Source organism: Hylobates moloch, unplaced genomic scaffold, assembly GCF_009828535.3.
Source record: "Hylobates moloch isolate HMO894 unplaced genomic scaffold, HMol_V3 SCAFFOLD_15, whole genome shotgun sequence".
Classification (NCBI taxonomy): Eukaryota; Metazoa; Chordata; class Mammalia; order Primates; family Hylobatidae; genus Hylobates; species Hylobates moloch.
This window is the reverse complement of record NW_026652290.1, coordinates 56,721,966-56,794,054: the sequence shown is the minus strand read 5'-3', so window position 1 is coordinate 56,794,054 and position 72,089 is coordinate 56,721,966. Positions and strand designations below refer to the sequence as shown.

At 40.5% G+C, this 72,089-nt stretch overlaps 1 long non-coding RNA gene across 1 annotated transcript; it reads right to left on the bottom strand.

The window, feature by feature from the left end:
• Positions 1-14,955: 14,955 nt before the first annotated feature.
• Positions 14,956-44,743, bottom strand: LOC116484178 (uncharacterized). Its single transcript, XR_004252486.1, has 3 exons — positions 44,670-44,743; positions 43,055-43,160; positions 14,956-15,500 (listed from the first exon to the last, which is right to left on the bottom strand). It is a non-coding gene; the product is annotated as an uncharacterized LOC116484178 (long non-coding RNA).
• Between the last annotated feature and the right edge of the window lie 27,346 nt (positions 44,744-72,089).

Sequence of the window (72,089 nt, the reverse complement as noted above, 5' to 3'; positions counted from 1 at the left end):
CAGCACTTTGGGAGGCTGAGGCAGGTGGATCACTTGAGGTCAGGAGTTTGAGACCAACCTGGCCAACATGGTGAAAGCTGTCTCTACTAAAAATACAAAAATTAGCTGAGCGCAGTGGTGTGTGCCTGTAATCCCAGCTACTCGGGAGGCTGAGGCAGGAGAATTGCTTGAACCTGGGAGGCAGAAGTTGCAGAGAGCCGAGATTGTGCCACTGCACTCCATCCTGGGTGACAGAGGGAGACTCTGTCTTTAAAAAATTGCTATTTTTATAAGTCCTTTCTATGGGACATAAATACATTAAAGAAAACATTTTTCAAAAGAATCTTGGAATACAATAGACATTCCTAAGTATGACAAAAATGCACATATGCCATAAAGAAAAGAGCTACTAAATTTAACTTCATTTATATTTTTACATTTCTGAATGAAAAAAAAATCAATAGATAAATAACAATGAAGGGTGGGGGTGGCAACATTTATGACAAATAGTTAATTTCCTTATAAGTACATGGTAGTTTTACAGTTTTCAAAATCCAGCTCAGAAACAAGAAACAAGGCCAGGCACAGGAGCTTGTGCCTGTAATCCCAGCACTTTGGGAAGCCGAGACGGGAGTATCACTTGTGGCCAGGAGTTCAAGACCAGCCTGGGCAACATAGCAAGACCCCCATCTCTAAAAAAAAAAATAAAATACTAGTGAGGATGGTGATGCACACCTATGGTCCCAGCTGCTTGGGAGGCTGAGGCAGGAGGATCACTTGAGTCCAGGAGGTCGAGGCTGCAGTGAGCCATGATTGTACGTCCAGCCTGGACAACAGAGTGAGACTCTGTCTCAAAAAAAAAAAGAAAGAAAAAGAAAAGAGAAACAAGATTTCAACTCTGCCACTGACTAGCTTTGTGACGGTGGGTAAGTAGGTAAGAAGCTAGGGTTCCACTTCTGCTAGTGAGAGCTGGGCGAGATTGTCCACAGAGTCTTCTCAGTTCCCATACTATGTGATTGTCCGCAAATCTCCAGGTTTGAAAAAGAGGAAAATTATGCATGTAAATGAAATGGAATTTTATAAAGGATACAACACAAAACAGATTAAAAGACAGATTGTTTGGCTTGAATTCCTAAACAATTACACTGCAAAGTACAAAATGAGACTTCTTGTTTGTAACTTAAAATTTTTAAAGAACTTTTATGGATGAAAAGTACCAGAGAATCTCATGATTAGCCTGTTCACAAGCTAACAAATTATAAAATGTCTGCCTCCTTTTCTAGAGAGAAATAAAGGGTCATTCAGGGACTACCAGCCCTAGAGTTAAAATTAATTTCCAGTAAATCTGAAAGGAGAGCAACATGTCCACTGAGTGATCCCAACACCTACAAAAACCACAGAGGAAGTGAGAGCAGACAACAGTTTTCCTTCAGAACAGTGGGGTTGTGAGGTCTTGGTAGGTTTGCTGTGCACAGAGCGCCCATCACCTTCCACCGAGCCTGATTCACAACCTAAGTGACTCTGGAGGACTGAGCAAGGAAGTGGATTGGTCCCAGCTGGCTCCTAATAGTTCACAAATCTCTGATGCTCTGCTTAACCCAGAGTCTGTCATTTTTTTTTTTTCACTCCCAGGCTTTTCTGCAGACACCAAACTCTAGGAGAATCTCTTTTCTCCCACTGCTCCACAGCCTTGCTAACCCATGACATCATTCCCACCGCCTTCTATGGCTCCCTAAAGCTGCTCCTGTAATCTGCTAACCCTACCGTTCCAGAACAGTGGCACATCAATAAAACCCAGCAGTCCTGTTATTTGGGTTTCATTAAGCTTTTCAGGAAAATCTTTTATGGTGGACAGTTAGTAAAGGAAACAGAACAAAGAAATAAAGCACCAGAGCTCATTAGACCTGAAGCAGAGCATAGAACCAAACTCTACTCACTTGGAAAGGGTTGGCTAGGGGGTCTTAGAAGTCTGCGGGCTCTATAAAAAGGAATGTTACTCTTCAGACACTGAGCAGGGAAATTTGTTGGTGGCATTTAGTGGTCTAATCCAAGCCCTAGGATATGGAATTTAGGACAGAACAAAATTGTTCTAGGGATGTGAGCCCCTCCTTACCTGATAACAATCCAAACCCCAGGGACAGACCTGCTCACTTGAGGCTGGCTGCTTTCCAAGCCCAGGACCTCATCCAGCTTGCCTTCCCCTTTCTCCAAGAAATTCTTCCTTGAAAGGAGATACACTTTAGCGTAATAGCTCTTTAGACAGATATTTATCAAGGGTCTATTCCTCACCAGGTGAGGATGTCCACAATGCTTTGGTGTCCACTACCCTATTCCACAGGGATCTACTTAGAGGCAGAAGCAGAGAATTTGCTGAGACCTTACAAGAGGCTGCAGAGAAGCCTCTGAGATGGGAGGTCCCAATTTTACAAGTTGGGGCTCAGAGCAAGAGGACTCACCCTGTTCAGGACTTCTTTAAGAGAGGATCATGTTAAAACGCAGACTCTCATTTTACACATCTGGAATTGGGCTTGAGATTCTTCATTTCTAACAAGTTCCTGGACCACTCTTTGAGCTGCAAGGCCCTGACTCCTGGAGAAGATGCCATCTCCTATGGGTCACCCCTGCTTTGGTTCTGGTGGGAAGGGTAGGGCATTGAGGGAAAGGGTGTGACTGCTAGAAATGGCTGGTGCTCTCAGAGGATCCTGAGTGAACACATCCAGCCCCCTACTTTTTCCCAACTCAATCTCCTAAAGAGATTTTTTTCCTTTTTAATAAACCCAGTGGTTAACAACTAGCTTGTTAGTTAAAGGCCTGAGGGACACAGAGGGAGGCTCATGCCCTACTACTCAGTTCATTAACTGGAGTAACAACCAATTTCAAGGTGATTACTGCTATTATAAGCTCTGATCAATTTTTTAAACATGTTTCCAGGTTTTAAACCTAAAGCGGGAATATTAGAGCTCAGAGAGCAGCTGTGTTGAGAATTAGTCATATCCCCAGATTAATATCTGATCTCTCCATCAAAGAGAATACAGGACACATTTAGTTAGGGTTCTAATTGTACCTCCAATAAACCTCCACCACAGTGAAATATGAGTGCCCATAATTTTTAGTTTCGACTTCCTATACATAATCCATCTGACTGGATGGTCTCGAGCAGAGGCAGTTAAAGCAATTTGTTTCACTTATATAAAGAAATAAATCAGTGCTTAATTATGTGAGGTTTATTATTAACAGTGCTGGCAATCTGACCATATGCCATGACTTCATCTTTTTACATCAAGAAAAAATATGAGAATATACTGATTGCTTTTATGATGGCTGTGCCCACTCCAGAGTGACGCTTGTGGCACACAATGTGACCCAATGAGGAGGAGGAGGTTCTACGTGTTCACACTGTTCTCAGTACCCAGCTGTGGGCCTACGATGCATGCATAATGGTCAATGAACAGTTGCCACTGAGAAGAGGCAGGAAAACTTCACGTCATCCTTAGTACTGCTTCCCATCATGAGAACAAGTCCATCAAATCTTTTTTTCTCCAGAATCTCAATGTCTTTCCTAGACCAGCATTAAATCACCATCATGCAACAGAAGAGAGGTCACAGATTTGGTGTCAGAAATGTGAGTCCAACTCCCCACTCTTACTAGCTGTGTGACTTCAGTAAGTGATCTAACCCCTCTGACTTCCTATTTATTTCCCTAGCATGGGATATTGATGCCTCCCATGCCAGTTCATATGAGGATTAGACATTATGGATGAGTAACACCTGACCCATATTAAGTGCACAGTAAAAGGTAGCTATTACTTTGGAAACTCCTATTCTAGGGATAAATTGGATAACTAAAACTTAAGCATGTCTACATCCTATGGTTGTTGATGAACTGATGGAATCAGTGACAATATTTCAAATTGGGCTTTTAGTTTGCTCTTGCCTTTGATGTCTGTTTCTAGTGGGCCAATTTCCAATTTCTCTTTAGATTGTTGTGTATCCAATAGCAAACTAGTGAGCATTCTGAGCTTCATCTGTTTTATAGATGATCCAGTTGTTAGGGAGTTAAAGCCTTCAGGATGGGAGCTGTGACAGGCAGGCTTGCACTCAGGAAATGCTTCACAATGGCCCCTGGAACTCCTCCTGCTGTGGCAGACAGCTGGTTACCCAGTCAACATGCATTCTCCTGTATTCCTTGGTAAAAGAATCCAGTTGTTGATGCCCAGCTAAAATATGTCTTTACAGGTCAGGATGGCCAACGATACACAAATGGAAATTGTTGAAGCAGATTTCCAGGAAACCTCCTGGAGGGAGGCACAGACAGCTGGCATCTCCTCCTGTCACCCTTTCCGCTTCCCTGTACTCCATTCCTGAGTATGGAAGTGATATTGGAACCCCAGCAATCAGATGGAACCATAAGGCAGCCCTGGGGATGAAAGCCATGTGCTGAGGATGAAGGGACAGGAAGATGGAAAGAACCTAGGACCCTGATGACAACATATTAGCCTAGAGACTGCTTTTCTCTGGTCTTCTATTGCATGAGGGGCAAAAAAGAAAAAAAAATGTAAGTTATGTAAGTCACTGTTATTACCAATGTATGTTACTAGTAGCCAAATGCAACTATTTTTTGCATTTTTATACCCATCCCAAGCAGACTTGCGCTATGCACAAAGGACCCTGGAAGAACAGTATTCCAGATCTGTGCTAAAATGCAAAGGACTAAGATTTATCTACTCCAAATAAACTAGTATGTTACTCATACATGGATGAAAATGTGGATATTCCTTCCAGAGAGAATAATTTATTTAATTTTATAATATTCTGGACTTGCAATAAATACCCCAAAGGCATACCTTCTACAAGGTCTCTAGCTTAATTGGGTCCACGTTCTGAAGCTTATGAAGTCACCAGTCCTAAAATAGCTCTGCTTTTCATCCCTCACCAAGACAGTCTTAAACTCTTTACTAGACACTGTAGCAAAATAAAACGTGCTTGAAAACATTAAGGGCTGATGAACTGGTTTGGATTTTCTCCAATCCTCTAGACTTTCTCTCCTTCCCATAGCTCTAAAACAAAGTCCAGCCACTTTGAAATGAAGACATTTGATTTGGGGCCACCACATGTTGATTTATCTAGCAGAAGGTGCTTGCATTTTTCAAGCCAGAGCAAAGAGCTTCCACACCACTCTACTATCCCTTTGGTGAGGTATGATGGTTCTTGGCTGCCAGATTAAATAGAAATACAGTGCCCCATTTCTGGTTCCCATGAAGAGGCAACTGAGATGGGCTGACCTGAGAAAAGAACCATTCTGCAATAGAGAAATATATTAACTAAGAGAAATTCAAATCCTAGTTTCTCTCACCATATCTCATTTTAGGTACCTAGAATGGAAAAAAAAAAAAAAAAAGAATTCATCTTTTTAGGGGGGGAAGGCACTGTCTTGCTCTGTCATGCAGGCTGGAGCATAGTGGCTCAATCATAGCTCACTGCAGCATCGACCTCCTGGGCTCAAAGGATCCTCCCACCTCAGCCTCCCCGGTAGCTAGGACTACAGGTTTGCACCATAATGCCCGGCTTTTGTTTTATTTTTTATTTTTTTGTAGAGATGGAATCTCATTGGGTTACCCAAACTGGTCTCAAACTCCTGGCCTCAACTGATCCTCCTGTCTCAGCCTCCCAAAATGCTGGGATTACAAGTGTGAGCCACCATGCCCAGCCTCATCTAAACTTTAATGAGATATTTGATATCATTCTACACAACATTTCTGTCTTAACTTTGCTTGCCTTATATTGCTGACATAACACGGATTGACTAACACTTAACAAGTGGAAATTAATTGTTCAACAACCCTCAAGATAGTAAACAGGCTAGTCTTCTGAAGTCTGTTCTCATGTTATTTAAAATCTTTATAAAATAATAAATGAATAATTGCTATTTTACATATACAGATGCAATCGATGAGTTGGAATTGTTCATATTGAAAAAAATTAGAAATAAAATGTAAATGCCATCATTTAATTAGTAAATATGGCTCATTTGAGCACAGGTTGGTATTTAATAGAGAACATGCAAAGAAATGCACAAAACAAAGACACTGACAGAAAAGAAACACTTGGTTGGAGGGAGGGGGAAAGGGGACTATTAGCTTCTCTGAATTCTCCAAAGATAATATAAGATTATGGTAAATGAACTCCACCAGCTAGCTAGCAATCCTTTCCCAGCAAAAGTGACATGTTAATCATTCTATTTAATATCAAAAGCCCACCCTGAAAGCTCAAAGTTCCAAATCTGGGAGTGAGCAATGCAGAACTCCATTTCCTAGCTCTAGAACACCAAAAGGCAATCCATGGGACTAAGCAGACCACTAGCAAAGAATCTCAATCCTGCCTTCCACAGTCTCCAGCCAGGACTTAACGAGGCATGAATTTTCACCACAAAGTAGATTTCTTCATTAAATAGCTAATTAAGCTATTTTTAAAAAGTGATTTTCAACAGAGCTGATAAATTCAACCCAAATTGGAGCATTAACTAATCAAAGCAAGAGACTTCTGCTCAAAAGTACAAACCAAAAGGCTTACAATTCCCACCTCCTCACATACCTTCATTCATTCATAGTTAGACCAATAATAGATAGATAGATAGACAGACAGACAGACAGTTAACCTGTTCCTAAATGTGATTAAATAAGGACTTGGAACCTGAAATCATGAATTTAGGAGAAGCTATCTCAGTCCAATTCACACCGGAGAGTATGGAAAGAACCCAGCCAACCTCTGCTTCCTGGGCTGAGTCCATTTCCAGGTCAGCTTAGCACCTTGTTAAGTTGTCTAGTTCTTGATATTCATGGGATCAGTAAATTAGTAACCCCCTGCCTTCACTTAGAAATCACAAAGTAGGACTTCCATTATATTCATCTTTGTGTTCCTTAGAAATCCTGGATTTTCCAAAACTGTAATTATGTGTTCAATCATATGCTCAGAAATGACAGCAAAGGCCAGGCGCATGGCTCACACCTGTAATCCCAGCACTTTGGGAGGCCGAGGCAGGCGGATCACCTGAGGTTGGGAGTTCAAGACCACCCTGACCAACATGGGGTCTCTACCAAAAATACAAAATTAGCCAGGTGTGGTGGCACATGCCTGTAATCCCAGCTACTAGGGAAGCTGAGGCAGGAGAATCGCTTGAACTCGGGAGGCAGAGGTTGCAGTGAGCTGAGATCGTGCCATTGCACTCCAGCCTGGGCAATAAGAGTGAAACTCTGTCTCAAAAAAAAAAAAAAAAGGGAATGACAGCAACAATTTGAAATGATGTATTTTCTAGCACTTGATTCTTAGCCCTGTCCCTACACACAAGCATATTATGTCTTACCAAACTACATAGAAAATAGGCAGTCCACCTTTTAATACCATTTTGTTTTAGATTACATATTTTATGCATATAATTTCAAATTTTATGAAAATTATAGAAATAATTTGCAAATTACCAGAAAATATACAACAAAGGAAAAAAAAAAAACACAATTCCCTTGATCAGAGAGCTAGACCCTAGACCCTATTAACATTTTGGTGTTTCTTTTGTCAGTCATGTTACAAATGGTATGGACATATATGATTTTTAGAAAAAATATATACTACTTTGTAGCTCACTTTAAAAAAAACAAACAAACAAACAAAAAAAAACAGTTTCACTCTTGTCGCCCAGACTGGGGTGTAATGGCGTGATCTCAGCTCACTGCATCCTCCGCTTCCTGGGTTCAAGTGATTCTCCTGCCTCAGCCTCCCAAGTAGCTGGGATTACAGGGGCCCGCCACCACACCCAGCTAATTTTGGTATTTTGGGTAGAGATGGGGTTTCACCATATTGGCCAGGCTGGTCTCGAACTCCTGAACTCCGGTGATCCACACACCTCGGCCTCTCAAAGTACTAGGATTACAGGCATGAGCCACCACTCCCAGCCTATAGCTCGCTTTTTCACTAAGGAATACATACTGAACATTTTTCATGGCACTAAATATTCTACAAACTTATTTTGAGTAACTGAATAATATTCCATCAAATATGTTTACTCTAGCCAATCTTCTATTATTGAGTATTCAGATTGTTTCTAATTTTTACCAGTAAAACATTGCTTCAGCAGGCCGTAGTGGCTCACACCCATAATCCCAGAACTTTGGGAGGTTGAGGCGGGAGGATTGCTTGAGTCCAGAAATTCGAGACCAGCCTGGGTAACATGGCAAGACCCTGTCTCTAAAAAACTAAAAAGATATTAGCCTGGCATGGTGGTGTGTGCCTGTGGTCCCAGCTACTCAGGAGGTTGAGGTGGGAGGATCACTTGAACCCAGAAGGTTAAAGCTGCAGTGAGCCATGTTCATGCCACTGCACCCCAGCCTGGGTGACAAAGCAAGACCCTGTCTCGAAAACAAATTAAAAACAAACAAACAAAAACAAAACAAAACAAAACATTGCTTCAATGCCTGCCCTCAGAGAGAAGGCATTGCTCACATTCATATTTTCTGGGACAAATTGCTAGACATAGAATTGTTGGGACAATGGATGTGAACAAATTTTAAATGCTCATACATGTTGACAAATTGTCCTGCAAATAAATTGCACAAATCACACTCTACCAGTAATATATGTAAATGCCCCAAGGTATGGTCACTTTCCTTACATCCTCACTAACTTTAGTATCATTTTTTTCTCTTTGCGAACTTAAAAGACCAAACAAAGGCATATCAATTTGATTTTAATTTCTCTTATTGCTAGTGAGATTGAACCTGTTTTCATTTGTTTATCATCCATTTTTGTTTCATCTTTCAAATTATTTATTCATGGTCTTTATCCATTTTTCTATTAGGATATTTGTCTATTTGATTAGCAAGAATATTGTATGCATTAGGGATATGCACCTTTTAGGTGACATATAGATTATATATGTTTTTCCCAACTGTTTGTCTTTTAACTTCCCTCATAGTGTTGACATATAGAAAGTTTAGAAGGTTTTTTATAGCCAAATCTATCCCTCTTCTCTCATATTTTTATTCCTCTTATAAAGCCCTTCCCTGCTTCAAGTTATCGTTTATTCAACATTTTCTCCCATTACATTTATTGGTTTGTGTTTTGCTTTTGTCACTAACCTACACATTTAATCTATCTGAAATTTATTTTGCCATGACAATAGGAAAGAACCCTCCAACTTTTTGTAAATAGTTAACTCTGAGCCGCAACTTACGCCATTGATATGGTATACATTCACAACATTCTTAAGTACTATATTTGGTCTGTAATTTTAGCATTGTGGTTAAGAGCTTTGGTTTGGGAGTCAGACTTGATTCAAACTCCCCATTCCTACCTTCATGACCTTGGACCAGTTATTCAACCTGGTTAAGCTTCAATTCTCTCACCTACAAAGCACTTAGCAAAGGGTCTTGCATATAGTAAGTGCTCAATCAATATTAGGCATTAGCAACCTTGTCAATTAGATCTCAGAATGACCACACAAATTCTACATCTGCACCTGATTTGCTGTCACTGCAATATTAAGGAATAGTCTGGAAAATTTCCTCAGTAGCCTGAACGTATCTCATGAGGCAATCTTCCTCCCTTCAACCAGACTATGTAGAGCCCACTGACAATTCCAGGGGAATGAATCAGACCACAGCTTTTCTCCACAAAGCTTCTAGCCTCCCTTTCACCCCATTCCTATTAATATAAGCCACCACAAGCCAGCAGCAGAGGGAGAGGAATCCACAACCACAGGTCAACATCGTTGCCTTCTCCACATGCAGAACACACACTCTGCTCCAGCTTCCTCCCTAACTCACAGAAGATGACTCACTTTACTCCATAGCTTAAGGTATTTATTTTCCCTTAAGGAAGAACTAGTGTTGTTATACTTGGAGGTCCTGATAGTTTGGGATTCAGGAGAAAAGGACAGTGGAGGAAAGAATTCCAAGGTAAGATACTGAGAGAGTTTTCAATGGTTGTGCAATTAATTTAACAAACTGTCCCAATCTCAGATAACTTCTAAAGACCGAAAAAAAAAAAAAATACTACCTGGTTAAAAAGCCAAGCAGTTAAATTGGAGGCATAAATTGGGTCTTTATTACCAAGTTCTCCACCTCTCTCTTAAATCATTACATTCACTCTAATATTTCTTTATTAGAAATATTATAGGGGTAGAAGGCAGTTTGATGTATAATGGAAAGGACTCGGGATTTGGAGTTAGACATAAATTCTAAGATACATCATCAGATACCTGCAAAACCCTGTCTTCTAGCCTAGTTCAGTTCAGCCTGTATCTTAGCAGTTACTATACGCCATAGGATAGGGGTAAAATAAAGAAGTCTCTTGACTGGGATAGCTCAAATTCCATTTCCTCTCTGGTATCCACTCTTCCCCATTGTATCACAAACTTCCCAATTAGGAAGACTATGTCTGCTACCACCTTTTAGAAACCCAGGAACCAAAGTCCTATGATGCATTCAATAGCTGTCCCAATACATTTTGGAAGGAAGAACTGAAACGTGCTGTTACTGTTTCATATCATTATGCTCCAGATGAAGAAAATCGTTTTCCCAAGTAAACCAGGGACCACGCTATACCTTGCCTTATCCTCCAGGGCACCATTCTCTTCTTGGCTTCAGTCCAGCCCCACAAAAGTAATAGTAAAAGAATCAGACCTGGGGCTTCCAGGTCTCTCATCATGCCATCTCCTCTGTTTCTCTCCACTGATCTAGAAAAATGCAGTAGATACTGTGGGGCAGCTGGCTCTGAGTAGCAGGCCAGAGTCTCATGAATGCAGGCCCCTTCTGGGTCCCAGTGGCATGAGGGCACTATAATTAAGTGCTTTGACTTTATTACCTCTTCTTCTTGAGCCTTCCCTGCTCCATCATTTTTATCCATCGGTCCTTAGATTTCATACCTAGGCATTTGCTTCTAGGCATATCTCTGTGTCTGCTGCACTATCAATTAATGGCTGCAAAGAATTCCCTAGAATCCAAGCCTTCCTGGCCATGTACCCCGGGGTCCAAATGGCTCCTTCATTTTGGCAGATTGTTCCCATGACTTCTTGGGTCTTCTAGTCAGCATCAAGGATATTGCAAGCCACTTCCAAATTGTTTTACTCTCAGTATGCAATATTCCAGTCTTCTTCCTCTGGCTACGGTTGACAGAGCCAGGGAGTGAGGTCTCTCTGCCTGTGAAGAGGATCTACCTCTGCACATAGTCATAATTTGATTCCCCTCTCTGGGATTCATACAGGGAGTTATTGAGCCAAGAGTTTATTATCAAGCTTAGCATGAGTATACAGCGAGGAGAGCTGAGTGCAAAACCAAATGTTCCAAGTGTTCTTAATTCCATGTGTTTTGAAGTGCCTGAAGCAGGAATTTTATGGAAGAGGGAGAGTCTTCCCTGGTGGTAAATTAAGGATACTTCTTTTTAGCCCTGGATCACGATCAGGTCTTTAGCAGTCAACTAATCCCATTCTGTCTTTATTTTCCAATTGCATTCTTACCAACACAGCTCAGCTTTTTTTCACAGTAGAGTAAGCCTTGCTTAAAAAAAAAAAAAAAAAAAAAAAGCTTCTGTGTTCCGAGGCTCCCTCTAAAACATGTCTTCGCTTCCAAGGGTAATGAACTCTTTTATAATAAACGCCTCACTTTAATGCACGCTCTCTTTGGTTTCCAGGAACTGCCTTATAATTACGCCGCTCAGTATTGCATGTCAGAGGTTTGCTTCGCCTTTAATATTTTATGAAGAAATTCAGATTTTGACGGTAAAAATATTTAACCCAGAGGACCCGAAACCCAGACTATTATTTTGTAAAGTAGCCATCTAGCTGCACACTTGTGCACCGCTGCCTTCCCCAGTGCATACTCACACTCTTTGATACTCTCTGAGCAGACCCAACCACATGCTGTCCAGATGGAAACCTGGCTGTATCATTACATTATATTGAAATAACCCAATACCACCTGTTTCTGTTGGGGTTCCTGCCAACATTTTCCCATAAAACATTTATTTTGCTAATATTTTAGTTGGTCACCACAGAAGGACACTTGAAGTTAAAGATTTACCATGTGTTACCACCACTCGGAGCCAAAAGAGGCAAAAAATAAAATAAAAAGCCCTTTGAAACCAGGCAGCAGAGTTCGAGAAGAGCAAATGTCTATCTATTGTTTCCAAAGGTGGATGCCTCACCTGGCATGATGTAATCATGGGCACAGGGATTTCAAAACAAGCTTTTCTTGGCAATCTTCACAGAATGAATTACTCTCATATCTCTAGTGCTCATCGTTGGATCGTAAAATATTTTCAGCTTTGTGAGATTTTCCTGCTCCTTGATAAATTTTCTCCCCCCAAAAATGTTGCATTTTGTAAATAAGTTCATGGAGATAAGGAAGTAATTAGATGAATTTGATTTATAGATACGCATGCATATATTATTTGCATTCCATGAAGAGCAGGATGGGTGAGGGGGAGTCAATGTCACATATTAGGGAATGACCCTGCACAGGATGTTCAAAGTCACTCAATGCCCTTGGGGACAGAAGCAATGCATTTCTCTTCAGGATTGAACATCCAACGGAATGCTTTGGTCAAGAGACATAATGCAACATAATTGTAAAGTGTTTTGTTTCTTTTTTTCTACTCTTTGCAACTACTTCACTATTTCTTGTTATGAAATACAAAGTTAAAGCCAAACTAGCCCAAAAATCAGAAGGCCATTGGAATAGTTTGCCAAAGGTGTCATTTGGAGTTGGATTTGGGAAGGAAGAACTGTTGGCACCTGGTTGCCCCTTCTGCACCTACCTCATGTGCCACTGTAGCTGGATCCAGCTTCCCTGCTATATTTTAAGCTTACACTTACATTACAGTCTTAATTTTCTCCTGCACACGGAACCCCCTCTCAACAATAAACCCCAGAGGATGGGGGAAACACACAGAGACTAATGGCATTTGGCTGCTACACATCCTTAACATCTCCAGTCTTTTGGCTCTCCTGGCTCCTGGGATCTCCATCGGTTTTCCTGGAGTTCTCATGCACTACAAGAAGATCTTTCTTTCTATTATTATACTTGGTGACTCACGTGCAAAGGTTAACTGCATGGCCTCTTTCCTGGCCCTAGTTAATTAGGAGGATGGGCCTTCCCCCAACCCCCCTTCTTGACTGGCTTATTGCTAAAAACTAGAGGAAGGGAAAGGAATGATGTTAGCCTGGAGCCCCACTCATGTAATGTGTCCATTTTTCAGCCAAAGGAGCTCTTTTACACCAAAATGCCTACTTCGCATTGTAAAAGTAATTTATATTTTAGATATTTGTTTTAAAAGTCAACTTTTAACCTGTAATGGCTATAGATATAGATTAAGGATCACAAGTAAAGCAATGTACCTCTCCTGGCGGCTTCCATTCACGTTCACATATCCTCCCTAAAGACAGATAATCATATAATTAAGCAATCCATTTCTCAGCATATATGCGCTGTACAGAAGACAGTGATACAGTGAATTCTGGTGTGTGCTTTGGTTCAAAGTATGAAATAATGAATAATCACCTTTTTTATGAAAGCACTTGACCTTTAAATTGACATTTCCACCCAACAGATTATAATTATTGTTCAAAGAGGTGTTGAATGCAGCACAGCTAATCCAAAGGTGGTCCGTCTGTTACTCAACGGTTACGGCTTGTGTCCAACTGATGATATTAGCTGACGGCCATAAAAAGGGCAGAAAGGGTCACTTTTGGCTTCCTGTCAATACCAGCCTTGATTTGTTTTCTCCTTCTCTAAGATCGTGAATCTGAATTCTTAAGGTCAACCTAAATTCATAAATATCACCTGCAGATTTGCATCTTTCTACTTAGAGAATGTCAACATTCTGGATGGAGCAAAGCAGGACAAGTGGTAACTGACTCTTGAGTGTTGATCGAGGCTGCTTCCGAAACAAAAGCTCCCCCTTAAGTCGAGTTGCCAAATTTAGCAAATAAAAAACACAGGATGCCCAGTTCCATTTGAATTTCAAAAGGATAAGTATGTCCCATACAGCAAATTATTCATTATCTGAAATTCAAATTTAACTGGGCATCCTGTATTTTATCTGGCAGCTCTACCCCAGAGCACTCAATCTCTGATTCTGATGTGCCCTAATTATCTGTATTTTTCTCTTTTCTACAGAAGAAACATCAAATATGGACAGCTGCAGCAAACAACATACTCAGGTCACTGATGGCTGAAAACAAGGAGCACTAAGAAGTCAATATCCATCATCCTTTCTGTTATTTGTGTTAGTTACTGATTGGACCATTTCCCTTTTCATGATTAAACAACTCTCTTAATCATCGCCTCAGTTCCTGGAATCCTTTATCAAGAGCAAGGACAACTCTGTCCAGGCTGAACAAGGAAAAATGTGAAATACATGCTAATATTTAAAAGCTTATTGCTTACCCTGCCAGCATCTATCAAGGTAAGCACATTGTGTGAATTTATCATGAGACATGCACAAGGAGATGCAATAGTTTCTGACACAGTCAAATCTGTTCTGCTTAAGCTCTGGGAATGGGTCCTATCCTTCCCCCAAAGTGTCGTCCCGGCACGCCAAGCTTAGGCCTAGACCCAGATGAAGGGCCGGAGCCACCATGGTGAGCAGAAGGCAGAGAGGAGGGCTCTACAGACACCCACAGTATGGCTGTCAGGCCAAAAGAGCATCCTAGCTCACATCAGCAGACTTCTCCCTCACCACTGGCTATCCTGCCCTTGACTAGCTAGAATGGAGGATCATGGATATAAGGATATCGCATCCTTATAAAATTGTACTGAATCCAAGGCTCGGGGAGATAAGTCTCCCTGGGCTTCCCCTGCATTCCCTCTTCCTTCATGCCATAAAGGGGCCACCACCATAAACTAAATCTGAAATCACAGCACATCAGAAGAAAGCAAAACTAAAAATCCGTATCAAAGCAGAAAATCAAGAGTGGAGACTGAAAACGTGATTCTTATCTTTATTGACCATTGCATTGATGAGAATCAATAACAATTGTAAATGTTTCCATTTCACATTTAGAATGTTTTCTATTGGTGTAGAAGTTTAGAGTTCAAAGAGCATGTTCATTTACCTCATTTTATATCGCAGTGATTTATTGTACCAAAGGAACTTAAGAGCCCTTTGATCAATCTGTAACAGACATAGTTTTCCTAACCAAGTGTTTCTCCAAGTATGGTTCTCAAAACTGGTCCATGCCAGCAGCATCACCACCACCGGGGACTTGTTAGAAATGCAGATACTTGAGCTCCATCCCCAGACCTGCTGAATCAGAAACCCTGGGAGTAGGCCTAGCGATCTTTGTTGTCACAAGTCCTCCAGGGAATTTCTGTACACCCTATCATTTGAGAACCACTGCCCTAGCCTCCTAGAGACTGCCAGGCCTTCCTGAGTTCCTCTTCACCATCTGAAGCAAATAGTGGCATTTTTCAAGCACTATTTGTAGAGTGTTTGTCTGTCTTTGCCAATAGTAAGGTCGGGTCTTCAGATTTCTGTGCCAGACTTAAGAAAAGACAGTAAGGCAGTAGTTTTCAATATTAAGAAAACAGTTCCCATTTTTTCTTCATACCCTCTCCCCATCACACACACACACACACACACACACACACACACACATACATATACATATACATATACACACACTGCCCCTGCCCATTTCAGAGTGTCTCCCCCAGCTCCTCAGACCCCTATTCTGGGACATTCTGCACTCCCTTCCCACATCCTCCTCTATAAAATGCAATTTTTAAAATCTTATCCTCCAGCCTGTATCACCTCTCACCTCCGTATTCACGCATCCCCCATTACCCCTCTTCAGCCTCTATCTTTTTGCAGCTTCCAAAGCTTTTGCATTTACAGCCTCACCCCAGGCACTATCTTTCACCCAACACCTTGTGTCCTTTTCTGAAACCCTGTCTCCCCACTCCCCTCCTTCCCACTCCTGCCCTATGCACATTTTCTCTCCCACACGAGTGCTAGCTCCTTTCCCACAGGTCAGCCAGACTCCCTCATTTGCTGCCCATCCCTAGTCTCCACTGTTTTCCTGATGATTTTTGTTCTCATCCCCTAGAACAGAGATGACCAGCCCCACACCCAATCTTCTCTGGGTCTCCCCCTCCTCTGACATCCTCTCCCCTCCTCTGACATCACCAGTCTTTGGCTTTTATTTCTGCTACAATAGAAATATTTTTTCTCTGAGGCCATAGTCTTCTCCAACTTTCATACTTATCTTTTGTTACCTATGCACTAGTTTATTTTTTAAATATATTGAAGTGAATAGTTGATTTGAAGGAAAAAATATTAGATAAAAAATTGTTCAGGTAATAAGGGGATGAACCAAAAATTGTGGAGGTGGTCACAGAACAAATGATGGTATCAAATGCTGATGCAGCAGGAGGCGATGGGCATGTCGAAAAGCAGAATATGTTAAATATTGTGAGAAAAGACCCTGGGGTAGAGATGAGCATGTGGCTACAGGCAGCAGTGGGATTCCAGCACGAGAAGGGTAGAAGGAAGGTTCAGGTAAGACAAAGCTGTTTATCCTTTCTAGGTCAAAGCCCATGTTGAAAATCTAATGAAATCTAACAAGTCCTCATAGTAAAATGCCCAAACAAGCTAAAGTTTGCATTTATTTCTGGCACATGGAAGAATTCATGAAGCCTAAAGGGGATGACGTCCAGAGACCTCAGGTAGAGAAACACGCTGGGTTTGGGTGCCAATCCAAAAGGCTTCAATGCCAGAAAATGCAACAAAACTTGGGCTTCATCCAAGTGGCAAGGTGGTATGTGTTTTAGGATGCTCAGCTTTGTGTACTTTGTATTTTGTGTACACATCTCATGCCCAACCTTTAGCAAGACTTTGTGAAATTAATGTTTTGATTCCAGAAACGTCAGGCCAGCAACATTGGCTTGATGCCAGAAAAACCAGCCACTAACATATTTTGAAAATGATGTCGTAGATAGAGTACAGGAAATGATTATCACTGGGCAGATAAAAGGAAAACATCTTAAAAGAGAATATAAACTTTTTAACCTACTGTAGAGGCAACATGTAAAAACGTCTGTGCACCAGAGAAAGAAAATTCAGTGATATGTGTGAGGAGTGGTTTGCATGTGTGTGAGGTTAGAGAAAAAGCCACACATGGATTGCAAATGTATTGGTTTTATCTACTGAGTGCTGTTCTCCCAGTCCAGAAACAAGAAGATTACCATTTTTGTGTTTTCAGTGTAATAGTATCAGGTAACACAGATTCATTGGTTGCTACATGCCAAGCACCTCATGTGCATTGTTTCATTTAAACCCCTCCTTTACCCTATGAGGCAGACACTCATACAAATGAAGGGCTGAGGCCCAGAGAGCTTACGCAAAGAATGGCTAAGTCACTGTCCTAGAACCCGAAGCTGGGATGAACTAGACCAAGATTAAACCAGATGGCCTGACTCTGTCAGAGCCTTGCTTCTTAACACCATCCTGGATCCAACAATAGTTCTCTCTCCCCAAAACTGACATGGCTCAAAATCTGAATTCCCCTGTTGGCCCGGTTTCCAACCAGATCCACAAACTGTAATTGGATTATGCAGTTGGAATCTGAGAAACAGGAAAGTGCAAATAGCCAAAATAATGAGCACTCGTTAAACTCCTTGGAAAGAACAACACTGCTTCAAGGCAGTGCCTACAAGCAAGTTTTGCTTGAAGAAAATAACTAAAACGTAATCATTACTTTTAGAGATCTTGGTTGATTTCACCCACTATCCATTCCTCTGCTTGTTTTCCCAGAGAAAATGTGTAGGTGCTCTCTTATTAAAAATAAACTTGCATCCCAGTCTACCCCAGAGCGAGATCAAATGGCTACCACAGGGAGTGATATGAAAATGGAGTCATTTCTCTGAAATTCCCAAGGGTGCTTTTTTGCTTTTAAGAGCAATGAAGTCACTTTCTGCTAGTAATTTATTGTTTCCACCAGTTATTCAAATATTTGTCTACATGTTGAAAAATTAGTCCTTATTCAAACAAGTTTTGCTTTTAGAGCAAAGGCATTCTAAATGTTCAGTAAAACTGGATTCTAGCAAAGGGATACATATAAAGATAAAGTAATTAAAAGCACATGCTTGCTTTCTTCTTAGATAAGCAAACTAAAAATACAAAAAAAAAAAAAAGCCTACACCTTTCTTCAACAGACATTGGGTTTCCCAGATTGGACTGGAGGCCTAACCTCAAAAAATGAGGTTGGCTTCATCCAAACATCACCTGTTTTGCCATTTCCCTGGGCTTGCATGCTAAACAGGTTCAGTCATTTCTGAAAATCGTGGTTCAGGCTGGTCTTTCTTTTGTCCTTGGCATTCTTAGCCTCAGCCAATAGCAGTATGAAGACATTAACTTTATTAAACATAGATTGTGGCTGGTGTTATTGGAAAGAAGTTTAGTTTGTTTTTCACCCATTATCACATTATAGATGACTTTTATCGCTATAGTGGGTCATGTGTATGTGGGCAATTGCCCCCTTTCCATCCAAATAATATAAGTACCATTAGGCAGGAAGAAAAAGGAAATGGGAAGGAGAGAATAGAGTGCATAATGAGAGAAAAGGACTATTTCCTAAATGCTTCCTGACTTACTGTAGGGAACAAATGAATTATTGCACCCTTCTAAAACTTCAGTGCCCTTGGTAAGAACAGACAGAGACAGGAGAAAGGGTAAGCAGTTTGTCTTTCTGGAAAAAAGGGCAAATTATATTATATATATATATAACTTTTTTCCCCAAATACTGCTCACTAAACTAAGTATTTCCATACTGTTTGCAGCAAGCAGGGAAAAGCATATGGAAGGAGGGAGAGAGAGATCATATATAACTTCTTCAGAATTGAGGGAGGGTCAGGAAAATACTCAAAGGAATAAACTGTGTAAATAAATACAAAAACTAATCCTAACAGCCTCTGAAACCTCACTTAAGGCATAGATGGTGCCTGGAAGCCAAAGTTTCCACTCAGTCAGCAATAGCATTCAAACACATCATCATTCAGGGAGTTGCTTTTTCTCATCATCTGTTTATCCTCAACAGCCCTCATTGTTCAGCACAGTGAGTGCTCAGTAATTACCTTTTGAATGTATAGGAAATCACCTCATTGAGCATCTACCATATACATAGGATTCTTTTTAATAATTATCAAGTTTCAGATATGTTAAAGTTAGGGAAAAAAATCTGGTTTGGGTCAGCAAGTTCAGTAAATCGGTCTCATAAAAGAAGTTTGAGGAGAGCATTTTCCATTGACCTTTTCTTCACATTTAAAGTGTCTCTGAACTTGACAGTAGGTATCAAGAGATTTGGAAAAGGTCATGCCTCTTGCCCAAGTAGCTCAACTTCCAGTTATCTGCCCCCAAGGAAGTCATAAGAGGTATGAACAAGAATTTATGGTGGAGATGTTCATCACAGCACTATTTAGAATACCAGTATCCATGGATACACATGTCCAGGCACAGGGTCAAGTTTAAATTAAGCTGGAATCAAAGTCAAGTCATGCAATGGCCTCCCAGTGACCATTACATGTGATTTTTTTAAAGTTTCTTTAATGGCATGGAAGATATTTGATGATATACTGATAAATGAAAAAAGCAGGATGCAACGCACTTGACACAGGATGATCAAAATCTACATCAGAGAAAGAGCTACAGGAAGAGAGAGAGACACACACATAAAGGGAAAATCAAAAGTTAACATTCCAAGTTACGACGAGGAGTTATCCCTTAGTTATGAAAGTTATGAGGTTACAAATGATTTCTTTCATCTTTCTAAAATTTCCTATTATATATTCCCAGCTTGCTTTTATAGTCAGAAAAAAATAAATTTTTTGTCAAGAACTGTTAACTGTTTAAACCAGGTTAGGAAGTCTAATCGTTGGGAAAACAGGAGATACTCTAAATTCGGACAGCTTCAATTGCCAGAATTCAATTGCCATAAGTTTTTTGTGTGTTTTTGTTGTTGTTGTTTGTTTGTTTTTTTAGACAGGGTCTCGCTCTGTCACCCAAACTGGAGTGCAGCGGCACAATCATGGCTCACTGCAGCCTCCCCATTCTGGGCTCAGGCGGTCCTCCTGCCTCAGTCTTCTGCTACCAGATGATCTCTACAGTTTTCCTATGGTTTCTTGAAGCCTTCTGTGCATTTTCCCTAATAGCCAACTACTTACGATCTGTGAGTCTGCAGGAACTAATAATTACAAGAATTTTCTCAGGAAAGGAAGATGGAAAGGGGAGTCCAGGAGAGTCCGACTCAAGTCATAGATTGCCATTGGCTTGTTGGCAAGTCACTTAAACTCTTGAGGCCTCCTTTGTGTCACAGACTAGGTAATTTTTAAGCTCCCTTGTAGTTTTAAGTCCAAAAAATAATTATGTTTTCTATGCTGTCCTAGGAGGTCACCACCAAATAATTTGCATTTGGAACATGTAGACTTCAATTGTTCTTGAGTGAAAGAATGGCCTTCCAGTCACTCTGGAGGATGACAGAGGCCAGTCACTCACACTTGAGCCATTGAATAGCCTTCCTCTCACATCGTCTCCTGGTTTCTGGGCTTCACCACCAGGATCCTCTTAAGAGTTCTGCTCGTCCCACAAGGTATGATTTTTAACATGCCAAATGCACTTTTATCATCGACAAAGCCTACTGTGCTGGGAAAACAGTGGCCCTCAGCCTTTTCTGGGACACAGCTGCCTTTCAGAAACTGTGGGAAACACTGACCTCTCCTCAGAAAAATGGTCTTTCACGTCAAAATTTGGCTGAGCACTTCACAGAGTCACAGACTTGCAGCCCAAAGCCCTTGGATGCCAGGTTAAAAATCCCTGGTGAGGATAGTATTTACCTATTCAACAGAGCCCCAGATGATTTTAAAGCATGCTTCTTTTTCATGAGTAAGATGATCATGATGACTAGAAATCATGTAATGAAGGGGGCCCGCCAAGGCCCTGTGAGTCAGGAAGAAGGGAACCCAGAGCTGTATCCTTCAGTGCAACCCAGGAACAGCAAGCCTCAGGACAGCGGTGAGGACCACAGGAAAGGGGGCACATCTCGGAAACCACTCCCTGCTCCAGAGCCCATCTACAAGCGACAGAGCTGCAACCGCCACCAGCGCAGCCTTCTCCCTGACGAGAATTTGGACTCAGGTTTACAATGCCTCAGGCATTATCTCACTGATCCTCACCACAACTCACTATGTTACTATTGAGCTTGATTGTACATGGTACCCAACATCTCCATTTTGTAGATGAGGAAACTGATTATCAGGGAGGATAACAAGTTTTTCCAAAGTCACAGAGCCAGCAAATGTCAGGGGCATGATTCAGGCTCTGCCTGACTCTATTCCACCCAAGTCAGGCTAATTATTATCAGGCAAGCCCCCGTGCTCAGCTCAGCCACAGGGTTGTTTCTCAGGAAACATTGCCGTAAGTTGAACACCAGTGACACAAAGGAGACTCATGGAAAATTAGTAGCAAGTGGTAGCTGAATAGCAGTATCTTTTTTTTTTTTGAGACAGGATTTCACTGTCTCCCAGGGTAGAGTGCAGTGGCATGATCATGGCTCCCTGCAACCTTCACTTCCTGGGCTCAGGCAATCCTCCTGCCTCAACATCCCAAGTAGCTGTGACTATAGGCATGAGCCACCATGCCTGGCTAATTTTTTCAATTTTTTGTAGAGATGGAGTCTCATTATGTTGCCCAGACTGGTCTTGAACTCTTGGCCTCAAACAATCCTGCATTGGCCTCCCAATGTGCTGGGATTACAGGTGTGAGCCATCATGCCTGGCTGGCAGTAATGTCTTAATGCCCAATGCCTCTCAAAGTTCTGTTTGAGGGAGGAAGTAAGAAGGAAGACAGCCTAGGAGCTTCTTTAAAAAAAATACCATCTTTGTTTTTTTCATTTGCAGAGTCATCATATCTCTGTGCGCCCAATGCTGTGAGTGACCAGCTACAGCCAGGGAAACTCTGTAGCTCTAGAACATAGCCAAGGCCTTTGCTGAAATCCCAGAGCCAGGGAACCACACAGAAGTGCATGGCAAGCCTGGCTCTATGTTCCAGGGGGCTGGCTACTTCTCTTAATAAAACAGACTCCCTCTGTCTCCTCAACTAAGAATCGTAGAACTGTAAAAATGGAAAGAACCTCAAATATTACTTGGTTTAATGGCTTCCTCTTTTTCATCACTCCCACCCTTCCTTCCTACCTTTACCGTAGACCTTATTTTGCCAAGGAAGAAATTCAAAACCAGAGAAAAGAAGTTGCTTGTTTAAGACTCTACAGATCATTGTTAGAGGGTAGAAGTTGAACATAGGTCTATTATGGACCAGGAAGTATGTCACATAATTTACAAATAGCATCTCATTTAAACTTACAGTTATTCACTGAAGTAGATCTTATTATACTCATTTTGTAGGATGGAGAAACTAATGTTCAGGAAGGTAAATAATTCACCATGGTCAAACAAAAAAAAATCATTTGAACATAAATAGCCCTAACCCATAAAGCCAATGCCTTTTTCAAAAAACTCTATAGATCATTAGAGATGAGCCAGAAGTTACCCTGATAATGCTCCTGTGAAGTGCTGGTCACTGTGTTTAGGTTCCCCTGCACTCCTTTCACCTATGGTACTCCGCCTCTCCCTCTCGGTCTGGAGAATGAACAGCAGACATGGTGATGGATACAAAAGGGAGACCCCTCTGATGGGTGCAGTGGTGACAGCAAAGACCAGATCCAAGAAAGTACCATCTTGGATGGGATATGTGCCAGAGTGGATGGATGACATGCCCAAGGGTCAGAAGAGATACATGACATTTCAAAGATAACAGAATAGTAACAAAATAGATGAGTTAAAAAATAAATAAATAAATAAAAACTTTTTTTTTCTAACAACCTCAGAGTGTCAGCTGCCGACATACAACTTATTATAAATGCTGAGGAAAGAAGGCGATAAAAGAAAGACAATCCAAGTTCCGTGACGAAGGAAAAAGGCGACAAGATTAAGCTTTCTTCATCAGGCATAATATATAGAAGCTCAAAGTCAAGGTAAAGTGAGTTATAGAAAAATAAAGATGAAATTTTTCGCAGCAATAATCAGTTTCACAGTTATCATTTGTATTCAACTGGTTATTCTATCCTGCTACCAATTCAGAAATGCTCCATAAAAATTATGCAAATTATTTTATTTGAAATAAGCTTTAAGTCGACTTTAGGGAAAGGAAAAAAGGACCCCAAACCATGTACCCATTTCCCATGTGAAACTCATCAGCCCTCCTGCCACTACTTGTTATTACAGATTTGAGGAAAAGTGGAAGAGACAGAAGACAAGAAAAAGAACCCTTCCAGAGTAATCCAATATGGGGGGAATGGGAGTAGTGCGGCAGGTAGTGAGAATAAAGCTGTCAAAAGACAAGACAGATTACAGGCCGGGCGTGGTGGCTCATAACTGTAATCTCAGCACTTTGGAAGGCCGAGGCAGGCGGATCACGAGGTCAGGAGATCAAGACCATCCTGGCTAACACGGTGAAACCCTGTCTCTACTAAAAATACAAAAAATTAGCCAGGCGTGGTGGTGGGAGTCTGTAGTCCCAGCTACTCAGGAGGCGGAGGCAAGAGAATGGCGTGAACCCGGGAGGCGGGGCTTGCAGTGAGCCAAGATGGCACCACTGCTCTCCAGCCTGGGTGACAGAGAAAGAATCCGTTTCAATAAAAAAAAAAGAAAAGAAAAGACAAGACAGATTATACTTCCCTGTGCCCTTCAAAAACTGATTCAGTTCAGAAATAAGGATTCTCAGAATTCTTGATCAAGAAGTCATCTAGCTTTTCTCTGTCATCTTCAGGAAAACCAAAGGCTACAAAGACATGAGCCCAGGGAAATGAGAAGTTTCCCAGAGGAAGCGATTCTAAACTGCCCTCACAGTCACAACCCTGCATTAGGACTAAATAAAGCTGATCAGCATTTGTCAATCAATCCGTACCTGTGTGATAGATTCATTCATGTCAGTCTCCCCATTGAAAAACAGTTTCCACAAGGGCAGACCGTGACAGTGTTACAATGTATCAACATACTCTTCAAAACTAGCACAGTCCCTGACATAGAATTCATCTTACATTAATTTTGTTGAACAAATGAAATTTAAAAAGTCTACATCCCAGGAACTGGAAATACTCTGTTATGATTAGATATCTGCACTCTACATGAAGTAACGTAGTGCTATTTGAAAATGGAATTAGATTAGTAAATAAGTTTGTATTGCAAATATAGGGCAAGTGTAAAAACACACTTTTAAAAGTATCCTTGGTATGCAAAAAGAGGAAAAAAATTATATAAAATTCTCAACTAAAATGAAAGCAAGAAAAATGGGGGAAAAGAAAAAGTGATGAAAAGTATAAAGTAGATATTAATCCAATTGTGTCAATAATCACTTTAAATATAAAGACCTAAACAGAACAATGAAAAGTCAGAGATTGTCAGAATGGATACACAATAAGACACAACTATGTGTTGTCTACAAAAACCCACTTTAAATATAAAAATACATTAAATACTACATCACAATCTTCCTTCTCTCCTATCTCTACCCTCATGCACACACACACACACACACACACACACACACACACACACACACACACAGGCTTTTAGTTAAAAAAAAAATATTTTGGCTGCAGTGGCTCACACCTGTAATCTCAGCACTTTGGGAGGCCGAGGTGGGTGGATCACAAGGTCAGGTGTTTGAGACTAGCCTGGCCAATATGGTGAAACCCCTTCTCTACTAAAAATATAAAAATTAGCTGGATGTGGTGGTGTGTGCCTGTAATCCTAGCTACTCGGGAGGCTGAGGCAGGAGAATTGCTCAAACCTGGGAGGCAGAGATTGCAGTAAGCCAAGATCATGCTACTGCACTCCAGCCTGGGCAACAGAGCAAGACTCTGTCTAAAAAAAAAATTATAGAGCTAAGAATGAGTTACTTCCTATTCTCAGTATACTAGATCCTGTCAATGTATCAATCAAGACATTTACACAAAAGGATTGAGACTTCTCATGGTTTCATACCTTCTGTAAACAGTTCCCACTGTTCTGGAGCAAAACTGAAGGAGGCACTTAACAAACTTGCTGAAGTCTTGCTCTTACATACACAGACAGGCTTTAACATATAGCTGAAAATCAGTTACAGTTTCTCAGGACAGTGATGAAAGAAAACATGCAAATGTAACCCATATGTTAACTTTGATATTTGTCCCCTAGCCCTGTCAGGTTAACACTTCACACTTGGAAAATGACAACTTACCTTGTTATGTTGCTTAAAGAAAACCAAAGTTTTGCTTATCTAAATTAAAATAAGGTTGTTTCTCCCTTATGATGTCCAAATGGGACTTAGTCTCTTCCCTAAACCTATTACTCCTAATAATTTTCGCTTTTTCCTGAAGAAAAAACTGAAATTCAACTTTCTGAACCAAATCAATCACTAATTGAAATAAATGCTCGGAGGACAGCATCTAAGCATTTTTAATTCAAACAATAAATACCATATGATTAATAAAGTGTCATTCAACTTTCTGCTAAACTATCTAAGCCTTGATCTTTTCAGTTGTATGTTGATTATATGATTCCATTTCAAAAGGTCTGCATGAGAATAACTCTGCTTACAGGAAAACTAGCAAATACAAAGTTCTTATTTAGTCTACCTATGTTCTCTTGCCTCAACTGTTCTTTAAAAAAAAAAAATAGGTTTAGTTGATAGCATATTCAAAATGAGAGATTTCAAATACATACTCTGATTTCCAGACATCTCTTGAAAACTAGATCTGTCTATTAAACTTAGGCTTATTAATTCATCTGGCAACAATCAGCTTGCCTAATAACAACTGCTCCTTTTAGACAAGGCATGTGCTTTCCAGTCTGCCAGTTGCCACCATTCCATATTGATTCCCTGACACTGAGACCCAGTGCCAGTTGCCATTTACCATCAGGTTTCTGCTGCTGTTTTTCTTGTAACAGAGAACTATTCCTCTGTTATTTGTGTCACTATGAAAAGTGGGGAGATAGACCAAGAAAATATCAATTGTGTCATACTCACTGCATGCTTCCATCATGTACATTCACTGACCCATCATTTAAACATTTCGGTTTGAAACCTATGCCCTATAGAACAGTGATGAGATAGTCATTCACTCTGAAAGTTAAGAGGTGCCAGCCAGCTACAAACTAGGGTTTGTAGAGGTTTGTTCATGTAATAAGTGCCATCCAGATGACACTACACACAGGAAGAATAAAAAGGAACTCCAAGTCATCAAAAATTTTCTGAAAAATCAAGGCTTTCCATGTGATGGGGAATATTGAGTGTCAATTTGATTGGATTGAAGGACGCAAAGCATTGTTCCTGGGTGTGTCTATGAGGGTGTTGCCAAAGGAGATTAACATTTGAGTCAGGACCAGGAAAAAAAGACCCACCCTCAGTCTGGGTGGGCACCATCTAATCAGCTGCCAGCATGGCCAAAATAAAAGCAGGCAGAAGAACATGGAAAGACTAGACTGGCTTGGTCTTCTGACCTACATCTTTCTCCCACGTTGGATGCTTCCTGCCCTCGAACATCAGACTCCAAGTTATTCAGATTTGGGGTTGTTTTTTTTCTCCTCCTCCTCTTCTTCCTCCTCCTCCTCTTCTTCCTCCTCCTTCTCTTCTTCCTCCTCCTCCTTCTTCTTCCTTCTCCTTCTTCTCCTCCTCTTCCTTCTTCTTTTTCCTCTTCTTCCTTCTTCTTTTTCCTCTTCTTCCTTCTTCTTCTTCTTTTTCCTCCTCCTCCCCCTTCTTCTTCTTCCTTTTTCTTCCTCTTCTTCCCCTTCTTCCTCCTCCTCCACCTGTTCCTCTTCTTCCTCCTCTCTTATTCTTCCCCTTCCCCATTTTTTCACTTCTCCTCCTCCTCTTCCTCCTCCTCCTTCTTCCTTTGCTTCTTCTTCTTCCTCCTCCTCCTTCCTCCTCTTCCATTTCTTCTTTTTACCCTTTCCCCTACTTCTTCTTTTTCCTCCTCCTCCCCCCATTCTAGAATTCCAGATATACATATGTTTAAATGTTTGATACTGTCACTCTTGAATAGTCTGTTATGATGTTTTTGTTTTGTTTCCATTTTTCTTTGTATTTTAGTCTGAATAATTTCTATAGATCTAGTTTTAAATTCACTTTTTTTTCCCTCAGCTGTGTCAAGTCTATTGATGAGCCCAACACAGGCATTCTTCTCTTTTATTGTGGTTTTTATTTCTAGTATTTCTATGTGATGATTTTTGTAGTTTTCATTTCGCTGCTGAGATTATCTGTCTGCTCTTGCATGTTGTTTACTTTTTCCATTAGATCCTTTAAAGTATTAGTTATACTTATTTTAAATCCTTGTCAGGTAATTCCAACATTTGTGCCATATTTTATTCTGGTCCAATGATTGCTTTGTCTTTGAAGGTGCATTTTTTTTTCTTGCTTTTTCATATGCTTCCTAACTTTTTCTACATCCTAAGCATCAGTCTAACATAACTGTGATATCAAAATATAAAAGGATCATTCAAGGAAAGAGCACTACATGCATTACTAAGCATAGTTTTGGAAAACAAAATAAAACAGTGTATAAAAAGAATAATACATCATGATTAAGTTTGGTTTAACACTAAAAATATTAGTTAACATAATCCAACACATTAAGGATTAAAAGAGAAAAATCATGTGATTATCACAGTAACTGCATTAAAAAGCATTTGATAGAGTTTTAACCCTTTAATAATTTAAAGTAAAAACTGTTAGGAAAAATAGGAGAAGGGAACATTCTTAACTAATTTTTAAATTAATAATTTCAAAAATACATAAGCAGAGAGAGAGAGAGATCATCATGGCAGATGGGAGGCAGGACTACATTGCAGCTCCAGACAGAACAGCTTACAGAAGCTCACAGTGTGAATTTTAGCTCCAGATCGACTGCAAGAACAAACCAGCAATCCTGAGAGGACCCATAGACCCTCTGAAGGAAGCAGGCTGCTCCTGCAGAACCCAGGAAACATCCCAAATACTGTGAGTGCCCCAACTGCAGAGGTGGGAAAGGGAGACCCTCCATTCCCAAACACACACTCCCACTGGAGAAGTTGAAGGTCTGTTTGTGGGAGAAGTTTCCGACCTTACCTGGAGCTGAGCCAATTTAGAGAGTCGAGTGAAATACAGGGGTAGAGGAAGCAGCAGAAAGGCCCTGGGAGCTTGCTGGGTCCCCTAGCTGGCTATTCCTGCCTGGCACCACAGGGTTCCATTCAGTGGGTAACCAGAGGAGCAGGCGGTACAACCCCACAGGGAGAAGGAAATCTCTAGCTGAACTCTGTAACAGTTTGAATGGGGCAAGAAGCCTTTTGGCCAGAACTCACAGAAGGGCGCAAATCTGGCATGCAGACTCCACAGGCAGGGGAAGAACCAAGCCCTTTTCTCTGGCAGCTGGGAGGTGGAAAGCCTGGGGCAGATTTTCAATCCCGTCATGCCCTCTGCCTGGAAACAGACCAGGGCTGTTTGCGGGGAGCACAGTGGGAGTGAGACCACCCTTTTATTTTGCATGGGAGCTGGGTGAGGCCTGTGACTGCCAGCTTTTCCCCATTTCCCTGACAACCTGCATGACTCAGCAGACAGCCATAACCCTCCTAGGTACACAACTCCAGTGACCTGGGAACATCACCCCCATCTGCCACAGCAGCCACAGCAAGAGCCACCCAAGGTCCAAGGAGAATCTGAGTTCAGACATGCCTAGCCCTGCCTCAACCTGATGGTCCTTCCCTATCTACCCTGGTAGTGGAAGACAAAGGGCATATAATCTTGGGAGTTCTAGGGCCCCATCCACCATCAGTCCCTCTCTATACTACTAAAGCTGATGCTTTCTGGAAAGCCCCACCTCCTGGCAGGAGGCCAACCACATAAAAATAGAGCATTAAACCACCAAAGCTAAGAACCCTCATTGAGTCCACTGCATGCCCCCCGCCACCTCCACCAGAACAGGCACTAGTATCCACAGCTGAGAGACCCATAGATGGTTCACATCACAGGACTCTGTGCAAACAATGCAAACAACCCCCAGTACCAGCCCAGAGCTGGATAGACTCGCTGGGTGGCTAGACTCAGAAGACAGACAACAGTCACTGCAGTTCGGCTCACAGGAAGCCACATCCATAGGAAAAGGGGGAGAGTACTATAACAAGGGAACACCCCGTGGGACAAAAGAATCTGAACAGCAGTCTTCAGCCCTAGACCTTCCCTCTGACAGAGACTATCCAAATGAGAAGGAAACCAACCCTGGTAATATGACAAAAACAGGCTCTTCAAATACATGGAAATTAAATAACCTTCTCCTGAATTAGCAATGGGTCAAAAACAAAATCAAGATAGAAATTTAAAAATTCTTTGAACTGAATGATGATAATGACACAACCTATCAAAACCTCTTTGATACAGCAAAGGTGATGCTAAGAGGAAAGTTCACAGCCCTAAGTACCTATATCAAAAAGACCTCACAAATTGACATTCTAAGGTCACACCTCAAGGAACTGGAGAAACAAGAACAAACAAAACCCAAGCCCAGCAGAAGAAAGGAAATTACTAAGATCAGAGCAGAACTAAATGAAATAAAAAATATATATTTACAAAAAGATAAATGAAACAAAAAGCTGGTTCTTTGAAAAGATAAATAAAATTGATAGACCACTAGCAAGATTAACCAAGAAAAGAAGAGAGAAAATCCAAATAACCTCACTAAGAAACAAAACAGGAGATATTACAACTGACACCACTGAAATACAAAAGATCATTCACGGCTGCTATGAACACCTTTACACACATAAACTAGAAAACCTAAAAGAGATGGAAAAATACAACCTCCTAGCTTAAATCAGGAAGAATTAAACACCCCCTGCAGACCAATAACAAGCAGAGAGATTAAAATGGTAATTTTAAAATTACCAACAAAAAAAGGTCCAGGACCAGGCAGATTCACAGCAGAATTCTACCAGACATTCAAAGAATTGGTACCAAGCCTTTTGACACTATTCCATAAGATAAAGAAGGAACCCTCCTCATTCATTTTATGAAGCCAGCATCACCCTAATAAGAAAACCAGGAAAGAACATAATCAAAAAAGAAAACTATAGTTCAATATCCTTGATGAACATTGAGGCTAAAATCATTAACAAAATACTTGCTAACTGAAACCAACAACATATCAAAAAGATAATCCACCATGATCAAGTGGGTTTCGTATCAGGGATACAGGGATGGTTTAACATACACAAGTCAGTAAATGTGATACACCACATAAACACAATTAAAAACAAAAATCACATGATCATCTCAATAGATGCAGAAGAAAAATTCAACAAAATACAGCATCCTTTTATGATTAAAACTCTCAGCAAAAATCAGCATACAAGGGACATACATTAATGTAATAAAAGTAATCTAAGACAAACTCACAGCCAACATAATATTGAATGAGGAAAAGTTGAAAGCATTCCCTCTGAGAATGGGAACAAGACAAGGATGCCCACTCTCACCACTCCTCTTCAATACAGTACTGGAAGTTCCTAGCCAGAGCAATCAGACAAGAAAAAGAAAAAAAGAGCATCCAAATCGGCAAAGAGGAAGTCAAACTGTCACTGTTTGTTGATGAGATGATCGTTCACTTTGAAAACCCTAAGAAATCCTCCAGAAAGCTCCTAGAACTGATAAAGCAATCCAGCAAATTTCCAATGCAAGATTAATGTACACAACTCAGTAGCTCTTCTATAGATTAGCAGCAACCAAGCGGAGAATCAAATCAAGAACTCAACCCCTTTTACAATAGCTGCAAAAAACAAACAAACAAAAATACTTAGGAATATACCTAACCAAGGAGTCAAAAGACCTCTACAAGGAAAACTATAAAACACTGCTGAAAGAAATCATAGACAACACAAACAAATGGAAACACATCCCATGCTCATGGATGTGTAGAATCAATACTGTGAAAATGACCATACTGCCAAAAGCAACCTACAAATTCAAGGCAATATCCATCAAAATACCATCAGCATTCTTCACAAAATTAGAAAAAACAATTCTAAAATTCATATGGAACCAAAAAAGAGCCTGCATAGCCAAAGCAAGACTAAGCAAAAAGAACAAATCTGGTGGCATCACACTACCTGATTTCAAACTATACTATAAGGCCATACTCACCAAAACAGCATGGTACTGGTATAGAAATAGGCATATAGACTGAGGAAACAGAATAGAGAACCCAGAAATAAACCAAATAAAGCCAACTGATCTTCAATAAAGCAAACAAAAACGTAAAATGGGGAAAGAACACCCTTTTCAACAGCTGGTGCTGGGATAATTGGCTACCCACATGTAGAAGAATGAAACTGGATCCTCATCTCTTATTTTATACAAAAATCAACTCCAGATGGATTAAGCACTTAAACCTAAGACCTGAAACTATAAAAATTCTAGCAGATAACATTGGAAAAACCTTTCTAAACATTGGTTTAGGCAAGGATTTCATGACCAAGAACACAAACACAAATATGCAATAAAAAACAAGAAAAATAGTTGGGACCTAATTAAACTAAAGAGCTTTTAAACAGCAAAAGGAACAGTCAACAGAGTAAACAGACAACCCACAGAGTGGGAGAAAATCTTCACAATCTACACATCTGACCAAGGACTAATACCCAGAATCTACAACAAACTCAAACAAATCAGCAAGAAAAAAAACAAACAATCCCAACAAAAAGTGGGCAAAGGACATGAATCGACAATTCTCAAAAGAGGATGTACAAATGGCCAACAAACATGAAAAAATGCCCAACATCACTAATGATCTGGGAAATGCAAATCAAAACGACCTTACTCCTGCAAGAATGGCCATAATTAAAAAATAAAAAAAAACAGTAGATGTTGGCATGAATGTAGTGAACAGGGAACACTTCTACACTGCTGGTGGGAATGTAAACTAGTACAGCCACTATGGAAAACAGTGTGGAGATTCCTTAAAGAACTAAAAGTAGAACTACCATTTGATCCAGCAATCCCACTACCAGGTATCTACCCAGAGGAAAAGAAGTCATTACTCGAAAAAGATACTTGGACATGCATGTTTATAGTGGCACAATTCACAATAGCAAAATCGTGGAACCAACCCAAATGCTCATCAATCAACAAGTGGATAAAGAAACTGTGAGATCTATATATATATATATATCTTTTATATATATATTATAAAAAATACATATTTATATAACATACATATATTATACATATATAACATATATACTATACATACATATATACATATATACATATATGTGTGTATATATACATATATACATATATGTGTATATATACACATATATACATATATTATACATACATATATGTATATATACACGTATATATACACATATATATTATACATACATATATTATATATATGTATGTATAATGGAATATTATGCAGCCATAAAAAGGATTGTATTAACAGCATTTGCAGTGACCCAGGTGAAACTGCAGACTATTATTCTAAGTGAAGTAACTCAGGAATGAAAAACCAAACATTTTATGTTCTCATTGATATGTGGGAGCTAAGCTATGAGGATGTGAAGGCATAAGAATGATACAATGGGCTTTGGGGACTTGGGGGGATGCGTGAGGGGGGAAGAGGGATAAAAGACTACAAATGTGGTGCAATGTATACTTCTGAGGTGATGGGTGCACCAAAATCTCACAAATCACCACAAAGAATTTATTCATGTAACTAAATACCACCTACACCCCAATAACTTATGGGGAAAATAAATAAATAAATTTTTTTTAAAAATACATAATCATATATATATATATATAAAATGTATACATTAAGTCCCATTTTTAAGAGTAAAATATTAAAAGTATTCCCTTTGCGATTACAAATAAGACAAAAATATCCACTATCACTAGTTTTATTCAACATTGTACTGGAGATCCTAGACAATACTGTAAAGAAATAAAAAGGATAAAGATTTGGAAAAAATAAAACTTGTTCAGATACACAATAGGAATTAGTTTACCAAGAATATTAGACATAAAATTACATATAAAAGCTATTACATTTTTATATACCAGCAACAATTACCTAGAAGGTGAAATTTTTAAAAATCATTTATAAAATATGGATTATCTAGGAATAAATTTAATAAAATAATTAAGAAACCTCTATGGAAAAAATAATAATACTGCTTTTAAAGATTTTTAATGTAAATAAATAGAAAGTAGACTATATGGGATCAAAAGACTCCAGTAATAAAGATGTCCATTCTCCCTAAATTGATCTATATATTCGATAGAATAAATACCAAAATCTCAACAGTTTGTTGTGTGTGAATGGAGCAGGGAAGGTGAAGAAAGAGAGAGAGAGAAGTGAGAAAAACAATGTGCATGTCCATACATGTTTGTTTTGGAAATTGAAAGCTGATTTTAAAATTCATGTGAAACTATTGAAGTGTTGGCTATTCTTGACCAAGATAAGCATGAAGAAGAAAACTGGGGGGAGGGGACCTTGTTCTACTAATTATTAAAAATTATTATAAAGCTACTATTATTAAAACAGCCTGGTATAGGCTAAAAGGTAGAAACAGAGAAAATCAAACAAAACAGAGAACCCAGAAACTCGACAATACCTACCAGGACAACTGATACATAATTGAGTTAGCATTGTAGTTCAGTGGAAAAAGAACAAAATTTCAAAAGAAAATGGTACTGTTATAATCAGGTATTCTTTAGAGAAAAATTAAAATTTACCTTTACCTACATATACATACAGGTAATCAATCCAGTTATTTAATCCTAAACACCTACATATGAAAAGTAAAGATATAATATTTCAGGTAATATCTTCTTGGTATGTAACAGTTTTTAAATAAGACACAAAAAGTAAACTTTGTAACAAATAAAAGGAAAACTTAGACTATATTAAAATTAAGAAGTTTTGTTCATCAAAAGACACCATAAAGATAGTGGGAAGATAACAATATTTGCAACTCATGTAATTAAAGAAGAATGGCAATCCAGATTATAGTATAATTCCTGCAAATTGCTAAAAAAAAAAAAAAACTGACAAGAAAAGAAGATAAGGAAAAAAAAGAGGAGGAAAGAAGAAAGAGAAGCAAGAAAAAGAAATGAACAAAAGACTTGAATTTAAAAAAGGAAATTTGAGGCCCAGCACAGTGGCTCACACCTGTTACCCCAGAATTTTGGAAGGCCAAAGCAGGCGGATCACAAGGTCAGGAGTTCAAGACAAGCCTGGCCACCAAAGTGAAATCCTGTTTCTACCAAAAATACAAAAGTTAGCCAGGCAAGGGGATGTGCACCTGTAGTCCCAGCTACTTGAGAGGCTGAGACAGGATAATCGCTTGAACCTGGGAGGCGGAGGTTGCAGTGAGCCAAGATAGTGCCACTGCACTCCAGCACTCCAGCCTGGGCGACAGAACAAGACTCCATCTCAAAAAATAAAAATTAATTAATTAATTAATTATAAAAAGGAAATTTAGTCAATAAACATGAAAAGGTTCTTGATCTTACTAATCATCAAAGAAATGCAAATTAAAAGAACAATTAGCAATTACTATACTGGCACGAGATTTGAAAAAATTATATTTTACAATACCAAGTGCTGGTGAGGATGTGGATGCAACGTCAAGTTCGAACACTGTTGGTGGAGGCATATATTTGCAAAACTCCTTTGGAAAAAATTTGGCCGTGCCTAAAAATGTTGAACCCATACATGCATTATGACCAAGCAATTCTAGATATATACACCAGAGAAACTCATGCCTCGGAAGGTTTGTACCAGTTGTCCATAGGAACATTGCCTAAAATTGGACACATCCCAAATGTACATCAACAGTAGAATGGAAAAATAAAGTGTAACATATTTAAAGTAGAATAACATACCACAATAAAATTAAGTACACATCAATAATATGTGTCAATGAATTTCACAAACAAAAATGAGGAAAAGAAGCAAGTGACAAAAGAATATTTACAGTGTCATTCCATTTGTATTAAGTTCAAAAAGAGAAGGAAATGCAATGCAATTTACTGACAAGCATTAGTGGTAACAGTATAAAGTAAACAAGAGAAATGATTACCACAGAAGAGTAGTATGTAGTTATGTTTGAAGGGCAGAGGGAATTATGTCAGAAAGAAACATAAAGAAAATTTCTAAAAACTAGTAATGTTCCATTTTATAACCTGGGGGCAGGGATTATTTGCTTTAATACTATGTTATTTCAATTGACATATTAGTTACCATTCTGAATGATTAACATTGGTTACAAGTTGTTTTTTTTAATCAAATATTCAGTAGTCCATAACTACTTATTGGTCAGAAAGGTAGGAAATCTAAAGACAGGAAGTTGTTAAATGAATTAAAATATATTCATATGGATAAGCTAGATACTATATAGTACACTATATATAGTATATCTATATATCCATATTGATGTTAATATACTATGCAGCAGTTTAAGAATAAGATATATTTATTTAAACTCATAAGGTAATATATCACAGATGTACACTAAGTGAAAATGACAAATTGTACAAATTTCATTTATACAAAAATGTTCAAATCTCAAAAAATATAAAACCATAGTATATTCCTATTTAAACACATATAAATTTGTAAATGTATTGAATGAGTTCAGAAAAAAAAGAAAAAAAAAAACCCACCAAACTGGTAATAGTAGTTACTTTTACAGAAAGGACTGATGTAGGGTAGAGGTGACACTGGATGGGGAAAGGTGAAGAAATCTAGAGGGAATTGCATTTAACCAGTATTATTTGCCTTTTTTTTTTTAATAAGGAATGTATTTGTGCATCAATTGCTTCCTTTGTTAAAAGTCTAGGACTTTCACTTCTACCAATGAAGAATTAACTGCTACGGGAAATGTCTCTGTAAACAACTGAAAATTAGACAAAATATATGAAATAGTATTCAGACATGTGTAGCAGATAGCATGGGACTATGATCTGTGAAAGAAAGGAAACAAACGAGATGAGCAGTAAAATTAACCCAGATCACTGCCTAGACAGTTTCCAGGCCTCAGTACAGGAGGGAGAACTCAAACAGGAAGGGAACCCAGTTGACTTTTTCTCACTAAGTTTAGGCAGCAAAGATAGGGAGGCCAAGGTGTCTAGAATTTGCAGACAAGAGTAAGCAGGGCTGCACAGAGGGTTCCAGAGAACGGCAAAGGGATGCCCTCAAGTCTTTGAGAAATAATCTGTACATAATATGGGGTGAAACTTTGAAAAGCAATAGATCAAATAATTTTCTTAGTTCACATATGGCTAGGAAGAGTTTATATTCAAATTCCAAACCACCACAGAAGAGGGATCTCATGATACACAGGAAACTGACTAGAGAGTACTCCGAATGGGGGTGGTTTCATAGTGAAGCTAAATGATCAGTAGAATAAAGGCTGCTCTGCACATGCCCTAACAAAACTTAAAAGCAAGCCTGGAAATGATAAGACTGACAGGAAAGTAACATGACTATATGAAGAACAAATTCAACATGCTTTAAAGAATACAACAAAACCCAGCATGAATGAACATAAAATTCATAATGACTGGAATTCGATTAAAAGTTATAAGCATGTAAAAACAAAAAAAGCAGAAAAAAATGACCTATAACTAGAGGAAAATTCAACCAGTCGAAACTGACCCAGAAACAACAGAAATAATTAAATTATTAGAGAAGACTTAAAAACACTATTAAAAATACATTCCATATATTCAAGGATATTTTTCAAGACATAAATGTGATGAGAAAAAAAGTGGAAGATATAAAAAAGAACCATATGAACTTCTAGGGATATGCATTAATAAATACACTGGATAAGATTAACAGCATATTAAACACTGTAAAAACAAAAAGTGAATTTGAAAGGGTAGCAATAAAAAATATTCTCTGTAAACCACAGAGAGAAAAAAAAAGAATTTAAAAAATGAACAGAGCAAAACAAAACTTCAGTGAATTTGGGGAAATATCAGCCAGTCTAACATACATTTAATTGAAGTTTTGAAAGGAAAAAAGGACTAGGGATTGAGACAGAAAAAAAAATTTGAAGAAATGATGGCCAAAAAACTTTAAATTTGATGAAACCTGTGAATCCACAAATCCAAGAAGCTCAACAAACTTCAGGCAAAATAGACACAGAAAATCAGACCAAGGTAAATTATCATAAAAGTGCCAAAAATGCCAAAAAAAGAAAATCTTAAAAGCAGTCAAATAAAAAACGACACATTTAATACAAATAAACAAAAATAAGAATGTCAGCAGACTTCTCCAAAAATATGCATGACAGAAGACAATGGAGAAACATGTTTAAAATACTAAAAGAAAACACTGTCAATGTAGAGTTTTATACTCAGCATACTTATCTTTCAAAACTGAAGACAAGATAAAGATGTTTTGGAAAAACAAATGCTTAAATAATTATTTGCCAGTAAACGTTCATTACAAAAATGTTAAAATTCCTTGGGCAGAAGGAAAATATCGGATGGAAATTTAGATCTTCACAAAGGGATGAAGAGCAATGGAAATGGCAAGTATAAAAGACTTTCATCTGATTTTTTAATGTCTTTAAAAGATAGTTGACTATCTAAAACAGTAAGAAAATGGTATTGTGGAGTTTTAACATATGTGGAGATAAGACTGAATGCTTTCTCCCTAAAATCAGTAACAAGGTCAGGATCTCCGCTCACACCACTTCTATTTAACATTGTACTGATGTTCTACCAGTGCAATAAAGGAAGAAAAAAAAATTAAAATCATAGAGAGTTAAAATAATGAAGTAAAACTGTCTCTATTTGCAGATGGCCCAATTGTCCATATGAAAAATCCCAAGGAATATACAAATAGCTACCAGAACTAAAAAGTGAAGTTAGCAAGATCACAGGATACAAGATGAATATACAAAAGTCAATTGCATTTATATATACTAGCAACAGATAATTGGACATTTACTTTTAAAATAGAAATACACCATTTACAATCATGTCAAAAAATATGAAGAGTTAGAGATTTGTCTAAATATGTGTAATACTGACATACTAAAAACTACAAAATAAAATATTGCTAAAAGAAATTAAAGAAGATCTGAATAAACAGACATGCTATGTTCATGAATGAAAGACTCAAAATTAGTAATGTACCAACTTTCCCATATTGATCTAAGGGCTTAATACAATCCCAATCAAAATCACAGCAGTCTTTTTGTAGAAACTGGTAAGCCGATTCTAAATTTTATAGGAAAATGAAATGACCCAAAATTGCTAAAATAAATTTGAAAAAGTAAAACAAAGTTAGAAAGTGTTCACTACGTGATTCAAGACTTACTATAAAGCTATAATAATTAAGTCAGTATAGTATTTATCTGAGGATAAACATAAAGATCAGTGGAACAAAAAAGAGTCCAGAAATAGATCTACTCAAAGATGTCAAGGTTATTCAATGGGGAAAGATAGTTTTTTCCAACAAATAGTGCTGGAACAATTGGATATCCATTTGGAAAAATAACAAGCCTAGACACTAACCTTTCACAATACATAAAAATTAACTCAAGAAGCATCACAGGTCTAAATATAAGAGCTAAAACTATAAAACTTCCAAAAAAACCCTTAAGAAAAAATATTTGTGACCTTGGGTTAGGAAAATATTTCAAAAATAGGACACAGAAAATACAAAGAAAAACATGATAAATTAGACTTTGTCAAATTAAAAACTTTTGATCTTTAAAATCGACCATTAATAAGAATACAAGCCACAAAATTGGTGGGAGAAAATATTTGCAAAATTTGTGTCTTATGAAAGACTTGAATCCAGAACATGTTAAAAAACACAATTCAACAATAATAAAACTTGACTTTTTAGATGAGTAAAAGATTTGAACAAAGAAAATATGAATGGCAAACAAGCATGTAAAAAGATGCTAACGTCATTAGTATTAGAGAAATGCAAATTAAAACCACAATGAAATATCACTATACTCTCTCTGAAACAGCTAGAATTAAAAAGACTGACAATACCTAGGATTGACGCGAATATGGAGCAACTGAAACTCATATATTGCTAGTGGGAATATAAAATTATACAGCCATTTTGGAAGCCATTTGGCATATGCTTATCATATCACACAGCAATTCTACTCATAGTATTTACCCAAAAAATGGAAACATGCTTCTACACAATGTTTTGTGTGCAAATGTTCATAGTCACTTCATTAGTAACAGTCAACAACTGCAAATAACCCAAATGTCTACCAACTGTGAATAAACAAGCATATTATGGTATATCTGCAAGTTGAGATACTACTCAGCAATATAAAGGAAATAATTCATGCTACATAAAACAACATGGGTGAATCTGAAAAGCAGTTTGCTGAGCGAAAGAAACCCAAGACCTAAAACTGCCTAATTGTATGATTCAATTTATAAGAAATACGGGGAAAGGCAAAACTAAAATGATAGAAAGCCCAACAGTGATTGTCAGGGACTGGAAGGAGGCAGAGGTGATTAAAGGGAAAGAAGCATGCAGTAGATTCTGGGGTGATGGGAATATTCTTTATCATGAGTATAATGAGGCAGTGATGATAAATATTTGCCAAAACTTATTGCACTGAACACTTAACAGGGTGAATATAATTATATGTAAATCACAGCTGGGGGAAAAAGCTGATTAAAAAACGTTTAAGGAGATAAACAGGAAAATGAGGCCAATGGTTATAATGTAAATGTCTAATGCAGGGGTAGGTAGCTTCTAAAATCTTCCAAACCTTCTTCTATCTGCTGCAGCTGCTGGATTGGATCATTGGATCTGTTACCAATTAAAGAAGCTTAAAAATGCTGAGAAGATATTCTGTAGCTGAAAGCACCACCTTTCCCTACGTAAGGCTACTAGGGAACCTTTAGAAATCTTCTACTCTTGCTCATTGGCCAGGTATGGATTTGCTGAGGTGGGGAGGGTGTAAACTTGCAGGCGATAGTGTGCTTTGATGTCTTTCATCTTATTAAACTCTCCCAGCAATCTGAAGGTAAATAGTTATTCCCACTTTGCAGATAAAAAATGGAAAAGGCCTAGAGAGAAGAATTTGGGTTTTTAACTTTGAAAGGGATCACATCCATATCCAGACACATTCTCATGAATTTTTGGAACAGCAAATCACAGAAAAAAATCCCAAAAGCATCTAGAAGAAAAAAAAAAAAAATCAGCTACCTCTAAGGAACAAGATTCTGCCAATAAATGCTCAAGGAGTTTGTAAGAAGAGTCTTTTGTGGGTTTCCCAAAGCTGCATCAGGTAAGATTGAGAGGAAACGGATAGCATCCCCTTTAGGACTGGTAAAGGAAACCAGAGACTTCATAAACAATAGCAAGGCAAAGAAACCAAGGAATGGCAAGGGAAGGCCCAGAAGCCAGTGTGACTACAGCAGGACTGAGAAATAGGCCTGGAAGGCCAACTTCGTGTCACACTGCAGAAAACTTTATGGTTGAGAAGAAAGAGTAATGATTCTCCCTGCAGCTCTCTGTCCCATGCTTCATCTTTCTATGACCTTTGAATTTCCTACTCTCTCCCCAGAGACCTACTGATCTTCCTAACTAGAGAGTCTAGCACTGGGAAAAGGAAAAGAGTCCCAAGTATATCCACAACCACTAGTCTGGTAGAAAAGAACAAAGAATCCTCAAGAAGATAATGTTGCAAAGGAGAAAAGACAAGGTGTATAGAGAGAAAGCACAGGAATTTGTGAAGAATAAATAACAGAGCTAATATCTGCTGGCCTCTGTTTGACTGTCCTGTGCTAATGTCTATGAGGATTCAGGATTCACTGATGATGGTACACTTCTTCCACTCTCCCCTAAACCCTCCTACCCTAGTTTGGATTAGAAACTCTTTCTTGTTTTGATCTTCATGTACACCCTAAGAATACCACCATCACTACAAGTATAAATAAGTAAAGGCTAGCTGAACTACCCAAATTTTCTGACATTCTTTTTTTTTTTTTTTTTTTTTTTTGAGACGGAGTCTCGCTCTGTCGCCCAGGCTGGAGTGCAGTGGCGCAATCTCGGCTCACTGCAAGCTCCGCCTCCTGGGTTCACGCCATTCTCCTGCCTCAGCCTCTCCGAGTAGCTGGGACTACAGGCGCCCGCCACCACGCCCAGCTAATTTTTTTGTATTTTTAGTAGAGACGGGGTTTCACCGTGGTCTCGATCTCCTGACCTCGTGATCCGCCTGCCTCGGCCTCCCAAGCCACCGCGCCCGGCTTTTCTGACATTCTTTCTCCTAGTTGCTTTGCTCCAGAAGTCCCAGACTTTTCCATTCCTGAGATTAATTCTCTTCCTTTAGCTTTGGTGCATCCCTGATCTTGCAAGGTTCAAAGCCTGCCACATGTTGTAGTCTAAGCTCTTCTCTCCCTCTTTTGCTTCTAGAGGAAAGACAAGGGGAGCTTTGGACCCCAGGAGTTGAGGGATTGGAGGTGGCCCACACTCTGGCTCAGCTTCCTCTTTCTTTCTTTTGTTCTCCTCAAGTGCCTAAAAACAATTTCAGATGCATCTCCCATTGGCATGGGAGATCAATCTCCTGCCAATAACTGCCCCATTAGGTCTAGACAAGAGATTCATGCCCAGCTGCACCCTTGGCTAGTGTCTGACATGATTTTACTTTATAATCCTAAAAGAAAATTTGCCCCTTCCCAACCTTAAGTCACATTACAAACTCTCTCTCTACCTTGACATTACAATTAGCCCCATTATCCTCTCCCAATTCCTGGAGTTCCCTGTGTAAACAAAGAGATGGGAAAATGAAATTCTGCCATACATCTAACACTTCACCAACTTCTGGTTTATTTTAATGCATTCCCAGAAAGCCTCTAGAGGGCAAGCACCAAGCCTTGTTTGTTGTTGTACTCTGCATGTCTGGCACAGTACTTGCTACATGGCAGATGCTGAATAAATGAAAAAACGAATGCCTCATAGTTTGCTTAAACTGGAAGAATTATACAAGATTCCTTCATGCACAAACCTGCAGGCAAGTCCATGAAAAGATGGCTGTCTGTCTAACTTTCAGCATTCCACCCACTTCAAACATGGCTCCAGGTACCAAAAATGCCCTCATATTTTGGTGCAATGCAGAATCCATACTGGAGGGATGGGCTTTGGTTTTCATGATAGGATTTAATGTGTGGGTTAGGCTGTCAAAAAATGAAAGGAAGGCTGGGCGCAGTGGCTCACCCCTGTAATCACAGCGCTTTGGGAGGCCAACGAGGGCAGATCACCTGAAATCGGGAGTTCGAGACCAGCCTGACCAACATGGAGAAACCCCGTCTCTACTAAAAATACAAAATTAGCTGGGTGTGGTGGCACGTGCCTGTAAGCCCAGCTACTCGGGAGCTGAGGCAGGAAAATCACTTGAACCTGGGAAGCAGAGGTTGCAGTGAGCTGAGATTGTGCGATTGCACTCCAGCCTGGGTAACAAGAGCAAAACTCCATCAAAAAAAAAAAAAAAAAAAAAAAAAAGGAAGGAAGGAAGGAAGGAAGGAAGGAAGGAAGGAAGGAAGGAAATGAGGCAACAATGAGAAACGTTACCTACAAGATGGCAGAAGACCAGAGGGGATGGTAGAGAGCCACAGGGATGAGAAAAAGCACTAATAACCTGCACTTTCCATGTCCCCCACTCTCACAGCTATCTAGACTTTGAATCCACTGGAGAAGCAGCTTGGTTTCTGCCCTTTTTGAGTTCACGGGATCAGTCTCCTTGAGCTCCTACCTTTTCAAGTGTTCAGTTCCCTGGCAGACAGACCAGCCAAGTTCTACCATGGGTCTATTTCTGTCACCCCCCCGCAACAAATACCGTCCAGCCTTCTTCTACACCATATGAATTAAAAGCACATCAGTGAGAAAATTAACTGGAAGGAATAAAATTTCATGGCCATTTGGCAGCCTCATGATTCAGCAATACCAGCAGTCCTTCACCTTTGGCTTCAGGTGCCATGCACAAGCCAGCTCCCGTGAGCCACCAGCCATCACCCACAGTGCTGTTCACAGTCATGGCCTTGGTAGAATGATCAGACCACTACAGCTGCAAGGAGGGAAATCCAGGTCACCGAATGCCTTCCCTCTCCTCTCCACTCCTCTAGCCTATTTCCTTCTACTCAAAATCTCCAGCTATCAGTGCAATCTCATCCCGCAAATCTTTTCTCAAGGAAGATGAGAGGAAGACACCCTCCCTGCCCATCTCCACTTTTGAAATGACTCCAGGAGTGCCAGCTGTACAGACTTTTCCAGAAGCGTGTTGGAGGAGAGTGTGGCGCATTCAGAGCACCAAGCCTCCCTGATTATGCAAGGCATACAAGAGCCCTTCTATTCATCACCTCGAGGTAGACTATTAAATCTCTGGAAGCCTTCCACATGGTTTAGTAATGGAGATCCATTATGCCCTCCCTCAGGTTCCATTGAACACCAGCAAACAAACATATGGTGAGTAAGTTCTAATGGAATTCCACACCACATGCAGGCTCTGCACAGAGCTCTGTGCTGGAGGGAAGCTGGCCCCAAGCAGCCTTTGATGGCAGCTCCTCCAAGTGGTTTCTGCAACAGGATTTTCCTGCTTTCAACATGTAAGGATATGAGGTGTGGAGAACTTATTTCTGTTTTTTAGTAAAGCATTTGGTGAGGAGCGTGGACATCTTCTTCTGTCCCCAGCTTGTAGAGGAGCTTATTAGCTGACTTTGGGTAGGTCACTTGGCCCCCCAAACCTTTGGTGCCTGTCTGTGTAAAATAGCCACAAACAATACCTGTTGTCTATTTCACAGGTGTTGTAATAATGAAACAGCTCAATGGACATAGGATGTTTTGGAAAGCATTTCAGATTTGTATCATTATCACAACCCGCCCCCGTATTTCCCACCTCCAGCCCATGTCTATAGGCTTCATTCCATACAAGAGCCAACTGCATTATCCTTAGGAGAGTTAAAAATAAAACAACAAATCTAGAGTATTGATATTGATAACAAGAAAATGTATTTTCTACAACTCAGTAGCTTTACAGTTCCTTTTTGGAAACTACACCTTTAAAAATAAAAACCTGTCTTCTCTCTTTGTCCTCCCTGTCTCCGACCTCCCCCCTCCTCCCCCTTCCCCACCAAAAAGTGATTATGGAGTGAGAGCCATACTGATTATTTTGACTGATCAACTGGAGAAATTTAGATAAATTTGGTTTTTCATTAACTGCAGCTGTTGTTTCTTTCAGTGCTTAAATGCAATTTATCATTTGAATGTGCCAGCTGAGGAACGTTGCTTGAGTTTTCCTTTGCTTTCAATCATTAGTCCTAACAGTATGAATCCAATTTCTATAGTTAGCCTTTAAAAAGGGTCCCATTTTCTGTCCTTTATGGTTGTTCTTATTGAAATATTAAGTTTTAGGATCAGTTCTCTATCACACACACCACTATCAACATACTACTATTCAAACCCAAATCCAGCTTCCATGCCCTGAAATCACAAGTGCGAAAGCCCAAAACTTCTCAAGGCAGCTCTCCATCTCCCCACCTCAGCCCCAGCCCATCACCATCCCCACCCACCCGCTTACTTAGAACAATGTTTAATTTGGTCACCAGATTCAAATATGCAGAAGTAAGGCCTCCCAAACTCAACGAGATTTCCAGCTCCAGTGCACAAAAAGAAAGTTGTGTAGTTCCACATGACTTGACTGTGAATGAGAGCTGTGAAGTGATAAACGACCTCCAAACAATATTGGCTTATTTAAATTAAACTATTATTCATTTATACAGGATGATGACTCATGATTATCTGGACAGGAAGAGAAAAAAAATGAAGTAGGAGGAGATAGCCTCAGAACTTGTTTCCTGTTAATGTTCTAAGAGTAATATCATGCTAGTCTTTATGTGGTTTCTCATTATTCTTAGAACTTTAGTTACCATCTTAATTATTCTATTGTTTCTCTTGGAAGAGGAGGAGGAGTAGACAGGCTACATTTACTCTTTTTTTCACACCATGATGGATTAAACGTCAAGAATAATTAAATGCCACAGGTTGCTAGCCAACAATTGAACACTGACATCTTTTAGGAGAACTCACCCAGGAAAGAAGAAAACAGAAACATCTTAACATCTCAGTGTCTTTCCTGACTTCATTTAGGTAGGCAGGGATCCCAACATCTTAAACTAAAATGAAAAAAAAAAAAAAAAGAACAGAGCCTCTCCAAGCTAATAATTATTCTGTGCTTGGAATGAGAGTGTTCAGAAGAACCAGACATTTATGTCGAAACGTTTTCCAAAGTAGGAGAAGTGGGGGGTTGCTCCTGTGCACGCTGGCAAATGAAAACAACAAAGAATGTGGATCATCCCAGAGAATTTAGAAACAACATGGGGCCATTTCAAAGGTTCTGATTCTGAGATTTTGAGGGCAAGGAAACAAAGGAAATGTTATTGGTTAATTTATCAATAATTGATAGACTAGGCTGTACTTCCAGTTCCATTTAAGAGCCAACGACAATAAAATTGTCAGCACATGGCTGAGTAAGAACTATCTGGGGTGGATGAAACTGAGGAATATTCACTGAAAGGTTAATATTTCATGAAGACCAGAAGACCAAGGTCAGTTATGAAGGACCCTGAGGTTCCAGTTCACTTTGAAATGCTGAAGCCAGGCAATTTCAGGACATTCTATTTATTCTGACAAGTAAAGACACCTTCCAAACACACAGCAGTGACTTTATTCGAGCACAAAATTTGGCCCCTCTGGGAGTAGCAAAATCGAGACAAATGATACCCTAGATAATGTGTTCTTCCCTACAAGCACCCAAGTTTTTGTGAAGAACAGCTTAACTTTTTTGTGTTTACCACAAGAAGACTCTCAACTCTCCACATGGCTTGAGTGATAACTGATATCTCTACAATATTATGGCCACACACATCCCATCTCTTGTTTGATTTTTTTGGATCTCCTCTTTCCCCAAAGTCCAGTCTTCCTTAATATGAAGAGGTTGGTCTTGAATCTGCATTCTCTGGTTCCTATCCCTTTAGTATCACTCATTTTGGGTGGCCAGTCACTCACTTACAGGGCACAGACAAAGTAACAGACAAACCAAAAGCCCTTCCAAACCAAACAACAAGGGCCAGGCGAGAAACTATCAGCTCTTCCTAGGAAGCTGAGACGCAATGCCCTGAATGATGATGGAGCCTGACAGGAACAGAGAGCACAGCCCACTCATCCTAGCTACGTACTATCAAATTCTTAAACACCACCACCAGATCTTCCTTTTCTTTCTCTGTCAAGAGTCACTGGTTTAACTTGACCACATGATGTGGCCTGACTACACTAAAATCTCAGAATTTAACACTATATAATTGATCCATGTAACTAAAAACCACTCTTACCCTAAAAGCTATTGAAATTTAAAAAATAAAAGATAAATTTAAATGTAAAAAAAAAATTAAAATTAAAAAAGATGTGCCCTGAAAGCCTAGAGCTCTACACCTCTGAAATATAACACTTCTCCAAGACCCCAGGGATGTCAAAAAAGGAGAGCTAGAACGTAACGGTATTAGTCCGTTTTCACACTGCTGATAAAGACATACCTGAGACTGGGCAATTTACAAAAGAAAGAGGTTTATTTAATGGACTTACAGTTCACATGCCTGGGGTGGCCTCACAATCATGGCGGAAGGCAAGGAAGAGCAAGTCACGTCTTACATGGAGGGCAGCAGGCAAAGAGAGAAAGAGAGCTTCTGCATGGAAACTCCCATTTTTAAAACCATCAGATCTCATGAGACTTATCCACTATCATGAGAACAGCACAGGAAAGACCCGCCCCTATGATTCAATTACCTCACACCAGGTTCCTCCCATGACACATGGGAATTGGGAGTTACAATTGGGAACTCCCATGACACATGGGAATTGGGAGTTACAATTCAAGATGAGATTTGGGTGGCAACACAGCCAAACCATATCAGTGGCTCTTGTTAAAGACCCTGAAGACTGTTCTGAATGGCTTGGGTGCAGGGCTGGTGCTCCCACTCTCCTTAAAGTGTCAGAATTCTTTCCCTTTACTCCCCATGTGAGAACCTATTATCCCACAGACTCCACCCTGCAAAACCAAATGTGGCAGCCCACAAGTTGAGTTCTAAGAGAGATGCACTCCAGAACCTTCTGCCCCAATCACCCACTTTCCACCCCTGCTCTGTGCCCTCCCCATCCTGAGTGAGGGTGAAAGCACAGAGAAGACAGGACCAAATAATCAGTTCTTACTCTCTTACAAACGGTAACCTGTTGAGTGAGCATTGCTACCACTCCACACCTGGATAAAAATAAAACAAATGTCAACAGTATATATCTCTTACCACCTGAGACCATGTACTTATGGCTCTCACCCCAGTTCCTTGCTGTGAAATACCTACTCAACATTACTGTCTATGAGTCTGCTACAAATAATTATTTGAATATCTACTACCACAGGCATAAAATGCTTTGCAGCATAAGTTCAGATTCAGGGCCATAAGTTCAAATTCCTGACCTCCAAACAATATTTGCAAAGGGACCATCCCTCAGACCACTTTCCTTGGACATTTCACCCATCCAAGAGAGGAAGGCCTCTACCCACACTGCTATCTTATTAGAGAGTGATTAAGAACTTTCCACACAATTATCCACCTTCTCAGTGAGAAGAACTAGAGTGCAGATAAAGAGAGTGTGTGCTCAGTAAATATTTATTGAGTCCTCACTGTGTGCTAGGCACTCTGTAGGCACAAGAATGTAATACAGGGTGAGTATTCTTTATCCAAAGATACAAAAGACAAAATGCTCCAGTGAGCATTTCCTTTGAGCATCATGGCAGTGCTCAAAAAGTTTCAGATTTTGGAGCATTGCAGATTTTAGTAGGGGTGCTCAACCAGTAAGTACATAATGCAAATATTCCAAAATCCAAAATACTTCTGGTCCCAAGTATTACAGAAAATGGATACTCACCCTGTAGTAAACCAGATGACCAAGCAGCCTTCCCTCATGTGCTTTACCATCTAATCCTCACAGAGTCTCATGAGATCTCTAGCAACACCATTTAATCAATGAAGAGAGGCAAAGACAGCCCCAGATAGAAAAGGACAGAGATGGGATTGAAAACAGGTTTGTTCTCTCCAAACCACTTACACTGCCCCCAAGTTAATGGGGAAACAAGGACTCTTGGTTTGCTCTTCTTGGCCTATTATTTTAAAAATGGCAGGAAATGGGCTTGAGGGTCAATCAGGCCCACTCCCCATTCAGTCCAGGTCTGGGGATTATCACTGGGAAAGACAACCTCCAGCTGGACTCATTGATGGCTCATGGCTATGTGTTCATGCTAGATGGCCAAATGGGCCCAGTTGGCCTCTAGGCCCATGCTTAAGGCACCAGCAATGTCAAGGAAGAGTGTGAGAAAACAATTTTTGAAGAATGGTTTCTTTAAAAAATAAAATAAAAAAAGGAAAAAACACCAAAGTAATCAGATAAGAATTCTATTACATTTATTTATATTTACTCTATAGCTTAGTATTATTTTATTCTGAATTATATATGAGAAGGCAGATGCTGAAACCTTTTTGTGCTTAAAGTCAGTGAAGATCTTAATCTGACCCAAGAAAATTCTGCTCTTATGCCCCAGGGAGAAGCCACAATACCTGCCCTTCCTGCCAAGGTCACGCAGAGGAGGAGGCCACTAGTAGCCCATAAGCTGAGGTCTTCTGCCTGTGCCTGCACTGTTCTGTGCCTTCCTTCCCAGGAGCTGTGAGGATCAAATGTCATCAAGAGCATAGAAATTGGTGAGAGACTGTCAACTTACCAACGTACGTGAGGTGTTTTGTCTCTATAAACCCTGAAGCATCACATATCCTTTTTTCATATTTATCATGGAATTCCTCCAGTGAAGAATTGAACACAGTCACCCACTCAATCCCTGAGCCAATGCTGACTGCAAGAGATCACCTTCCTGCACAGCTGTGCTGTGCTCCTCCTTCAAGATTCATCACACATCGTACGAAATCCTAAGGCTGCTAAGGTTTGGCCCCTGTATGCTCTTCAGTCTTAGTCATGACCTCTTCCACTCTCCCTGATCATTTCCACCTCTCTCAAGAGGTATCAACAGGGCAATGGTACTTCTTGGGTACCAGAACATTCTATACCAGAATGTTGTAAGGCTGTGGCTGACCCAAGCCACTGGTGGGTATCTTTTCCTTGTCTATTTTTTATTACAATAATTATTCAGCTTGTGGGCTTAAAGTAAGCTGGCACCCTCAGTAATAGTGTGCACCAGACCCTCCTGGCTTCTCTGTCTGCCCAAGAGAGGCCTCAAAGTTGTAAACCTCTAGGGAAAGTAGCCATAATCACAGGCCCTTCCCATCTGCTCATCTTAAATGGCCATCTCTCACTTCTCTTTTAGACCAAGACCCTTGACTTTGACATGAAAACACCTTGGGGAGCTTTCAGAAGCACCATGCCCAGACTCTACCCAGAGATTCTGATTCATTTACTCTGTTGAGGCCCAGCATTCATGCTTTTTTTTTTCTTCTTTTTTTTTTTTTTCTTTGAGACAGAGTTTCGCTCTTGTTGCCTAGGCTGGAGTGCAATGGTGCGATCTTGCCTCACTCCAACCTCCACCTCCCGGATTCAAGCAATTCTCCTGCCTCAGCCTCCCAAGTAGCTGGGATTGCAAGCAGGCACAACCAGACCCTATTAATTTTGTATTTTAATAGAGACAGGGTTTCGCCATGTTGGTCAGGCTGTTCTCGAACTCCTGACCTCAAGTGATCCACTTGCCTCGGCTTCCCAAAGTGCTGGAATTACAGGCATGAGTCACCATGCCCAGCCATTCTTGCTTTTTAAAAGCTCCCCCGGTGATTCAAAGTTGAGAACCACTGCTCTACCTAGATCATATTCCAACACACAATGACAGTTTCTCTTTTTCTCTTCCCAAAGCTAAGATGTTTACATTTCAAGCGAACTGATTCTCTGTGAATCTCAGAGTTGAGAGAAGCTCTGAAGCTTCTCAATGCAATAGGTGTCTCAAGATTCTGAGATCATTTACAACCAGCTAACACAAGGCACGCTATGTCCAGCCCTCCTTCTCTTTTGCTTTATTCTTGCTAGTCTAGGTCTCTTGGCATGAACTCCTGAGAAAGTTTATCTGTGGGAGAAGCTCTGGCTTAGGCTTGAATTCAGAGATGAAAATTTCCCTTCTTAGGAGTCTTCAGCAGAAATGAAATGAAAGTGAATTATTCTGGGGGGCCCAGGATACTTGGAAAAGATCTATGGTCCAAACAGGGGTTAGGACAGCTGAAAACCAAGCTAACCTACATCACCCTTTCAACCAGCACCTAAGCCTTCAAAAAGAAAATGAAGAAACTTGGACAAAGAGCCAGTAGATCCCAAACATAACACCCATCAGGAATGGTGTCCTTGTCTCTGGACAGGGCTTCTGAGACACCCATTTTTTATTTTATTTTATTTTATTTTATTTTTATTATTTTATTTTTCAGAGACAGGGTCTTTCCCTGTGGCCCAGACTGGAGTATAGTGGGTGATCATAGCTCACTGCAGCCTCAAACTGCTGGGCTCAAGCCCTCCTCTCACCCTTAGCCTCCCAAGTAGCTGGGATTACAGGAGTGTGCCACCATGCCAGGCTAATTTTGGTTTTGTTTCATCTGTTGGTTTTTTTTTTTTTTGGTAGAGATGGGGTCTCATTATTGCCTGGGCTGGTCTCAAACTTCTGGACTCAAGCGATCCTCCCACCTCAGCCTCTCAAACATTTGGGAGTATAGATGCACACCATCACGTCCAGCTAATTTTTTAACTTTTTTGTAGAGATGAGGTCTTACCATGCTGCCAAGGCTGGTGTCAAACTTCTTGGCTCAAGCCATCTTCCCACCTGTCTCCCAAAACACTGGGATTCTAGGGGTGAGCCACCGTACCTGGCCCCTGGCCTCTTATCTGTTTCATATGAAAACACCTAAATGAGCACTTTGGAAGGCCAAGACGGGTGGATTACTTGAGGTCAGGAGTTCGAGACCAGCCTGGCCAATATGGTGAAACCCCCATCTCTACTAAAAATACAAAAAATTAGCCAGGCGTGGTGGCACGCGCCTATAGTCCCAGCTACTCAGGAGTGTGAGGCATGAAAATCACTTGAACCCAGGAGGCAGAGGTCGCAGTGAGTTGAGATTGCGCCACTGCACTCCAGCCTAGGTGACAGAGTAAGACTTTGTCTCAAAACACACACACACACACACACACACACACACACACAACCACCTAAATGACATATTTAAAGCATTTGGGATATTGAATGTAAGACATTTCCCAAGAAGAGGTAGTATTAATTACATATTTCACATTTGTACAAAATAGAAAGAAATATTATGGGGGCGGAGGAATCAAAATGTGGGGGAATGGGCCTGTTCTGTGTTACCGTAATTTTAGGACTTAATATAATATCATATACTAAATATGGGCACAACATGAAAACGAGTAACCAGAGGTCACAGAGTAGCCATTAGCATAGAGTCTAGCCAACACAGGAGATCAGGAAATCTTTCAGAGATGGATAGAGGATAGATGGATAGACAATTAGATGATGAATGGATGGATGGATGGATAGATGGATGGATGGAGTATCTTGTGAACATCCTTCAAGCTAGTAGTCATGAGACTATTGATAAACAAGAAGGAGCAGCACTCTCCATGGCATATTATTGATCTGAGCCCACCACTACCTTCCATCTGTCATTGCAGTTGAACCAGAAAGGTCTGCCTCAGCAACAGGAGACCTTCTCTAAAGCATGTTTTCATTAGGGCCTTCTCAGTTGCAAATGACAGATCCCTACTTCTAATGGCTTAAGCCACAAACATCAAGTGTTGAAAGGATATTGGAATATCTCAGGAAATACAACGATAGATGCAATTTAGTCTCAGAAACCATTTAGAACAAGAACTAGAATCATGTAGGGAACCAGATTTTTCTTCTTTCTGTGCATCTGTTTGATTTTTTCCAGTGTATCTGCTCCATTTTCCTCTGCCATATTGTAGAGTCATTCTTCCTATTTGCCAGAAAACATTTTTTATAGCAGAAAACGTTTTTTCAATGGTTCCTGAGTTCTGCATGATCCAAATCCTGGTACCAAGAAAGAGTCAAAATTGACTCTTAGGACCCATTCCAAATTCCTGGGAAAAGAGCATATTGGCCCAATTTGGGTCAGCTCTCCACTGCTGGGCCAATCAACTATGGCAAGGAGTTAGAATTATGCTGTATACTCTCTTGGCAACCATGAGAATGGGAGGGGAAAGGAAAACATTCTAGAAAGTTAGGTGAGCTGATCAACCAAATCCCTACAAATAGATTGGCACCACTGGCAAAATTCTTGAGCAGCCCTGGAAAAATTGTGACATATGACTCTTCATCTTCCATTATTTCTGCACCCACTCTCAGCCCACACACAAACCTCTGCCGTCAAGCATCCAAGGCTTTCAAGCAATCCAAAGCCCCTTTACTTTGAGACCCAATCCACGTGTACATCCCCACCCAAACTCCAGCTTTTCTTTCACAACGTAGAGTTTTCAGGATTCAACTAAAGCCTCAGTTACCTCAGTTACCTGGTTGGCCCCCCAGGAACTTTGAAAATAATCTCAGCATGCAGGCCTGATGGATAAAGAGGAAGTAGGGTCCGGCATGCATGGGGGAAACAGGAGCCAGAGGTCACTCTGTGTTCAAGATATAGACATAACTCACGCCCACAGAAGACAGTCTTCACAGGGTCCTTCTCTAATGTTCTGTCATTAAAATGAGTCAGCTTCTCTGTGTATGTGTCTCTGTGTTGCTTTAGATTTCTCCACTTCTGCTCCTAAACTACTGCCCACCTCTCCTGTTTAAATTCCTGATCGACCCAATATCCTTTTGTGATCAGAGATCAGCTGACACACTGGCTGGATTGGAGTCACGGGATCAGCCCCTGCAGTCCAGTTAGCTATGTTCAAAAGACAGAGTCATGCGCTATAAACTTTTGCTACTCCAGATGTGTTTGTGGACACATCCACATCACCCGAAAGCTTATTAGAAATGCAGATTCTCAGGTCCCATGCAGAACCTACTGATTCAGAAACTACATTTTAGCAGTTCCCCTAGGTCATTTGTGGATTCATCAAAGCTTGCAAAGTGCTGGTTTAGAATACGTCCCTTCAAGTTGGAAACTGCCTGGGCTGCTTCACAAGCATGGAGCCAGGAACAGTGCTAAAATCCCTGCCTCTTGTCAGGTCCAAGTCCACTAATCCCACTGATAGTGGTATTGTCTACTCCTCCTTTTGGAGCCATTTATACTTTTTTTATAATTAAACTCTAGAAAATCACAAAATCTGCAGAAAGGGAGGGATCTATTGGTGATATTTCAGGCACTGTTAACGGGGTAAAAATGTGAGAATTATTCATTTGTTTTGGAAAAGATTGTGGGAGTGTTATGTTTTGTTTTGTTTTAAAATACAGTCCTTTGCCAGCCTGGGCAACATGGCTAAACCCCATCTCTAGCAAACTATAAAAAATTAGCCAGGCATGATGGCGCAAGCCTGTGGTCCCAGCTACTCAGGAGGCTGAGGTCGGAGGATCACTTGAGCCTGGGAGGCGGAGATTGCGGTGAGTCAAGATGGCATGCCAGCACACCAGACTGGGTGAGAGTGAGACCTTATCTAAAAATAATAATTATAATAATACAGTCCTTTGTCATCCATTAAAGCCTCAAGAGAGGCTACTTATTCTGCTTACTAATCTGTCTCTATGTAAAAACAGTCTTGCCCAAGGAAATAGCTCGGATTTCTGCTATGATAATCAGTCTCTTTTCTTTTTTTTTTCCGCTCTGTCGCCCGGGCTGGAGTGCAGTGGTGCGATCTCAGCTCACTGCAACCTCTGCCTCCCGGGTTCAAGCGATTCTCCTGCCTCAGCCTCCTGAGTAGCTGGGATTACAGGCACACACCATCATGCCCAGCTAACTTTTGGATTTTTAGTAGAGACAAGGTTTCACCATGTTGGTCAGGCTGGTCTAAAACTCCTGACCTCTTGATCCGCCTGCCTCAGCCTCCGAAAGTGCTGGAATTAGAGGGATGAGCCACCGTGCCCTCCCACTGCAATCAGTTTCTTACCTTAAAACATCATTGCCAATTCCCTACCGAAAGAGTCTTCTAAGATCTTCTGTCCAACATCCTCATTTTACAGATGTGGGAAACTAAGGCCAGAAGAGAGAGATACTGATAAAAGTCAAAGAGGTGATTTAAGCTTCAGCTGATGCCAGATCCCAGGGATCCTGGCTTCTATTTGAGGGTTTCCTTCACTAAATAGAGCTTCCAGAGGAGAGTCACTCCTGCATGTGCGCCTGTTGGGCTGAGGCAGGAGGACACAGGGCAAGTACTTCTGAGACAACAAGTTGCTGGTGAGAAGTGGAGACAAATATTTGCCAAATTTTGGATGAGGGTCTGGAATCCAAGAGTCTGCCCCACACGCAGTTTTTCGTAATATGGATGCCACAGGACCTTCCAGAACATTCTGAAAAAGCTTTTAAGGAAACAGCAACTACAAAACACGAAAATAACTGCCCCCAGCTGCTCCTAGGGTCACTGTATTCTGACTGCAGCTGTGGAGAATTGTTGAATTCCATTCTCCATGTTGCCCTAAAAGCATTTCAAAGAGGTTCAGAGAAAGCTGGGTGCACTTTGGTAAACTGAAAACTATTTGTGACAAACCATCCATCACCATCTCTCCACATTTACCATCAGAAAGAGGCAGGGGCCATAGGGGCAGAAGGCCAGACCCAAGTCAGAGGGGGACACTCCCATTTCCAGTTGCCCCTGTCTTTCTGGACAACCCTAGAATAATGCATGTCCCCTTGTGTCCTTACCAAGGATATTTTAGAAGAGAAAAGAAGATGAAAAAGCTGCAAACATTTCTGTTTGCCATACACCTGCTCCTCAAGAATTGTAAGAATCTGTGAAGTTAAAATAGAAAGTTCTTCCTGCAAACATCATTTCATAAATGCTAATTATGACACTATTTACTTTAACACCTGTCCACTATAATTACCTCTAAGCTGGAGACATTTGTTAAGAATCATTGTTATTTGACTACTTTTTCTCATTATTCAGTCTTATAATGTGGAAATATTAATATTACTGCAATCCTTCCTCATATTTGTAGAATACATTTCTTGGGAGAGGAGAGTAGTGAGGAAGAAAGGAAGATGATAATGTTTAACAACAAAAAAGCCAGAATTTATTGCCAAGTTCAAAACTAGGCAAGACCAAAGTGTAATGTTTAGGGCTGACTGCTAAGGTGAAAAGCCAGGAAGTGATTGCCACAAAGCTTAGGAGAGGGGTTAATTTCCAGGGAGCTGGAGAGGATAGTGATAGGTAGAAGCATGAGGCAGTAAATGAAACTTTGAAGTACAGGTCACGTTCTATTTCTTGACCTGGTGGCAGTTATGTGAGCATTTATTTTGTGGTCCATTTCTGAATAATGAGATTTTGTTTTGTGCACCTTTTCATTTGTTAGTTTATTTCACAATAAATACTATTTAAAAAAATAGAAGGATGTATCTCAGCCACTAGCCCCTTCTCTTATATGAAACCGTATTTGATCATTTCCCCTGTCAAGTTCCCAGTGACAGGGACAACTCAAAGAAAGGCATTCTGATGCCTATTTGCACAAGCTAGTCTCATGAAGTGCCCCCCAAGTATTTTTTAAAGCAAGAAGACCCTTCAAAGAGACACTTGTAAGGAGGTAGCAGTATATAAAACACACAAGTGGAGCTATGCTGTTATAATCAATTACAGGCCTGGGCCCACCCATCCTGGTTCCTCTTCCAACGCCACTGTATCCCCAAAGGCATTTTTGTGGGCTCTCTTGGGTTCTTTAGAATACAGTTTAAAACCCCAGATCTAATGAATACCCAGTGGTTACCTACAAATAACCTAGAGGCCAGGAAAGCAGTCAGGGGAACTGGGACACAGGACAGATAAGTCTTCATGTGAGAATTAAGGTCAGGAACATTTATGTGTCAGGTGGTAAGGGACTTGGCGTGGGACTCAGGGCAGCTGGAGAGCACTGGGTGCCAGCCACTGGGTGAGGGCTGGCGTGCTGAACAGAGACCAATGCCTGGGTCTAAGCTGTGCAAATGAGCGTGAAAATTGTCCAGTCAGTTAAAGTGAACACAGCTCCCAGAGGTCCCTGAGGAGTCCTGCTAATGGTGGGCGTGGCAGGCACCACAGAAGGCCTGCAGGGAAAAACTTGGGGTCACGCAGACCTTTTTGTAGCTTTCAAATAACAAGTAAACAATGTCTGTCCCATGTCCCAGTGAAACTGAAAAAAAACAAAATAGCTGTGATTTTTCAGTAGGGCACGTCCTAGAGAAGAAGGTCTGCCGTTACAGGTCGACACTCTCCTTCCCTCCCCTCTCCTTTACTGAAATGAAACTAAGAGAGATTTTTTAAAATGTATTAAGTGGTCCTCTACCATTCTCCAAGCAGAAGAGAAAGAGGGATGTTTCACGTCGGCCTTTGTTTCAGTCTGTTCAGGCTGCTACAGCAAAATACCGTAGACTGGGTAGCTTCTAAACAACATAAATTTCTCACAGTTTTGGAGGCTGGTCAAGCCCAAGATCAAGGTGCCAGCATTTCTGGTGTCTCTGATGCCCATTTCCTGGTTCTCTCTGTGCCCTCACATGGCAGAAGGAGTGAGCTAGCACTCTGGGGTTTCTTTCATAAGGGGACTAATCCCATTCATGTGGGCTCTACCCTCAGGACCTAATTATCTCCCAACGGCCTCACCACCTAATACCATTACATTGGGGGTTAAGATTTCAGCATATGAATTTGAGAGAGACACAGACATTCACACCACAGCAACCTTTAAGCTAAAAGGCTTTTCAAACCAGATATCTCCACACTGAAAATTCTTGTTGCTTTGGGCTGGGCTCAGTTTTGTTTTGTTTGGCTTTTCTCAAATCAAGAAAGGCCAAGTAGGAAAAGGTGAGCACATCTGCTCAGCTCTCCAGATCACAGGCAAGCATTTCTCCAGCCCATCCTTCCCCGACCCCACACCACCTAACCAGTACACCTCTAATCAGCTCTGAGGGCGGGTGCTCTTCTCCACCTGCTAATAACTTCTGGTGGCTAAATGTAGGGTGGGCCCATGTACAGTATTTGGAAAACATAAGTACTCAATAAATATTATGTAGCAGTAGTAACAATAGTAGGAGTGGTATTTGTAAGGAGCCGTTGAACTGCTAAGCTTCCCTGGAGCCCTCCAGCCTGCCCTATTAACAATGAGAATATGGGTAGGAATTGCTGCAATCCTTGGGAAACACAGTATTGAGAGCAGAGGACTTACTAAATCTATAACTAAATCACTTGGTATTTGAGGATCCATAAAGTGTTACAGTTGATAAGTACCATGCTGGCCTCTGTCTGATGTGAAGCCAGTTAAGAATCAGAAGCCCCTGGCCAGGTGCAGTGGCTCACGCCTGTAATCCCAGTATTTTGGGAAGCCAAGGTAGGCAGATCATTTGAGGTTAGGAGTTCAAGACCAGCCTGGGAAACATGGCAAAACCCCATCTCTACTAAAAATACAAAAATTAGCCAGGTATGGTGGCAGGTGCCTGTAATCCCAGCTACTGGGGAGGCTGAGGCAGGAGAATCTCTTGAACCTGGGAGGCCAGTGTTGCAGTGAGCCGAGATCACACCACTGCACTCCAGCCTGGGTGACACAATGAGACTCTGTCTCAAAGAATAAAAAATAACCAATGTCACCACATAACTTTTACTTATATAGGTTATATCCATCATCTTTCCCATGTTAGAAATAAATAGGAAGAAATATATTACGTATTTATTTGAAAATAATAGGCCCATTCATGTTAGCTATATAATAGCATTTTTATAAAAATAACTATATTTACCAAAATAAAATAAATTAGTGAGACTAGTAGGCCCATTCCTACCAGGAACCAGCAGCATGGACTCTCTAACCAGAAACCTAAAGCTAGCCCTGGTTTTACTATTTGCCTTTTAGCCTAAAGATCATAAAGGTGTCTATCTTCTTACTTGGTCATTTTTCCCGTTTATTTTTTCTTCTTTCTGTTACAATTCCCCAGATCACCCCCCACCCCCAAGCAATACTATTAGCCATCCCTTAGTGAACCTTGCCTAAAATAGTACATGATTAAATAGATGGATGGATAGATGCTAGATAGATACATAGAGAATAGATACATAGATGATAGGTAGAGAGAGATGATACACACATACACGCATACACAGACAACAGGTTGATAAATTTATTTTTACCTAAATGGGGGCATGCTGTGCATACTGGCCTGCCCCATTGCTTTTTATCCTTAAGAATGTATCTTGGAGATTATGTCATAACAGCACATGTAAATCTACCTCTCCTTTTCTCCCCCTGATTTACTTTGTGACTCATTCCCCTCCTTAGTGGAACTTCGCTAGATGAATTTCACTTACGTCTTTCTCTTATACACTTCCCCTGCATCCTGATCTTCTTCCTTTTAAAGCTCATCGCACTCTGTGATGAGAAGCAGTCATGTGATGCTGACACTTGCTACATGCCAGGCAAGATTTTAAGATTTTGTATCAACTCATTTAACCTTTGCAGTGATCACATAAGGCAGATACCAGTAGGGTCTGTGACCTTCCAAGGGCCACACAGCTAGAAGTAACAGACTGGATTCAAACCCAGGCACTGTGGCACCAGAGTCCATGCTCCTTGTCACTGTGCTATGCTTCCCTCAATACTGCTCTGATGCAGTAAGTACTCAATGTCTTTCTCACCAGACCAGAGGGTAAGGGGCTTATTGACATTGTCCACTATCAAATCCCCTAACAGGCGTTTCATAAATATTTGGGAATTGAATGCCAGTAATGATACCACATTCTAGAGGCTCCTTACTATGGGTCACTGTGCTAAGCATTCCACATATATTATCTCACTTAACCCAGCAACTCCAGGAAATCCTTTTCCCACAATTATCCAAACTTTACAGATGAGGAAAATGAAGAGGTATTATACCTAGTAAACTAGAGAGGCAGATTTGAACCAAGGTCCATTTGAATTTAAAGTATGCACTTAACTTCTTCACCAGACCAGCCACTCTCTCTGAGAGCCACCGACCTCCTCCCCTCCTGGAATCCCACCTTCACAGGATGCTGAGCACCCAGAACCAGCTCTAGAGCAAAAGCCCCTGCAGCAAACTTGCTAAAGTTCCTAGTATTCTAGAAAAAAGGTGCCAAAGTTGTTATTATTATTATTAAAGAAGTGTCTCTCCCTACCCAGAGCCGCATTAGCACCCAAGGCAGTTAAATTGTAATGCATCATAAGGCACTAAATATCATCTCAATTATCACAACACATTCATGTCCTTGAAAAGTGAAAAGGGTACAAGCTTGCCACTCAGCCAGTCTTAGTACTTAATGTCTTGAAATTGGCAAAGAGGAAAATCTGAGAAGGACTTTCTTTGGGGTAAAGCTAACTGGCACACATTTACTGCAAATCCAATAGACTAGTTTCCCCATCTAACATAATTTATCTTGAAACACCACAGGTGGCCTATATTAAGAACAGCACTGGCCCTGCCACACGACTGACAACGCCATGGTCTCACACTGCCCTCTGCAGCCTGGCTGCAGTCTTCACACTGCTCCCTCAACCTGCCCAACAGTCACAGCTTGGGATGTCCTGCACATGCCTCCAGTCCTTCAGGTAGAATCACTACCTACCTTTAGTCTGGAGACCAAAAATAAAATACCACTTAACTTGGTGCTTACACAGGTGCATTTACAGCCATGATTCGTCCCTCTAGGGCTGGTATGTGTGAAAAGCACACCTTTGGGGGCTCATTCATAACACTCTTTTCCAATAAGAGGATTAAGTTAGGAAGACATTTACCCAGATTGGTCTCATTTACTCACCTAGTCTCTCCCCGAAGCCCTTTCTTTCTACAATACAGTATGCAACCCCTAAGGAGAAGGCAGGTGCCATCGAGGTCAAAAATACATTGGGTGAAGAGCAAAATAATCCAAAGAAATACAACGCTCTGCAGACTAAACCTATTATCCAAGAAGAAAAATCTTTAACAGATGTATATGCTGAAAGAAGACCAAATATCTGTCCTAAAACCCAAAATACATATGTTCATGAAGATTGTTTTAAAATCTTTTATCTAGGATATATTTTATTTGTATATATAAATGCATATGTGTGTATATATATGTATATGTTGTGTATGTGTATATGTATGTGTACGTGTATGTGCAGGTTTATGTGTGTATATGTATACATTCTCCTAGAAAACTTGTTAGGTTGGTTGGAAAAGAGCTATTGTATTTTGACATGCAAGAAAGGTAGTATGGGCTGGGTGTGGTGGCTCACACCAGTAATCCCAGCACTTTGGGAGGCCAAGGCAGGCAGATCACTTGAGGTCAGGAGTTTGAGACTAGCATGGCCAACATGGTGAAACCCCATCTCTACTAAAAACACAAAAATTAGCTCAGTGTGATGGTAGGCACCTGAAATCCCAGCTACTTGGGAGGCCGAAGCAGGAGAATGGCTTGAATCCTGGAGGCGGAGGTTGCAGAGTGACAAGATCATGCCACTGAGCTCCAGCCTGGGCAACAGAGTGAGACTCCATCTCAAAACAAACACACACACACACACACACACACACACACACACACACACACATAGCATAAACCTTCTTGGCAAACTTACCACCAACCTGCCAGATATTCTTAGAAATGTCCTATCCTCCATACCACCCCCACTCTCCACAAACACAGACACAGACATACACACACACACCCCTTGCACATGCCTGCATTGCATTCTGCAAGGCCCTCTGTGAGAGAGCTTTTCTGGGAAACCACCTTTAAACCACAGGCAAACAACCAGTTCCACACCATTCTACATCAGGTTGTCAGGCACTTTCTTAACTGAGCTTTTAATCCAAAGTTCTTTTTTTTTTTTTTTCTTTTTTCACTACAAAGTTAGAAGAAAAACAAACAAGAGTCTGCTGGGGGTTGGAAGGAGACCTTCACCTGGAAGAAGAGAGAAGACAATGCCCAAGTTTGCAACCTTCAGGGATGGGGTCAAAAGGGGCCTATGAAAGCGTGGGAAATATTCCAGAGTTGCGAAGCAAGGGAGGGCTCCCATCAGTATCCAAGGCTCTTCAATCTCTGTCCAAACCCAATAGCTCATCCTCTCAAGCTTTCAAGCTCCAACCCAGGTCTCTCCAGCACAGTTACCCTGTTTCCTGGACTCCTCTCCCTTCTCTAGCATCCACTTGTGCATTCCCCAGCCCTTCGTGTCCTTCAAGATGTAGCCAAAACCCCTCTTCAGTGAAGATTTGGGTGACCACTCCAGCAAGATCTGCTCTGCCTGTGGGCAGTCCTCGTTTGCCTTTTGCTGCACCCGTGGAGATCGCACTGTCTAGGGAGCTCCTCATAGGAATGCCCTTCATCTCACTAACTAGACTGCATGTTGCCTGAGGCTGGGCATTGGGTACTTCACGTGCTGACTGCTTGGTTCCCTGGCTCACAATGGCTGGGTCAGCCGGGGCTCCACGGAGCAGCCGCAGATCTGCTCTAAGTAGCGATCATCATGTCCAGCACGATTCCAGGCATTTTCTGGGCACTCGGTACACTTTAATTAAATGAATGAACAAAACACTGGCAGGAAAAAAAATGGAGAGTGACTGCCTGAGGTCACATATGCTAGGAAATATGTCAGTCCACTGATAAACTCCAGCTACTCAGCAAAGGGAAAAGATACTGAGAGGCCAATTTAAAATGATTTGATAGCTTTGCCCATTGCTCCTTATTGTACAATCACAGTCATAAAGGCTAGTCCAATCGTTTGTAATTTAAACACACACATGCACACACAATCACTCCACTGGCAGAAACAGATCTGTCTGGAGTTCCCAAAATGTCAGTACCTCCCCACATTACCAGGATCTTCGAAGCTCCCAAGGGAGAGGCATTGGAGAAAGGATGTTTTCTCAGAGTCAGATCTTTTAGTAGGACAATACCACCCAGTAGGTTGAGAGAGGGCACGATTTACAATTTATTCCAAATAGTGAAGTCTGTGCCCTTTGTTTCCCAATACGAAAGCCTTCCTGTGATTCTAAGGAGGACATTCCACTCTCACCTTCCAATGTTCCCCTTTCTATTCTGATTTAAAAGCAAATAAACAAATAGAAGCAAAGAAAAGAAAGGAAAAATAAAAGACCACTAATAGCCCATGGTCTTCAGCCAGGTTTTCCAAACATCCTCTGGAGAGCATCCATTTTAGGGACGAGATTCTACTTTGCCTCAGCTCTTCAGCATTCATGCTACCTTTAGAGGGAAAGTCCTAGGACACAGGTGAGAAGGTGTGGAGCCTTTTAGGGTTTTCTTGGATGTCTGTTTTAATTTTGTCAAAGAAGACCAAAGAGCCCTGGAAATTTTACCCTCTGCCTCCCGTTAACCACACATATTTATCCGGAGCTGCAGGAGAAGCCGTTCTATTCATTTTGCCCTTTGGGTCAATTGATGGATATGGTCGCCCAAGGTCTTAGATTAAAGCATCGTGTCAGATCACCCAAACTGTCCAGCATTTGGAGAAGCTGCAATAAGCTACTTTTTATAGTGTCAATAATTTAAAGGGGAAAAAATGTTTTTCAGAGAGATTCCATTGCTTCAGAATCATAAATGGAATTATACCATGTTTCAACCTGACAGCCCCACATGTCAGCAGGAGAGAACAGCTAAAACTTTTGTCAACATCCAAATCCATTATTTTATTACTAAGCTACATGGATTTGCACATCACCAAGGGATATCTATTCCCAGTTCCATTTGTTCTAGGCTGTATTTGTAACCAAGTTAGCACATACAGAAAGAAAGGGAGAAAGACAAAGAGACCGAGACAGAGAGAGTGAGGAAGGAAGGAAGGAAGGAAGGAAGGAAGGAAGGAAGGGGGGGGGGGGGGGGGGAGGGAGGGAGGGAGGGAAGGAAGGAAGGGAGGGAGGGAGGGAAGGAAAGAGGAGGGAAAGGAGAAAGGAGAGAAAGAAAGAGAGGAGAGAGATTTATTACAAGAATTCTTTTAGGGTGGGGTGTCTCTCCAAATTCAAAGCCAAAAATATGCAGCCAGACTTGAGAAATGACTGAATGACTGAAACTACGGGAAGGAAAATAATTAGAAACCCAGGAAACAATTTTTCTGCTGCATTCTCTCTCTCCCTCCCTCTCTTTCCCTCCCTCTTTCCCTTTCTCTTTCTTGCCTCTCTCCCTTTCTCTCTCTCTCCCCCCTTTTCTCTCTCCTCTCTCCTTCTCTCTCTCTCCTTTCCTCTCTCCCCCGACCTCTTCCTCTCCTCCACCTCCCCCTTCTCCCACCTCTCTTCCTCTATCTCCATGACAGCACATGGCTCAGTCTGTTCCAAGTGTCCACACATGGTCCCATCAGACATGGGTTGGAGAGTGAGGTCATAGTCATGTGGTCGAACACGGCCATTACTCTCATCGATTGAGAAGTTCTGGCCATCGAACTGAGCAGACTTCTGAAAAGATACGGACCACATTAACAATTTCAAGCTATTGGAGGATGAGGACATAGTATATAAATTAGAAATTACTCTAAAACTAAGTGTATCTTACCCATATCTAGACCATGGCAATTAAGAATTTATTCAACGTATTACACATTGAAACATTATAATGGTGACTACAAGTTGCATTTAACATATGACTATATCCCAGAATCAGCCTTATAAGAAGGAACAGGTAATATTTGTGTGGGGACATTTGAGGGAGCCCATGAAGGGGAAAGGATTGTCCTGAACAAATAAGAAGGGCTAGAGGGGAGGGAAAGTGAGAAGAAACCACTATAAAAGGAGGTAACCGTCATAGTCTGAAAAGTAAACTACTTTATTTTAAAATCCTTCTGGGAAACTATAATGCTATTATGTGTCAAAAAGCCGTAAGTAATCAGAGCCTGCAGATTTATCTCAATATTTCTCCAAAAAGGAAAGAATGTATGGTATGAAGATATTCATTGTAGTATTTTATGATAATGAAAAATCCTAAACATTCTGAATATCCAAGGATAAGGAAACAGATTAGCAAATTGTGGTATATCCACTTAGAAGACTGTACATTCACTGAAAATGATCATTATAAAAATTAGGTGGCAAGTTGGAGAAAATGCCCATCAAAAAATGCTAACCTAAAAAAAAGCAAGTTATGAAATTGTATGAATGTTAACATTAAATGTATATTAAATATGTTTCTGTGGAACAAATAAATCCTTATAATTGAAAATATTTGTATGACAGTCTCTATTTTAGCGACTTTGTATGACAGTACCATAGTATTTGGAAAATTATTTCCTAATTTACAAGCAGTGAGCCCTGCTGTTTCCTCATCTTCAGCCTTCAGTCTTCACCTAGCATACGTCTTTTGCTCAGAAATGGAACTTCCAGTAACAAGCTGAAATTCCTGCTTCCCAGGAAAACCCACTGAAACCCAAACTCCCAGGACAGCATCTCCTCCTCCACTACAAGCCACCTGCCTCTATGTCCATCCTACCTGAAGACAACTTGGACCGTTCAGAAACCAAAATGGATGGATTCCTGGAAGCTCTAACCCAACCAAGAAAGAAGCCAGATACCCCCAGCAGCAGATGGTTTAGTCTTACAGTCTTTATTTATTTTCTCTACACACCAGGAGAGGTTAGCTGATCAACTGGTGGGGAAGGCGGGGTGGGGGCTGGCCTTCTCTGCTTAAGAAAATGTCTGTTTGGCAGTGTGGCATTCACACGGGCGAAATGTCACATCTTTTATGCCACTGGTCCAGGGGAAGCCCTGCCAGGGGAGTTTTTATCAGTGTAATTAACACAAAGGCCCCCTTCTGTCCTAAAAACACAAGCCTTGGGGACACGGTAAGATGAACTGGCCATTGTTTCTGCACAGCACAAAAACTCCTTCCCCCACTCCCACCCCTCCATCCCATTTATGGGGTTTCATTAAGGTCCACGGGTGTCCCTAACTTATTTATTTAGGAAACACTGTTATTGTCTTAATGTAAACAGAACTCAAGATCAGTTGACAGTTGGAATGGTCCAGCAGAAAGGTTTTCAAAGGCGCCTCCTTGGAAAGGGGTCTCTCCATTCAGCCCCCAGTTCCTGTATCATACTGCCAGCACTGTTCACAAAATAAACAAATGTTTGTTTTACAACATGGCAAAGGGGGCTCCCATTCAACGCTGGCCAGATATGAAAACAAACTTTCACATATAAGGGCTTTTGATACACATGACTTACTTGGATGACAAGGGGCTCGGCTGGGGAGTGCTTAAAGCTTATTAATATTGCACAAAAGACTTTTGTTTATCATTTCGCCGGACTGCCTGGGAATCACAAGACTCAAGCCGCCACCCGGCTGGTGTCCTCGCATTTCAGCAGCCGTAACGTGTGGAGATTGCGAAAGCACTGCTGGTTTGAAGCCAAAAACAAACTCTCCACAGACCCAGGTGAAAGAACTCCAAACTGCCGGCCTCTGAGAACCAGACTTGGTATTTATTAAGAGTGAAGGGCCAAGAGCTCCCCCTACAGGTAGAAAAAAAAATGGATGCCTTGAACCTGCCTGTTTGTAAGGCAGTAACTTCCAGAAAACATGGAACCCAGAGCCTGACATTTCTTCTAGGGACATTTCTTCTTCTATTCAAAAAGCCTGGGTCTCTGGAGAACAACTTTTCCTTTTTCTAGTTGACCAGCTCTATTCCCAGAACGTCTAATGAGACATTAGCACTCTAAACACTCATGATCAAAAATCAGTCCTTTAAAAAATAATAATAATAATCAGTTATTTAGGCACTGGTTTGTTAAACTGGGAAGGGAATAGAGTAAATCAGATACGATCTCTGTCCAATTCAGGGGTCACCAGCCACGAGTGGCTATTGGCCACTTAAAATGTTGCTAGTTCAATTGGGATATTCTGTTAAAAAAAAAAAAATGTATAAAATATCTCATTGATTTTTCACATTGACCACATGTTGAAATGATAGTATTTGGGATAAATTGGGGTAAATTAAGTATATTAAAGTCAATTTCACCTTTTTTAATGTGGCTGCTAGAAAATTTTAAATTATGCATCATACACATTAGATCATATTTCTACTGGACAGTGCTGTCTAGACAGTTATATAATTATTAAGACTTATTTTTAAAAAGTGAAATATTTAGCCCATGATACTAGTGATTGTGCCAGCTGAGTTGATTTTTTTCTTAAGTACATTTATTCAATTCATTTACCAGAATCTCCTGAAAAAGGGGGAAAGTTAAAAAAAAAAAAAAAATACACACACACTATGGCAGGCTTCCCTGCAAATTTTAGTTTGTTTTATTTAAACCTCAGCAAAATGTAAGTAAAGACTAGGGTTTGGGTTAAGGTCACATATGTTGGGAAAAAAAAGGTTTCAAAAGGAAATATGTATTTTATCTTTACAAACCCCTTCCTTCTGGCTATACTCTTTGTGTATTTAACTACAAGTAATTCCAAGAGGAAAAAATTCCTTCTACCAGAACCATCTTGCAAATTTATTTTTACGTCATTAGACAGAAGACATTTACTTTTTCTCTCCTCTCACAACTTCACCTACATATTCAATCCCGGGTTTTAAGCAAATTTGGGATATGTAAGATAAATAGGATTATGTGAGTAATATGTGGCCCTAAATATAGTCAGACTACCAACTTACCATAGCATTTAGACAACCCACTGAAAACTCACTAATGGTGGCAACGTTGCCATCCTAATTTCTGAATTCAGTCTAAATTGCACCAGCAGCTGCCTTTGATAAACATACTCAGATCTGGCCCATGACCACCAAACCCACCCACCCATAAGAGGAAGACCAGCAGAGAATTTTCCTCTTCCCTGGGTCTGCTGTCTCAGATCTGTCCTGCTTATTTTGGTCCCAGGAATGTACCAAGATACCATTGAAAGATTAACTACCTCTTTGAAGAGACAGCAATTCAAGGATTATAGGAACCTTTCTGAAATTTCTTCCTGAAATTTAGCCTTAAAATCATGTCAAAAGTGGGTATAGCTCTACAAGGCCCACAGGCAAATGTCAAGAGGATGCTCCTATAATATAAAGATACAGTGAGCCAACAAGTGCCTGGTGCCCTCTAGGCCTCTTCCAGTACAGGGTATTGCTAAGCCAAAGGTGGATTAGATTAGCACAGCAAATTGCAACGTTCATCTTTGAGATTACAGATGAAACTGCTAGAGGAAAAAAAAACTCAAGCAAACAAGGATTTCGGTCACAAGTTGGAACAAATATGGACTCCTGCTGAATAGCTACACAGAGAAAAATTTGGAGTAGTACCCAAGACCCTCATCATTCTCCCCACAGACAGAAATGATGGCTCTGGGAAAGAGAGGCTGCAATCCCACCACATGAACTGTAGATCTGGGCTACGGTATTTGGAGGGCACTGGAGTGGGACAGGATATTCACCAAAGATATTTACTAGTATGATTTTCCATCTGGCCTTATTATTCTGGCATGGCTGCCAGCACCTTATAATCCCAGCATTGTATTCGCAAGCAATTCCTCTGCTCATTAGCAGAAGCTGAATCTAACTCTGCTCTTGTAGGGGCTTGTGAATCAGCATAGACCAACACACAGTGTTTCCAGGAGCTAGCTGCAAAGAAACAAGGACGCTACTCATTGAGGGGAAGGCATCTGTATTAGTTAGGAATTGCATTTGACTGTCAGTAGCAGGGGCTGGATATAACAGTGATTAAATAAATGTGCTTCCTCCTCGTGTGAAGAAAGTCCTGAGCCAGGCAGTCCAGGAGGACATGGCAGTGCTGGAGTGTCAGCACCCTTCTATCTTTATGCTCCATCACAGTTAGCACATGGTTTCCATCTGCAACATTGTCTCATGGTCTAAGATGGCTGTTGGCTGGGCCTCCAGTAGTCACATTTATATCCAGGCATGGAGCAGAAAAAAATGGGAAGAACAAAAGGAAGTACATGTCAGCTATTGTTCCTTTCTCAAGCTTTCCTGGACATCCCACTGAGCCACTTCTTAATTTAATTTGCTAACTTCTAGCTACAAGAGAAGCTGAGCACATTGTCCCTCAAATAAAATCCAGTTCCTGTTATAAAAGAATAATAGGAAGAATAAAATGAATATCAGGTTGATCCCTGGGTTGCTTCAGAATCACGCAAAGACATCTCTAAAGGAGAGTTACTTACAGCTTAGAATGTTTATTTCAGCCTTGACAACCACATTAACAACAAGCATCATAACCACTGGGTCACAGTACACTCTCGGGACCTCTGCCTTTGGTTGGATGGAGGAATTCTTTAAGATTATTTGGAACTTGTGCTCTCTCTCCATAAAGTTCCCCCATAGGAATGACATTGTTCCTGGGTCACATCACTGTCAACATTTACAACAGTCATCATCTGTGAACTTGATAAAGAAATTAAGTCCCATTATTGCGTTAAGATTCAACTGTCTCACTCTGTTGAACACAGTGTGACTAAAATCAAAGTGCTAAACAAGTGGCCAATGTACAAATACAAAAAGGGACATGGGCAACTGCCACATCTAACCAGATCATGTCGACCCTGATTTGTCACGATCACCTGGATATGTCAAGTGAAAGTAGGAGTTTGGTTGTAGGGTACTGGAGAATAATAAAGTACCACATATAAGGAGGTATTTAATAAAAGGAATTGGATTATAATAATGAAGATACGAATCATGATGATAAGCAGATGATAAATTACTTTACCTCTTCACTCCGTGGGCACATGCCCACAGAGTGGGATCTTCAATTTATATGGATCCCTTTAATTTCTACTACACTTCACAGTTTTCAGGCAATTTTATCTCATCTATGCCTCAAAACTCAGAAGGACAGACATTATTAATAGTAGTGTTTTTAAACTGATGGGATAGAAGCTCAAAAATAGCAAGTGACCTATTCAAGTTGTCACAGTGGATAAAGGCAGAAAGCCAGCACTAAAACCCCACCCTTGCCTGTAGGCTGGGACTCTAAATTATACCTCTCGAGCAGAGCACATAAGCTTTAAACTACTTTACGTCTTTGAACCCTAATGTTATTTCTTGAAGACTTTAAGGTCTTTAAATGAATGGGTTATGTCTTTTTTGTCACTGAATTTGCCTGTGCACAGAACAGAACCTTGTATACAAAAGGAGAAACTCTCAATTAATGTTTACTAAAGATAATGATGTAAGGACTCAGCATATGGTGAGATCAACAACATCTATTAGCATAAGAAGGGGCTGGAAAAAAATGAAAGTGAGCCTAACCTCAGTCTACCAAGAACACAAGGACACTGCCTCTACCTTTGGTGTCTGGATCTTGGGTGGGAGAGGGTGATCAAAATTTGATCTCAGTGTGCCAGAGTTATTTTATCTATAACATAAGGAGATAGGACTGGAAAATTTCTGTGAGACCCTTCATTATTAGAATGCCATGATTCTAATTGCCACTTGAAAGTTCCTGAGAAAAGAACCATGTAAATGCCAGAAAGATAAGGTACTACGGTTCACATCTTCTCTGGTTCTTTATGAAAAGCTCTAAGTCTCAAAATGTCTGCTCTACCTTTTCTTAATAAGTTGTGCCCATGCAAATCCCTATTCTTTCAATGTAAGCACAATCACCAAAAAAGAGAGACAACTACACCCTAGCGAGAAGCTCTACAAATACACTCTCTGGAGGTCTCCCTGTCAGGTTCCTACTTCCACCTACACCCTTTATCCCTAAGTCTCTGCCATCACTGATGCTGAAAGATATTTTTTTTAAGGTAGGATCTTCTAAATCCAGCCCTCTGTAAAATCCTTGCCCCAGATCTGAGCAAACTAATTCTTTAGAGGTTAAACCCAATCTTTCTATCTCTCCAGAAATGCGGGAGAATCAAAGAATCAAAACTCAAGAATTCTCATGGCCTCTGTGTTAAAAATAGCCATGTCTTCAAAAGATTCTGACATCAGATTTCAAATCCCAATTCTATGTCCATCCCATTGAATCATCCATCATTTAAAATGTAAGAAAATTTTGACACAGGTCTTTCCTGCCTCAGGAGTCAACCCAACCCAGCAAAAGCCTCACACAGCATTCTATCCTCCAAGTCATGTTTTGGCTAATGGCCCACGGAAATCCCCTTTTAAGGAAAAAGAGAAGAAAACTAAAAATATGAGAGTAGTCAGCCACTCTCATACCACCCTTGAAATAAATCACCAATGCCCAGAATTCCCTCTTCTTCTCTAGTTTTAGATAACTGTGTATTATAGTGGGAGATGATGATGACATTGATGACAATGATGATGATGTGAGCAATAACAATGAACATTTTTGAACATTACCTACACTGACCTAAGTGCTACAGATTTTTTCCATTTAATCTTAACAACTTTCTCCAGTAGTATTATTAAACCTATTAGTTTCCTCATTTCACAGATAAGGCAACTGAGAATTAGAGAAGTTAAGTAACTTGTCCGTTGCTCTGGAACTGAAAGACAGAATTCAGACCCAGACATGTTTGATTCTAAATCTTCCAAACATTTGACTTTCCTACTTCTCAGAGACGGGAGGCAATAGTGAAACTGAGGGGATTGTGCAGAGCCAGGAGAGGGTGTAGAAGAAGACTCTCAGGCATGAGAGCTGCAGAAACAGGATCACATCAGAAGCTACCCCTAAGAAGGAGAGGATAAGCACGGGAATGCCATTTAGACAATTATTCTTAAACCAGATTAAACCCTGAAAATCCATTAAATTGGAAACATCACTCTCATTTTTTATAACCAAATTTAAGAATGCCAACTTTTGGGGAAATTCTATAATTTGTGGAGACTGAAATAGTAACAGTAACAACTAAAAACACCAATTTCCTTTCTTTCTTTTACCACCTGTGGACCTTATGGGGTAAGGGGCAGATGGTAAATCTGGGGGGAGGCTAGTCTATTTTGAATGTTTATTTACAAGGCTACATTCATGCCATCCACCAAACACCATCTGCTGGGCTATTTCTTCCATGAAACTAGAGCATTTTGTTCCATAGCAAATAAAAGTGCGACCAGAATTCTATCAGCATGCTGTGTTTGGGAGAGCACCAACACTTTTCAAAACCAGCTTTAATCTTTCTCCAAGTCCGATGCAAAGAAGGCTCCCCTAAGAACAGTAACCCAGTCAACACATTCATTCATTCATTCGCAAACTCACTTTGAAAGAAAGCTGGCCCGCGTGGGCCAGCCAAATGTGGAAAGTTAATTTTACAACATGAACTGTTTTCACCCTGGGCCAAGAGACAAGTATAGGCACCATATGACCTGGGTCTGATTTAGTAGTATCTTGGGACTCAGAAACATGAGGGTATTTCAGCAAGGAGCCCCCACCTTTTCTATCCCCCCCCACCAACCATCCACTAAAGCTTCCAAAGAATGTCTTTCATGTTTGTTACATTCACTTCACAACGTGCTCCTGGTGCCTGTCCTTGAATTCTCGGCTCATTGCTCCTGAATCAAGGGAAGTCAAGTTGAATCTTTCAAAATGGGAGCCAGCAGTGGGTAAGCACATCAGCAGCAGGGCAGGAAAATCCACCCCCATCTACTTTTTGTAAAACTCTAAGTCCTGTTTGTTATTCTTAAGAGATGGAAGGCAATGTAGTTTAGAGAGAAGAGCCTTGGATTCAGAATCAGGAGACCTCAGTTTGACTTCTAGCTCTGCCACTGAGAAGCTGTGTGGATTTAATAAATCATTCAATGTCTCTGGCCCCTGGGTTGGTCATTTATAAAATGAGGAGGTGGCACTATAATAAATACCTTACACTAAGACTAGAGCTTGTATTGATGCAAGTTAAGAAGCAAAACCTGCACACAGTGAGTGTGGTGG